The following is a 72,089-nucleotide window of genomic DNA, read 5'->3' as shown; positions in this document are numbered from 1 at the left end:
GAAAAGGGAAAGAATAAAGTGTAGGAAAAGAATGATGATCGCATCATTGTCCCTAGCAAGTCTAGTGTCAAGAGTGAAGAGATAATGTCATAAAAACTCCTTTTGATGATGACTATATACTTGTAGCTTTTTCTATTGATGTTTCATAGTTGACTGATGCCTCATCTATCTATGCTCAATGTTGGCTACTTGATTCAGGGACTTCATTCCGTGTTACCACTTATCGATAGTGGTTCCACTCATATCGCAACATGATAGGATCTATCAGGTTGGATAATGACTTGAGCATTAGATATTGTTGGTATTGGAGATATCTAGGTGTAATTTCCTTCAAGCAGTTACTTTGCATGATGTACGCCATATTTTGGCTTTGATTAAAAGCATGCTTTTAATTGGACAATTAGATGATATAGGTTATGCTATCTATTTTGGTGATTCCTCGTGGAAGCTTACCCATGGGAATCTTGTCTTGGCACGTGCTGACAAATCGAATACTCTTTACCCCTTGTGTCTGGATCTATTGACCATGTGTTGGTAGTGGCTACAATACCACATGTATCATTATGACATGGCCACCTTAGGCACACGTCACTAAAGGGAATGAAAATGCTTACCCATTTTTACAATATCTTTCACCCCTTGACTATAAGTGTTTTGATTATTGTGATCATTGTCTTTATGGCAAGCAAACTCATAACTCGCATAAGAAGTTTAGCATTATGCGTATGGGGAAGCCTCTAGCTCTTGTTCATTCTGATATTTGTGGACCTACGCCTTACAAGTCTTTAGGTGGTGTAAAGTGTTTCGTTACTTTTATTGATGATTACTCACATAAAGTCTAGGCATATCCCACAAAGCAAAAATTTGAAGTCTCGCTTACATTTTAACATTGCCTTACTTTTGTTGAAAACTAGTTTGAGTATAGGCTAAAATGCCTATGATTTGACAATGGGGGTGAGTATGTATCTAAAGCCTTTTTGTGATGAGAAAGATATTAAGCTTCAATTGACCACCCTATACACCCCACCCTAGAATGGTATAACTAAGTGCATGAATAGAATGATTCAGGAGCAAGTTCATAGTATGCTTAGCTAAGTAAGCTTACCGCAACTCTTTTGGATGACTAAGGCTATTACTACTGCTATACATTTGATTAATCGATCCCCATGCACTCCTCTTGACTACCAGATTCTAGATGAGGTATGCATGAGAAAACCTCCATCATGTGCTCATTTGCATGTCTTTGGTTGTGAGACTTTATGTCATATTCCCAAGGACAAGCACAATAAGATGGATTCTAAGACTGTGAAATGCATATTTCTTGGTTATGGTGATGTAGGTGAGGTGGGCTATCATCTATGAGATCCACAACCTCTAAAGGTTATCTACAAAACAATGATGTTGTTTTCCATGAGGAGAAAATGCATAAGCAACCTGAGCATGTAGTTGAGGTATGTAGAGAGATATTTTAGTAGTCTCCTATTACTGTACAACTAGCTAGACAACCTATAGTAGCTGATGCTCTAGTGGCCTAGGACCCTAATGTTAAATAGGAGGTATAAGTCCCACAAGCTATTTTGCAACAGTCTACTAGAGATTGATGTCTGCTTGATTAGTTTGTGCCCTCTATGGATTATGTTATAGTGATAAATGTTGGTGAGCCTCTTACCTATGATAAGACCATACACAAAGGTGATGGTCACTCTTGGGAGAGGGCCATCTAGTCATAGTATGACTCTACTAAAAAATCATACGTAGGATTTAGTTCCTTTGCCTAGTGGAAAACATGTTTTACTTCCCTTTTTTCATCAAGATGACTGCCCTATACTTGGTTTTAGCTTTTGGTTACGTAACTTAATCTAGACCTCTATTAGATGGATGTCAAGACAACTTTCTTACATGGGGACTTGCATTATGAGATTTATATGTTGTAGCCTAAGGGGTTTGAGGAAAAATATAAGGAATACCTAGTGTGCAAGTTGAGAAATAGCATTTATAGCCTTAAGCAAGCACCTAGGGAATGGTACCACAAGTTGGATGCTTTTATGAATTCCTATGGATATACCTAAGCGATATGGATTTGTGTTTATACACAAAGAAGGCTCGTGATGGCAACCTTATGATTTTTGTACTCTATATTGATAATATATTGATGCTCATGATGAGCTAGATGCCTTGAAAAATTAGCTCAAGAAGAGCTTTGAGATGAAGGACATGGGATAGGCCTCACATATTCTTGGGATACACATCATGCATGATCGCTCTAAGGGTCTCCTTTACTTATCAACATGAGTAGATCTAAAAGGTTCTTGAGGGGTTTCATATGCAAGATGTTAATCCTATTGGTTGCCCTTTACCTTCTCATGTAAAGTTTAGCTAGGTCGATTTTCCATATTCTATTGAGCAGAAGGTCGAGATAGCCAAGAACCCTTATGTATCTACAGTGGACAATTTGATGTATGCCATGATAGCCACTGGTCTTGACATAGCGTTTGCAGTGGAAGTTGTGTCACACTAGGCTACACCCGGTACGTGGTATTAGGATACCATGAAGAGTATCATGAGGTACCTTAAGGGCATTGCAGGTATCTGCATATGTTATGGTGACCACGATATATGAGTCGTGGGGTACACTAATTTTGATTATGCAAGACATACACATAGTAGGAAGTCCACCTTTGGCTATGTCTTCATCTTTGCTAGAGGCACTATTTCTTAGATGTCTAGGTTACAAAAATGCATGGCCCTATCTACTACAGAGGCAATGTATGTTGTAACCACTCGGAGGCCTGTGAGGCAGCTCTCTGATTAGGCTATTTGATCTCACAAACCTTGGTATTACTAATATGGTCTCTACACTACATTTGGATTTTATAAGTGCCATTTACTTGGCCAAGAATCCAATCTTCCATATGAAGATAAAGCACGTTAAGGTGCACTATCACTTCATCAGGGAGGTGATAGAAGACAAGTCTATTGAGCTTGTCAAGATCTTGACTAACAAGAATATTGTTGATCTATTCAATTAAAGTCTCCCAATATAATGTTTTGCCTTTCTTAGAAAGATGATAGGTGTAGGATGAGATAACTTCTATTCCTCATCCTGTTATACTTTATGTACATTTGTGCTTTGTCACTTGTTTCTTGTTCTCTTCTCACTAGGGGCACATTTGCCTTAAAATGGGAGGTTATTGGGGGTAAAGGTGCCTATGCCTAACCACCTGTGTATTTATTAAACTAACAATAATTACACACCTGTACACTATAGGTGCCAAGGGCCCATCATTGTCACTTGAGTCTTTATTCTTTTAGTGACATTTGAATAAGGGAGGGCAAGTCACACATTGTGACTGCTGGAGTTTCCACATGTGATGTCTCCATCTTGCTCTCTTGTTCCATCCTCCATAGTTCTTACTTTTGCTTGTGTGCTTCCACTCGAGCTTCGCCTTTCAAGATTAGGATACTAAATTGACATAGATCAAGCTTAAATAGAAGACTATTTGGAACTGTTTCATGATTTGATTGTTGTGGGTATTGAATGTGTTCATCATAGGGAAGGTGGAATTCCCATGGTTCCTCGTCAATAGGTCTTGCATGCTTTAGTATCTCCTCAAAAGGAATTGAAGAAGGATTCGTTTAAAAGTTCATTATGGTATTGTGGTCTTGAGTGTACCAACTCTTTTCTACGTGTGGCAAAAAGGACAGTTTGCACTCAACACATGTTGCATGAAAAGAACTTTCATGACGATACAACATGCCATCAAAGTGATGTGGAAGCTGTATCTAAAGTGATATTCTCACTTTTCTTGGCCATATCCTCATCTCTCTATGCATACCCAACCTTCATCCACCATGCTGAAGTCTAGAGCTAAGAAGGCACAAAAACTCCGCATCTTTATGGACCATATGAGGATGATGCTAATAACCCTAAGGAGTGCCGATGACCCCAAACAAAGCAATAGTCCACCTAAGTTCCTGGCTAGCAAGAAAAAAAACATGGTAATTCCCAAGTCTACAGTGTGCAATCAAATGTCATTAGGTGAGGTTATCCCTTTTTTGGATTGTGCATTGCACTTTGATGATCATGATACAAACATAATAGCATGGATCGTGCAAATAAGAATCTTGCATTATGCCAAGCTTCCATGGGATCGATGGGGCAACAATGTACATGATGTGGCTCAAAAATAGAAAGTATTCACAAAATAGAAAAAGTGGGTGAAATTTTGGAACTTACAATAGATCTTATGGTTGAGGTATTTCACATAGACTTCAACAACAATGCGAAACATTGGTGACACATGAAAGAAGCTATGAAACTTGAGTTTAGGTAGCCATATCAAAGGTACTATGAATCAATAAATACTTAGGTTGGATCCTGTACGGAAGCATCACCTTTGATGGTTTGGAAATGATTCTTTTTTTATACAAAACAAGGTCAAGGTTGAGACTACAATGTCTGAGACCGATTGTGCTATGAAGGATATGTATATGTCTACTAGGATGCTATCTACATCAAGTGTTCCTTATGGTTTACATGGTGCATGTGTGCAGGCAAATGGATTGCATACATTCTTGTTGGATTTTACATCGTTCAGTACAATGAAACTTTGCAAAGACAGTTGGAAGAGAAAAGGCACAAGAGTGCTATGCTATAGTCCAAATTAGAAAAACGTTAGACAATTGCATCACAAAGAAGTTGTGGATCTCAAAAGATAGGTGGCATGGTTAGCTAATGCAAGGTCTCTTCTAAAGCATCTAAGTAATGGACATTAGATATACAAGAGAGAAGTGTCATGCGCAAAAGTTCAATAGGTCATGCAAGATAGGCCAATGACTGAAAGGGTTTTGCTTGATGCTCAGTTGTAGCATTTGTTGCAAGTAGAAATGAAATTCATGGACCTTGAATATTTTGTGATTTTATAGGAAATTTTGCAAGTGATAAATGGTCAATGGTAGTTGATTTTCAATAGGATGTCTCAAGTCATGACTAAACCTTTATGGCGTGTTGCATTAGGCTCTTATGCTATCTTGAAAATCCTATTGATGAGAAGAATAGTTTGCAAAAGGAAGGGTGAATAACACATAGCTAAAGCATGATAGGTTGGTTCAGGTGATGTCTACTTTGCAGGAAAGAAAGGGTAATCCTAAGATTGTTGTTCAAAATTTGGCATACACAATTAGACATTACAAGTATTCTATTAAATATTAATTGGCATTTTGAAATTTGAGAATTAATAGTGGAAAATATTCATTAAATGGATGTCACTTCAATGTCTATACATACAGGTGATGCATGTATGACAGAGGACCATGTCCATGTTTATTAGCTACCAAATCAAGCTATGATAGGAATATTTAGTCTAGAAGGTCACGTAGTTATTCATGAGCAATCTAGCTCATGAAGCTCTCTAAATTACAATCATTTTCATCATAATTATCCTCATTTTTTATAGTTGCCTATGGTTTTGTCTAACTAGTTCTTTAGAGGTTGTTATGCAACCACATAAGAGGACAATGAGTATCTTATAGGGGCTCTTTCTACTGTAGTTCAGTCTGGCTCATCTTGAGGCAGAATGCTTTGGGCGGGGTGTGACAAACCTCCCTAGATCAAAGTGTTTTGGGTGGGATTTGTAGATCAATTTGTTTTGGAAATGGTATTTCATATTGTATAGTAAGGGTTCGAGTCTTAATTATGTTTCTCTTACTCTATGTAGTAATTCTTAAAGTTTGATGTAGCCTTTGATAATGATCTTGATATTTCACTATATTTCATTGCACAAATTTGTAGTTTGCTTGCAATAGTTATACAATCTTGTGGTATTTCTTTCTTAGAATTATTGCTATAGCATGCATAGAGGAGAGATGTTATTTTGCTTTAGCTTCAACTTAATAAGTAGTTTATTCATGAATACTCTCCATAAAACATTTCAAGCCTTGGTGAGGGAGTGGTTCTCCACAATAATCCTTGTTTCCCAAGAAACAATCATATCCATAGGGACATATCCATAGGGAAATGCCTCTCCAACAATTTATTGCCTTAAATATCCACTTAAGATTACTCACAAAAAAGTATTTTCTATACTTCAAATTGATTAGACTCTTCTCTTCATGATTGGCCCAAAACAAAAGGATTATCCTTAGAAATAGTGTACAAAGTGGGCCAATCCTCCTTGAGTTTTTCTAAAACAAATTATTTTCGGCTTGTCTCCTTTGTTGTAAGACAAAAATCTCCTACAATTCTATGTAGACTGTTAAAGCAAACACTAGTAGCATCCCATATATATGATCATCACTGTAGCCCCTTCCTTCAACAAGGTACAAATAGTTTTGAAATTGCAACAAAGGGGACAAAGCGATCCTTAAATGCATCCTATCCAACCCAAATAAAGAAAAACATGGAATAAGTGCCTTCTAAAGCTGGCCTTCCTTTCCATGCAGAGCCCATGATGAGAAGCTCCTAATTACAAACCACATTGCGAGGCATAGTTGGCTTAGAAATTTTAACATTCGCTTTAAATAATTTATCTAATGCAAATATAAGTTTTAGTTAATAGCCTAAAATGGTGCCATCCACACCTAATGAAGGGTAAATAACAACCAAGATTTATCTTCAAAAGTGACTTCACTAAAGCAAAATTAAGCATGTAGGGTCTTCTCTTGTGTTTCCTCAAGGCCAGGTCTACCATCGTCTTCGATATAGGTAGCATGCAATAGCATGCCACTACTGTTCAAATCCAAAAGACATTTGAATTGAAGAATCCACTTCTTTCCAACATGAGTGTGAAAACAATATAAAAGTTTGCAACATATAATAGAGGAATATCTCGCTTACTTTGCCACAACAAGGTGCCTCACTAGATTAAAGCATGACCATTTGTACAGATGTGCTCTTATTTTAAGGAGTAGTCAATCGAAGCATTGTTTGAGTGAAATCCCTACTCCAAGGGGACACCCAAGTAGCGAATCACTTTATCTTGATGAATGCGCACTTGAATCCATTCCAAAAGCCATTGAGAAGGATTGCTCTAACTATGAAAATCACATTATCTTGATGAATGAGCACTCGAATCCATATTCCAAAAGCCTTTGAGAAGGATCCCTCCAACTACGAAATACCAACTTTGTTTTGGAACTACCACCACTAGAGATGAACACAAATTTAGAAGACAATGGTAGAAATGCTTCCATTAAGGCTTTTTTGGCTTACATCACTTTGGAATTATCTTAGAAAAAGAATTGAGGTACAAAAGACTGACCATTCATTATATTGCTTTAATAGTAGTAGCCCTCACAAACTTGTCAATGTAATGAGAGAAAATAGAGAGGTGCAATAAGGCAGCCTTGGCTAATTGACCTCTTGATTTGGAGGTCATCAAAGAGAATAATATTAACTAAACTACTCGTAGAGACATCAATAGATAAAGTCGTGATCATCTTGAAAATCCAATGCAAAACTCATATGCATCATCATTGCTAAAATAAAATCCCACTTACTGTATTCATAACTTTGCCCAAATCCAAATCCATATTCAAAAAGGCTTCTTGATCACTCCCAATAATATAAACCATGACAAACTCCAAATTGACCTCGATATCCAAATTCCAACAGAGCATTAAGAACCTTATTTTTGCTAATGGGACAGAAAGCCACAAATATTGCATGGCATGTAGGTTATTTCACTTATTAATCTATTCATCTATCAAATAACAAAGGCTAAAACAGTTTTCATCGTCCAAATCATTTAGCTAAGTAAGCACATTATTCTCAACCAAAGGTTTGCAAGCCTTTTTTAAAGAGAAACTCACTCCACCCATGCTAAACAACAACTTCCTTACCTTTCTATCACCAACACATTTTCCTTGGCCTCTCTTCACTAAACAAAACCCTAAGGAAATTACCTCTAACAATACTCAACACGTTTGGATCAATGTTTAGAGCAACAACATTTGTACTTTTTTTAGGGAAGGTCGAACCATGATGTCCTCTGCGAATGGGGTGTAGCCAGCAAATATATAGCTCTTGAAACCTACAAAAACAAGATTGAGGAGAGTGGTGGGTTGCATCCATATTTAAAATGTTTTTTGGCATCCAATTTAGGGTTTGGCATGTGGGACACAATAACTCTCTGGGATCATGTTTCTTTTATAATAATAGATTTCTTCATTAATTAAGCATGTTTTAGGGTTATTTAAGTTAAGCTATTGCATTTTTAGCTCAACACCCCTCTTAGGCCCAAAACTAAGACATGAGAAATAAGCCCTTTTTGTTTTAATTTTCTTTTACCCCAAGGCATCCCACCCCTATTAACTACTAGTTTTTTTGCAGCTATCAATAAAGGAAATGCTTATTGCTAGGGCAAGCACTTCTTTACTATCTTTTGCACTAGCTTTTTTAGGGAAATCTTGGGCGAAATGACTAGATTCCCTACAATTTGCAAGTATAACAAGCATCTAGAAAAGGCACCAATTTAATATTCACATGTATCTCAATCCCATTACCATCATATAATTCCAAAATATTAAGCATATATGGCAATCTCTCAGTATACATGGCTTCTTATCTACTCGCATTAATCCACACAAGTATCTAGGCATGCGTCAAATGTTCAATAACATTGTCAAGAAGGCAGTTAGACTTACTTTGTCCCGAAGATCTATAGATGACAACTAATTATTTTTGCTAGGCTTAAGGGTTCTTAGGAGCCAATAATCCTTTTGGACGTGAATATTCCTTTTGACATATTTAATTAACACTTGGTAACATTTTTGACAAGTGCAAATGTCTTAACCAAGCATTGCAACCTACTACCAAAGTGGCCACTTGCAAAAGAATATTGCATGGAATAACTTCAATCTAGGATTTGTTCTTTCTTCCAAGGTTTGTGATGGCCAACCCTAGGGAATTCACTATATGTACACCCTCTATATCACATGCATTCAAGGCCTATTTATAAATATCCTTATCTATGATTTTTTCCCTAATAAAACATAACCATCTTCTATTTAATTTGTAAGTAACCCCTTTATATGGGACCCTTTTGTATGTAAAAAATGTGTAAAAATAGTATTTTGAAAACCCTTTGTTGAACCCACGTGATACATACATATATTTTTGACTGACTTCATCTTGCACTTAGGGTTTCCTAGCCATAACTTGTTTTGGTCATATGCATATTATGCTTAATGATATAAGTCACCTTTCCACTTTTCATAAATAGATAAAGAATAACACCAAAATATGAAGAAAATCACCATATTGAATCAATGTGTATGTATGGTGCAAATGTATTATTTAAAGTCATTCGTGGTATAAGAATAGGAGAAATATAGTTTGAACTCTTGCATGACTTTCCAAGAGTAATAAATGGCTAGCCCTAAATTTAATAGGCTCATTGTCATTCAATTAAAAGCAGGTTTGTTATGCCACTAATAAAATATGTAGATCCATGTATTGGAAAAATGAACGGTTTTAGATGTTATTAGTATGATGCCCTAAGAAACATAATCTCTCACAACATATCATGGAGGACATGCCTATGGTTGATGTAACATAGCATGGGTTTCACTTTTTCAAGCTCAAAGAGGCATCTCAAGTTCACGGTTGCAAGGCAAATAATTAGTATTTTGTAAACAATTGTTAGGATGAGGTTACATTGAACTCGACACATCAATGGCACATGAGCTTTAATCAATTAGATAATCCATAAGAAAATTTAAAGGGAATAATGATAATTATGTATGAACATGACAATGACTTGCTTCATTTGCTTTGTGATACCAATAATGTACAAAGATTGATAAGCTTGAATATGACTTTTCTATAATTTGGGAAGGATCATATTTCACCAATGTTTTGTATATTGAATATTGCGATGAAAGTTGGATAAGGAGAGGGTTGAATGCGACTCCATATATCCTCAACAATCATGTAATTTCTATGAGTGGTATTAAGAATACCAACGTTAAACTAATGCTTAGAGGATGTAGCATTAAAGAGCTTAATGCTTTTCCAATATGTTAGACCGCTTTAATCACTACATTGTGCTGACTCTTCATTTGAAAAGTCACATTACTAAATGCAAAGTTGTGGCTTATAATATTCCATAAATTTCAAGTAAAAGTTTTGATAACTTTTTTACAATGGATGCTTTTACTTACCTTGTATTTTAAAGCTTAACCACACCTTTTTGATATGCAAATGATTTCTTACTCCTCTTTATTTTATGAACATATGTACTCTTTGTGTGATTATATAGGACAAGTTGTGTTATAAACGCACAATCTGCAATAATTGAGGTTGGTGTTAAGATAACATACTCAACATCCAATAGAAAGTGAAACATGATGCTAGATGCAATGAGTGTATATAAGTGATGTCTTAGTGGAATTTATAAAGGTAGCAATGTGTTACAATGGTATTATCAATTTGTGGCTAGAAGCATACAAAATGGGTCATGACACTTAACATGTGTAATGTACCAATTAAGGAGAAATTTGTTCCAAGTTAGGCATTGATTTAGCATAGTGTTGAATGACATGGCATGATAGAGCAAGGTCCCCTTCAAGTCCTTAGATTTTACTTCCTGATTGATCCATGCCTTCTTTTGATTCCTCCACAAGTATGGCACGAATAGTTAGATGTGAGTTTCTTGTCACTTTGTAAAGGCAAGTTATTGAATCTTTCCACCCACGCTATGTGAAGGCAAGGGACTTAATTTGAGGAGCTATATGTGTTTGCCCTTTAAGTGCATAGAATGCTATATGGTAGGCCCAAAGAGAAACAATTGACTTTGCTTTTAATTTGAATACAAACTTTCAACTATCTTGTAGAGCACATGATAAGCAACTTATTTATAAACTCGTTGTTTGTGTGAAGTGTTATATTGCTAAAATTGACAAATTTAGTGAGCCATGTGTTGTAAAAAAATTGGCACCATAATTCATTGCTTTTTGGTCATTTACTTTGTTGTTTCAAGGAACTTAAGACACTCTAGACACATTTTAAAACAATGTTTCAAGGAGCCTATTCCTAGTTTTTGTTGTCTCACGGAACTTAGCACACTCTTAGCACATGATAAGAATGTTTTGCTCGTGTATGGCTATGCTTAGGACTAATTGAAGTCCTTAGCAATCCAAATATGTTTGAAGAAGGCATAGATATCCTAGTAAACCCATTTTTTGCCTTTATACCAATCTCTCTTTCTAAGCATCAAAGAAACATGCATGCTTGCATGTTTAAGAATGTTTGGAAAATTTTAGAACAATTAATGAAAGGGTGTCTAAGATTAATGGAAGATAAGAGTTGCAATTTGGCGCGTCCATAACAGTTGTAAGCATTTTGAATTGACATTTTATTCAACCCATTTCTCACCTAGCATGAGTAACCATTTTAGAGGGTTTACACCAAACAATGCCAAAAAGTTTAAAGGCATGCAAAATAATGATCTCATGCATACCTTTGCATTACATAATGACAACATGTGGAGAGCTTTCAACTTCAAGTTTGCTTTAGCACCCTATAAAATGAAATGCCAAGGCATGCTCATCAACATTAAAGGCCAATCGTGTTAAATACTAGTCCATGGTAGTCATGCTCAAAATACAAAGCAATGAGAAGTGCTAGTGCAACTTAGAGTGCTTTAAATAAAGATACGATGCAAAATTATAACCTGTCACTTTCTTACGACCAGGAACTATTGAACTATGGCCATGTAAAAAAGAGCATAAGGCTCAATTCCAAGCTAATTCCTCATAAATATGATGGTGTATGCTCTAGAGCTTAACAAGAGTTTAGACAAGTGGAAAAAAGGAAAAATACCCATAATATGGCTTGTGATGTGATTTAAAAGATTGACTACATGCTTGAAATAATTTTCACCTTAGCACTGGTAGGTAGTGGGTTTGGACAATAAGAAATCTCCTCATATAATATGCCACCCACACACAATACTAAGGTCACAAATTTTGTACGATATGAATTTACAAGTGAGTTGACTACAGATCTAGCAAGGTTACAATTAGATGCAAGGCTATGATTTTTCAAACCTTGTTATCAAAATGTTCCACTTTTGAGAAATTTTGCTAGTCACATAATCTCGTCTCATGGCTATTAAGAATATTGTTGTCTCGAAATGTAAGGGAACAATTGAAAGTAATCTATCTTTAAACACAATCCAATGGTAATAAACATGTCAATTAACAACATAAAAACCAAAGTGATGTTTTTTTGCTAAAAGGAACATTGATACTTAAGGTGAAATAGAAACAAAGAAGCTATTTTTGACATCAAACAAAAAAAAGAGATATTGAACATTAAACAACTTATTTGTGAAACCCTCGTGGTTCATTGCAAATAATTGATAATATGGTATACTTGGTGGGGATCTATGATTATTCTAAAAGCAAAAAAACGTTTGATGTTTGCAAAGTTATCATGCCAATTTTATCTTGCATAGCTTGAGCTTGGGACCACTCTATAAACCTAAATAGACACCTCTTTCTTCCTTCTTACAACATTAATCAATTAAATCAATGTGCTTGAATCACACGCACACACACACACACACACACACACACACACACACCTCTTTCTTCCTTCTTACAACATTAATCAATTAATCAATGTGCTTGAATCTCACACACACACACACACACACACACACACACACACACACACACACACGTGTGGGTGCACTCAAGTGTGTGGTGTGTGTGTACTTATATGTTTATATACATTTCCTTGTGTGTCCATATAGAAATACATGCATACATATCTACATTTAAACATGTATGCACACATACACTCATAGATACAAATGTTTAATATAACCCTTGGAGATTTACTATAAACTACCCCTCTCATTAGGTAGGTCATTCTTCTCTACTCGTCATAATTTTTGGATGTGCTCATCAACAAGCATGCATGTTGTGTATGTTAAACTTCTCTCTCTCTCTCTCTCTCTCTCTCTCTCTCTCTCTCTCTCTCTCTCTCTCTCTCTCTCTCTCTCTCTCTCTCTCTCTCTCTCTCTCTCTCTCTCTCTCTCTCTGTGGATGTCTCTGTATTTATGTCTCTCCATCTCTCGAGGTTTACTTTTGTCTATTGCACACACCATCTTGTGAAAGTAGTTTCTTGCAATGTTTTGCTTGATATGAGAGATAATTTTGATGCTTTTAGACTTCAAATACATTAATGATATGCCAAACTAATCTTCCATTCTTATCTTGGTACGGCATTGTGACACATCACCTTGTTTAGATAATCCGTGAGCACGAAGAGAAACAATTCACTTATGATCTCAAGAACTTAAGGTTAGTATAACTTGACTGTCATAAATTTGTCTAGCCCAATGACGTTTCAATGGAAATATTATATCGCTTCTACAACAATACAAATTTTGTAGTTTCAAATAATTAGAAACAACAAAAGGATCACTAAGTTGCACGTTTAACTCTATGGGTCACTCAATATGCAAAAAACACGTCAGGTCCATCTACTTTTTTGAAATAGAAAGTATTGATGTCATTTAACTTATGCAGAGGAGGTTTCATTCAACCAATGTAATTAATGTACAAACTAATAGGCTTATATTGAGTGCATTTGATTCTAATATTTGAGTGCAATGCTTCGAGTCCTCGACTACTATATTAATTGACTTGTTATGTACTTTAAAAGCAACTTAGCAATACAAACTCAAAACTTTAGATCAGGGTTAAAAAACAACACTATGTTAGTTAAATTTAGTTAGTGAAAACTAATATTACTTGGACCAACTACCTCTTGTGCCTAGTAAGTCTATCGGAATATTTCATGAATATATGTGCCAAGATGAAGTACAACAAGTGATGACATGTTCCACAAAAAAAACTTGAGTGCAAAAAATTGCATCTAGGTAGCATTGTTAATGAAATTGTAGGCCTCCCTTTAGGTCAACTTCAATCTCATTTGCTACTCGGTGGTCACTCCATTTCTTTTTTATGAGAACCATTCTTTCCTCCTACCCTCACTTTGACTCTCTCCTTTCATTGCTACCCTTCCCTTCCCCTCTCTTAAATATGATGACCATTTCCTCTTGCCATGTGATTTGTTAGTTGGCCCATAGATTCATGCAGTTGCTTTTGGCTAACTTGTAAATTGCAAGAAAAAGCCATGAATCACATTCTAAAGCCTCTTTAACACTAGACTTGATTGGCAAGCTCTCAAAGAATCCAAGTTCTTTTTTCCCCCCTTTCCCATGGACAACATTTTCAAAGCTCTCTTGCCCATTTCTCATTGTTTCAATATCTTGCAATTTTGTAAGTTCAGTAGTGTGGCTTACCTATTCGTAGTTAGATTAGTTATTGCTGCCCAACCTAATAGTGATTATCTTATTGCACAAAGCAAATAAGCTATCCATTATTTCGAGTGATATGATTGAATGCACAACAAAACCATGCTCATATCATAAAAGTAATCAACATCATAAGATTAAGTTGTCTATCAAGTGGTTAAAACCATCTACACTATATAAGGTTAGTCCACATTTTGTTTCTAAGTTTTGAGCTTTGGCACATTGCATTTAACTTCCTTATGGAGTGTTGTTGGTTGATCAAGTTCTCGCAAGTCATTATCAAGGATACTCAATACATAACGTTTTGAATCTGGAGTGTTATTCATAAAGTGTGCTTTCACTTTCTGATACAAAATTTAATTTATATAGATATATTGTGTCTAATATTTGTTTGCAAGGTTCAATGAGGACTTATGGAAGATCAAAGTCTATATTCATCTCTAAGCTTGTTGGATAGTTCATTGTGTGTTCCAGGTGTATTAGCCATATTGAAAGGTTCTTAAATACTAGTTTGAATGATAAATTTTGAGTGCACACAACTTTTGTCTTTCTTCAAAGTTGTGACATGGTTGTCAGTCACATTTTTTCTTGCCAACCAAATGGTAACACTAGTCCCTTCACATTTAAATGGTGCTTGCTCCTACATTTCAACCAATTAGCAATGAGCCTATAAAGATGAGTGGTGCTTACACGGGGATGGTGCCTTCCATATGAATCATCATTGCAACCATTCACTTCAAAGGCTGAGCAAAAAATGCATTATTGCATTATCAAGTCATGAGTTTCAAATACAACGAGCTTCATGAGGTTATGAAGGATGTTTATATGGTAGGCATGCTCCTTGCATGGCTTTCACCAAGGGTGAATTTAACATGTGAACTTTTATATCAATTTGTTGATATTAAAAATCATATTCAAGAATAACATTGCATGAGTGTTCAGGTGTACCCAAAACACATTCGCTATCATTATGCAAAGAACACAACTTATTGTATGTGCCCTCAATTACATTGGGCTTAAAGGTAATGCCACTAGATAGAGAACCGATTTTGAACCGAGCTTGTCCTTTGGGTTAAGAGGACTTTCCAATATCACTATTAGAGAAGCTATAGTTGTGCCAATGAAATGGATATTTCACATAGAATTAAAAGTAGAAGTACAAGTAGAAGCATATTGACCAACACCTCAAAGTGCCAATAGAGGTCGATGAGCATTGAATCCACTAATAAACATGTGGATGCCAATTGCAAATGTATGCATAATTAAAATTCGCATCATGAAAATGTGAAAAGAATATAGTTCGATTATTTGAGTCAAATATCACTCAAATGTGAGCAGCCAATTATGAATCTTGTTTTGCATTATTATAGACAAAGGTATGGATATCATGTCCTTAAAAGTATGCTTGAGAGAAGTCCTTTGCAACTTAAGTGGATTCCAGTGATAGTGAAAGCTTGCACACTTTATCTAGTCATCTACAAAAACCTTGTGTCATTAAATAAGATTCAATTTGAAATTGGTGGGGAGTGCATTCATTGACAAGGATGTACAAAGGCAAATGCAAGCATGCCAAATTATGAAAGACCACACATAATAAGATAACTAAAGAGTGTCACATTTTGAACTTTTTATGGGGGGAGATGAACTTTCATCTACTAATAAAAGGAAAGTTTAATTCTTGTGGTGGTGGCAAAGCTTCAAGTTCCAGCTCGCACATGTATGGGTTACAAGGTTTCTTGCACATGCGCATAAGAAGGAGAGCTTGGATGTTCTCTTTGTGACTTATATAAACAACCACATTGCAAAATGTGCTTAATGGTAATAAAAAGCACTTGGCAATTCAAACTCGCACATGTATGGGCTACAAGGTTTCTTGCACATGTGCATAAGAAGGAGAGCTTAGATGTTCTCTTTCTGACTTATATAAACAACCACATTGCAAAATGTGCTTAATGGTAATAAAAAGCACTTGGCAATTCAAACATAAGGTTATCAATAAAAAGGGGTTTGCGATATAGATGTCTACATGGATGTCCCTTCGATTCCATTAATTTACGAAGGACTTCACTTTAGGGCTTCCATTACAACAGTGCAATCATTTGCTCGTGGGATTTGACTTAGCCCCTTTTAGCAAAAGTTAGAGGCTTGGAATGTACTAAGGAGTTGATAAGAAACATAAACCAAACAAGGATTCAAAACTTGGAGAATCAACCCTTTGGATTGCCTATTTTGGTGTAAATTGAAGAAAGTGTCCCTCAACATGTAAGTCCATCTTGTCTTGCATGTACATGATGATGGACTTGCCCACACACATGTTAAGTCTACAATGGATAGGAGCCCCTTCTCACCCTCCATAATATAATCACAGGGTTGACAATGCACTACGATGGGACGAGCATACTTCTATCTCCATTGATAGAGAAATAATGGCAATGTCATAAAACTACATGAAAAAAGGTTGAAAAAGGGAGAAAAACATGAATGTGGCATTTTATTATTTGTTGCGACTCATCTATAGTGCAAAAAGCTTCAAAGCACCCATGCTCTAGAGGGTAGTAGTTTGTCTCTAAAAACTCTCAAGGGAAAACAAGAGCCTCACAAGCATTGTTGTGAGACAAGTTTATTACAACTCTTGGAGTGCATGGTTGCCCTAATAAATGCTAGATGGGAAGGGCCTCTCACCCACTTCTTGGTGGTAGTGGGGGGAGTGGAACCTTGCTCCCAACACTACCAATCAATGACAGCAGAGCAATGATGGCTATGCTTACATGAGGAGTGGGATGCACAAACTCTTGGAGTGCATCGTTGCCCCTGTACCCAATTCTCGATGGTAGTGGGGGGAGTGGAACCCTACTCTCAACATGACAAATCAATGACACCAATGCTTGTAAAGTTAAGGAGTCCCATTTGTTAATCGCAAAGCTCCAACACTCCTCAGCCGGTAGTGCATGGCCATTTGGCAACATAAATGTTCCTTTTCTCTTCCTTTTTGTGAAGCATTTCTTTGTACCAACCCATATGGCAAAGGAAAGAGTGATGGAGTGAGAATGTGATAAGCAATTACCACCAACACCCTTAGCCATGTTACCTCACTCTGGACTTCCTAGTTAAGTTATGGGATGCTGTTTGCGCATGGAGTGGTTTCGATATGAGTTACACAAGTGAAATTCACTTGCGTGGGAATGGCCCTGAGTGCTTGGATGTGTGTGCATACTTCGAAAAGGTAGGTAGTTCTTCTTGTAGTTTGGGGAGGAGGAGCAAAATCATGAGAATCGGATGGTATTTTGTTATGGTTTTGAAAGGGGGACACAAAGGGTAGTAGGAGTAGGTCTTTTGTCTGCTGCACTTCTTTCTCCTCCTCCTCCTCCTCCTCCTCCTCCTCCGCCTTTTCTCTCTCTCTCTCTCTCATATTATTTTCTTTCTTCTTCCTCTCTCTCTCTCTCTCGCTCTGTGCCATTTCCTTCGCAACACCGACTTCGTCCATTTGTTCATTTCCTCCTTTCTTCTTCTCTCTTCATTTCTTCATCCTCTTTCTCACTTCTTCCTCCATTTCGCGCCCTGATCCGCTTGCCCTGTTCCCCCACCCCCACCCTACCCAAGCATTTGGTCCCGAATCGAGCTCCATTTTACTCACGGCGAGGACTCAACCACGGACGCGAACGCGCGGGAAGCCATTCCATTGATGACGCCGCAGTAGCTACATTCTTCCTTCCTCGCAGGTCAGTCCTTTCCATCCGTCGAGTCCTGCCCTCTTTCGGAAGGCAGGAACTGGCAGGGGAAGAACAAGCATAAAAGGCATGGTTGTCACTGTGGAAGAGTGGCCTTTTAGCTGAGCGCGCACACCAGAAATTTATTCATTTGGCAGGGTAAGCCTCGCTTTGTCCACCGTATGCGTGCACCGGAGACAATATCGTTCGCATTTTCCTGATGATGCAGAGAGAGAGGAGACCTGCCAGGTTCCCCTTCTGGTATGCAGGGGTGAACCCTACCTTTCGCAGGGAAAAGCCTTAGCTGCGTCCATCGCTGGAGCGCAGCACCTACGGCTTCAGCTGTTTGTACATATTAATCGGAGGGAAACCCTCAGCTTGCGCGTTGTAGATTAAGGAGCAGTAATTCCTGCCTTTAGCTTCTGTCTGGCACCTGACCAGGTTTTATCAGCGGAATGCTATGGGAATCTGTTATGGTAAGAGTATAGAATCCCAGAAACCCCAGGAAGTTGAGCAAAATGGTTATCAGGAGAAGCCTGCAGAAGCCATTGTTGCAAATGGGGACTCCACGGCTCCCTCTTATCCAAAATCTCCGTACAGAGCTTCTCCATTCAGAGCTTCTCCCTTCAGAGCTTCCCCTTTCCGTTCACCTTTTCGATCTTCCAATGTCTCTCCTGCAAATGGCACCCCACGACGGTTCTTAAAGAGACCCTTTCCACCTCCTTCTCCTGCAAAACACATTCAGGCAGCACTTGCCAAACGCCACGGTGCAAAGCCTAAAGAGGGAACCATTCCTGAAGGACAGGAGGTTGAGAAGCCTTTGGACAAGTCTTTTGGTTACGGTAAGAATTTCAGCACCAAGTATGAGCTCGGACAGGAAGTTGGCCGGGGCCACTTTGGCCATACGTGCTTTGCTACTATAAAGAAAGGGGATTCAAAAGGGCAGTCTGTTGCAGTCAAGGTCATTCCAAAAGCTAAGGTAGAGTCTTTTAATGCAGCTTTCTGGTATATATCTATATTTATGCAGCATCAGCATAAAGGGAGTGCTGAGATTTGGAGATGTCAAGAAGTATTGTTTAAGTGTCGGCTTTCATACTTGGTCTATTTCAGATGACAACAGCTATAGCAATCGAGGATGTCAGGAGAGAAGTTAAGATCCTCAAAGCTTTGACCGGGCATCACAACCTAGTCAGGTTTTATGATGCATGTGAGGATGACGTGAACGTGTACATAGTGATGGAGTAAGTCGACCTTAGCAAGCTTTCAAGCCAAGTGGAAATGTTGTTCTACTGTAGTGGCAGATAATCTAGCCAAAATCTCTTCACCTTTACCTTGTGTCAGGAGATTATTTTGGTAACATATTGACACAGAGACTGTATTCCTTGTAGGTTGTGTGAGGGAGGTGAGTTGCTGGATCGAATACTTTCAAGGTCTGTTCTCGCACAAGTTTTGTGAATTTTGAGATGATCTTGTTTCTTCAAAGATGCAAGAAAAGTCTGTACAGGAATGTTATTGATGCACTATCTGGCACAAGTGCTACAGTATATCTCTGGAAATTGTTGCAAGCTTGAATTTTCTTTTTAATTTGTCCATTGATAGGGGTGGAAAGTACTCTGAGGAGGATGCAAAGGCAGTGGTGGTTCAGATTCTGAGTATAGTGGCCTTTTGTCATCTGCAGGGAGTTGTTCATCGAGATCTGAAACCAGAGGTAAACTGTGTCTTGTTAGTGGGTTGTCTGTGTTAAAGGCATATGGTTTTGATATTGTTGACTAGTAATACCCCTCAATTCTTGTAACGGTATTTAAAATAATGTTATTATAAGGGTAATTGCAATTATCACTGCAGTGCACTTGAATGCAAACAGGGCAACATTGTTTGCACATTTTGATATAGGTTCTGACTAGTTGCTTTTGTTTGTTATCTCCAGAATTTCTTGTTTACAGCAAAGGATGAGAATGCACAGCTGAAGGCCATCGACTTTGGGCTATCTGATTTTGTCAGACCAGGTAAATGGGGATTTAAATAAATGAGATGAAGTGAAAATTCTGGTGTGCTAGAAAAGTTTTAATACTGTTGACGCACTGCAGACGAGAGGCTGAATGATATCGTGGGCAGTGCCTACTATGTTGCTCCAGAAGTTCTTCACAGATCTTACAGCATAGAGGCTGACGTTTGGAGTATTGGGGTTATAACATACATCTTGCTTTGTGGAAGTCGACCATTTTGGGCCCGAACAGAATCAGGAATTTTTCGATCCGTTCTAAAGTCAGAACCTAGTTTTGATGAGGCCCCATGGCCTTCAGTCTCAGATGAGGCCAAGGACTTCGTGAAGAGGCTATTGACCAAAGATCGCCACAGAAGGATGACTGCTGCACAGGCTTTGAGTAAGTTTATAAGTCCCCAAGAAAGCCAGTGTTTAAAACCATGAGCTTGCGACTGAGTAGAACTAAGCTCTCCCTATTTGTGAAAATGTCAGCTCATCCTTGGCTTCGTGGACACCAGAAGATTCCCCTTGACATTCTGATCTTTAGGTTGGTTAAGTCATACCTCAGGTCTTCAGTTGTGAGACGAGCTGCACTGAAGGTAATCTTCTACAGAAAAGAGAATCCTGCAACAAAGCTTCAAAAAGCAACTTGTTGTAGTGTCTAGAAAGAAAAGTAATTGATCTATTTATGGTGGACTGATTTTTTGTATGTGGTAATACTATGGAACCATACCGCTTGAGATTTTTTTATGAAACTGCGTCGAAGCTTGCTGTAGCCTGCTTCTGTCAAAGGTCCTTTTATGAAATCAGAAATAACACACTTTGGTGTAGCTTAATGTTAATGTAGTTAGTTAGAGTAGTGGTGATAGCCATGGCTTCCAAGAGTATGTTTTGAGTTCCTGGGTTATTTGCTGAGTATTCAGTGTGAGCTTTTGGGGCATCAACTCTAGAGTGGAGACACTTATACCCTGTTGTTTTTTAATAATGTTTTGAAAGTGATGTTTATATTGTAAAGGTGCAAGTTGGAAACATCTAGGTTTTGAAGAATGCCGAAGGGTTCCTTGTCCAAGTTTTGAGGAATACCAAGAGTTCCTCCAATTTGTTCACCTAATAGGTCAAGTGTTGGAGAGTATATTGTAAAGGTGCATCTATGGAAACATCTTCTAGGTTTTGAAGAATACCAAAGGGTTCCTTGTCCAAGGTTTGAGGAATACCAAGAGTTCCTCCAATTTGTTCACCTAATAGGTCAAGTGTTGGAGAGTAGATCAACACCAATGTATATTAGATTAGGCCTAGAACAAATTAGATTTGTTTGCATCTCTATGTTCCTTACCCTTTCCTTCTTCCATGCATATTTGTTAATTGACCAATACATTTGATAAGATTGAGGGTGTGTTTTCAGAAAGAAGGCTGCACTTTTTTGTGTCCCTATCCCTTAGGGTCAAGGTGGCATGGGTGTAAGCTCCCCTAAATCAGACCATACATGCTTTGTTCGACTCAAGCTTACAACAACAAACACGGACTCTAGTGAATTGCTTTTTCAAGAGGTTTGCCAGCTTAGGCAACATACTTGATATTGTTAGGATGTAATCAAGCCTATATACAAGGGAATGGACTTGCTCAAAGGTTTATTGCTAACATTTGGATTTTGCACTGGATAGTAGTGGGGTTCAAAGATTCCCTACTTTCCAAGCTTAGTTGGGGAGTATTTGGAAGCTTGCGTAGACATTAATTATATCGCACGTGTCTCACTTAGCTTGTGGCTTGTGAAGCTTGTCTAGAGGTGATTGTTTGGGACTTTGGATATTGATGACAAGCTCACATTGCTTAATCTCAATATATTTGTCGTCTTTATTTGGAGAGAGTTTGGTTGTTTGTAGTGTCTGCATAGTTACGAGTGATGCAAAATGGGACGAGGATAGGGGATTGTGAGGAATTGCTATTACTTTTTGAAATCAGCATTTCTTGCAAGAAAAGGGTGGTAATGATCTGACTCAGTATAGATTACACTGAGCAACAAAATTTACATAAATTGAAATGCAAAATTTCCACTTAATCTTAGACATTGAACAACTTGATGGTCCCAAAATTGGTGCCCCTTGCAGTATTTCTCTATCTTCTATTGAGATTGCTCTTATCTTTGTTGATTTCCAATGCTTCTTGGTATCATAAATGACTAGTAAGTTGTGAAGATATGCTAGGGTTTGCATTGAAGAAACACAGCATGTATGACCAAGATTGAAACACAAACTTAAACATAGACAAGAAAAACCCAAACCCTAAACGCAAAACGCAAAACACAAAATTTAAACATAGAGAAAAGAAACTTTGAAGTGAATGAATGTTGTAAATGAATGTAAGAGTGTACAGAATGTTTAAGGGCGGAGTAATGTAGTGTCGGAGAGTGATGTCTATAGGAGATGGATGTCAAGTGTTGTGACCACTACAACGTTAGAGAGAGGATGATTGTCAAATGTAGATCCCAATAGATGGTGGAGATACTAGCAATAGCTATGGAAGATGAAAGAGAAAGATGGCGACACCAGATGAGGAGTGTCGCCAGTTGTCGCTTGGAATGGTGAAGGCCAAATGCAAGTTGAAGAAGGTCATTGAAAGGTGTGGGAGACCATTGCTAACTATTGCCTAGTGAAGGAGTGTTTAAATGCAAGTTGAAGAAGATAAGACTGTGTGCTGGTGATGGAGCAGAAGAGTCCAAACATAGTAAGGGGGAGAGTGCTAGACAACGGGCGATAGCCAAGAAAGCACTAGGTACTATAAGTGTAATATTTCCACACAATAAAAGTTAGTTGGTTAGTTCGAAAGTTAGTTAGTAAATTAATAAGTTACCTAAAGACTAACTAAAGTATAAAACTAACTAACGTTAATAATTAAAGATTTTTATTTAATAAAAAAATATTTAAAAAAATCGAGTCGTAAATCTGATTATTTTCTCGGATTGATAAGGATGGTAGCCACCCTTTAGGTAAATTACAACATGAACGAGACTTATGAGCTATATTAATCACTAGTATTAATATGTATAGTTTGGATGGTCCAAAAATATTAGATTTTGGGCAAAACTAGTATATTTCAAATATTATCTTAAAAATAGATACAGAGATTTCTAGAACTAGATGTCATTTAAAAAAAAAGATAAGTGATGTTTTAGTTAGTTTCGGAGATTTTATAAAAAGGAAAAATAAAAAGAGGAATTTGCGAAATCGTGTACGCCGCGATCGCAGTCTACAGGCAGTAGATAGCACTTCGAACAGAGAAAAGGAGTGAACTAAGAGCTTTCTAATTAAGTGTCTTGGGGTTTTACTCCCCTTTCGGAGCCAATGGAACTATTAGATTTATAATATGAGCATCAGATCACTGATCTTTTCAAGATCCCCCTTCATAGAGAGCTCCACTTCTCAGCCACAAGCCCTCTTCTCTAATTTACTATAAATTTCAGGCATGGGGAGGCACAAGGGAGCATAAGAAGACTGTGAGAGGTTGCGAGAGAGAGGTAGGAGAAGGATATCCCTCCAAGATATTGTGAGAGAAAGCTTGAGAGAGAGAGAGAGAGAGAGAGAGAGAGAGAGAGAGAGAGAGAGAGAGAGAGAGAGAGAGAGAGAGAGAGAGAGGAGTCATCCTCGAGAGGCTGCAAGGAAGGAAGGTTGAGCGGCGCAGCCCTCTCGTTTCCTATTCTCTTTGAACCAAGTGCGATGTGGATCTGCTTTGGATTGGATATCTTTGCGTAAAGTAGGATGTCCAAAATTCGAGGTTAGAATGCTATTAGGAGACCTTGACAACTAGGAACCCAAATTTCAGGTCAATCCTAGTGGGTTCGGCAATGAACGTTTCGTTGCGAGGCGGATTCAAGAAACCCTAGGCGACAAAACTCGAAACATTCCATAGGAGTGCCGAGCATCAATGCTTAGATTCGTTTCTTAATAGATCGCTAAAAGCGTGCCTGGACAGCCAATGAGGCGGGCACCTCACAGTTGGTATCGGAGCCAAACTTCGTAATGATACTTTATTGATTAATGTATGGTTTGTAGACATATCCTAAACAAAATAATATAAGTAGTATGACTTGATTATTAGGCACCTTCTGCACCCACGAATGTTGACACGCAAGAGAAGAAATTATTTCTCAAGCAAATAAAGGCACCCGAGTTTGATGGAGAAGGCATAGACGTCGCAGCAAAGACAGAGATATGGATTGAGTGGATAGATGACTATTTTTTTGCTTCGAGAATTGCCTCTACTAATCAAGCAATGATAGGTAAAGTTAAGTTAGTTGGCCAGGCTCGATTATGGTGGAAGCAATGGTACAAAGATCAAGGTGTTTTTGAAGCTGTTGTTACTTAGGTTCAGCTGAAAGATGCTTTATGCGGACGATACCTTCCGCCAACCTATCAAACTTTGAAAATGAATGAATTCTTCAAGCTAAAGCAGCTAGAATTAACCTTGGAAGCTTACTACTCAAAGTTTGTAACCCTACTAAAATACGCACCGCCCATGGATATTATGCAGCAAGTATCCAAGTTTTGCCATGGCCTGAACACTCCTCTGAACCACTGTCTTGAAGCAATGTGTCCAACGGATTTGCAAGATGCATTACTTCGAGCGAATTCAATCATCCAAGAACTTAAATCAGGCAATTGTAACAAAGATAATTTTCGAGATCAGGACAAGAGATGTCACTTGTGCGGTGAGATAGGTCACATCCGTAGAAGATGTCCCTATTATCAATGTTTCCATTGCAATGAGCTAGGATATGTCCAAGCAGACTGCCCTGACTTAAGTCCAGAAGATACAGAGTCTCCTAGGAAACAAAGCTACACAAGTGCAGCCTTCGGATATATAGAGAAATCATATGAAGATGAAGACTTAGAACCTACTACACCAATTTAGGATTATTGGAAATTCTAGAAATTTTGTCGATATGAAATACAACTTGTATTGGAATAAACTTTACTCTTGTAACTACAGTTAACCTGAGTAATATAAGTTGCATCTATTTTGAGCCTAGAACTTGTAAATGATTAGAGATACATTGGCAAGGAATGATAGTTATAAATTGCAATGAATTTTTATTCAGTTGCTTCTTCTCAACTAATATAGATTGGGTCTTACTAGAATATTGAAATTTGGAAGTATTCTTTAGTATTACAAGCAAAGCCAATTGTCCATGGAGCTCAGTCCCAAACTATGAAGAGGACAATCTGGGAACATAGTTTCCGAGATAAAGGACCAGTCCAATATGCTAAAAGGATCCTAGGATAATTTGGTCTAAAGAAAAAAATCCTACCAAGGACAATCAAGAATCTTGTGACCACAAGTAATAAAGTTCCGCGATGTTTCTATTGCAGGCAGTTAGGTCATTTTAAAAGGGAATGTCCAAAGCACCCTAAACATTGATGCTCCGAGTGCCACAACATTGGACATAACTACATCAAATGTCCCAATAGAACTTGAGCTTACAAGAAATGAAGTTGTACAAGCTTCAATGATCCAGAATATACAAGGTGCTTAAGAAAAACCTAGAAGATATCCATGAGATGTAACTACAATAAATTTTCTCTTGTAATCAAGACTCGGATATATCAAATACAATAGATTATTGTTTCAAAAGATCGCATGTCTATGAGTAATCAAAGTAGCGCAGTGAAAGCATGGTGGGCCCATAATCCACAGGTTTCAAAATGATACCCCCAGTTTATCTTGAGATGAGGACATCTTGATTTCTCTAAGGGGAGAAGGATGTAATATTTTCACACAATAAAAGTTAGTTGGTTAGCTCGAAAGGTAGTTAGTAAATTAATAAGTTAGTAAGATTACTAACTAAAGACTAACTAAAGTAAAAAATTAACTAACGTTAATAATTAAGAATTTTTATTTAATTAAAAATATGTGTAAGGAAATCAAGAGTCGTAAATTCGATATTTTTCTCGGATTGACAAGGATTGTAGCCACCCTTTACGTAAGTTACAACGTGAACGAGTTTTATGAGCTATATTAATCACTAGTATTAATGTGTATAGTTTGGATGGTCCAAAAATATTAGATTTTGGGCAAAACTAGTATATTTGAGATATTATCTTAAAAAAAGATATGGAGATTTCTAGAACTGGATGTCATTTAAAAGAAAAGACAAGTGATGTTTTAGTTAGTTTCGGAGATTTTATAAAAAGAAAAAATAAAGAGAGGGATTTGTGAAATCGTGCGCGCCGCGTTCGCAGTCTATAGGCAATAGACAGCACTTCGAATAGAGAAAAGGAGTGAACTAAGAGCTTTCTAATCAAGGGTCTTGGGGTTTTACCTCCCTTTCGGAGCCAATGGAACCATCAGATTTATGATTTGAGCATCACATCATTGATTATTCCAAGATTTCCCTCCACAAAGAGCTCCACTTCTCAGCCACAAGTCATTTTCTTTAATTCACTATAAATATGAGGCATGGGAAAGCACAAGGGAGCATAAGGAGACTCCGAGAGACTGTGAGAGAGAGTAGGGAGAAGGATACCCCTCCAAAGAGATTGTGAGAGAAAGCGAGAGAGAGAGAGAGAGAGAGAGAGAGAGAGAGAGAGAGAGAGAGAGAGAAGAGTCACCCCGAGAGGCTGCAAGGAAGGGAGTTAGCTCAATTATCTCTATTTTGATCCTCAACTCACCCATCTTCTCTTATACTCTCCCATCTCGAATCTATTTCGTCTTCTTATCTCTTGAATTTACTTGCGGACGATGGTTCTCAAGTGAAGAATGGTAATCCCACAACCAGCAACAAAGCTTCAGGCAAAGGCATCATTGTCAATCCAACTGCGGTTCCGGTCGTAAGTAATGTATTTTCAAATTGATAGATGCTTGTTTTGATTCTTGTATGAGATATGTTATGCCCCATACTATGATGCTCTAGTATAGGTCATTGGAAGGGATAAATTTTCTCACATATTCAAAAGATCGAGCTTGCAAATTGCATGTATTAAGGAAAGTTAATTGCACCTAGTTGTATATGGCTTATTCGTTGATAGAGCAATTACAAGAAGGAATCGGTTAAGGGTTATGAATGGCATAATCATGACATTAAAAATTATACATACAAGTGTTAAGTAAATTTTACATAGAATCGCTCTTTGATCCCAAGGGGATGAACATATATGCGATGGTAATGTTATCGTGACTATTCTTGCATTGCTTGGCAAGAATACAATTGGTTTTTTGTTGGTTGATCAAACAACATTCTAAATGCTTTTACATTCAACTGGTTGTTAGTTGTTGTTTGGATGATTATTCCAAGTGCATGTGATTTATGGTTAATGCATGGCAAGGGTTTGTGATGACAAGTCGCTATGGGAATAAATAAATGTTTTTTTAGAAAATGATATTAGGGCTGAATGCCTTGTTTGTGCTTGATTCTTAAAGGATTTAATTAAGGAAGGATATTTTGCATAGGTGGATCACCTCCATGATCGCACTGCGGATTAACCCAAAGAGGGCACTGCTCGATTTATGGGCCGAAGGTTGAGTGGTGAAAAGGCCAACCACGGAAATGATGTTTCGCTCCTAGACAGCTTGTGCGTTAGTTGGATCTCTGGATACCCCTTGCTAGGTCTAGAATGGAGTTGAAGACCTCCGTGGCCCCCAACATTTGGGCATGTTGGGAGATCCTATTCTAGATAAAGGATTGAATTTGTGGTGCCATGAGATTTGGACCAATTACTTCTGCAGGGCAGAAGGGATACTTCTGTTGGACAGAAGGGATTCATAATTTCTCCTATATGGGCGGAAGACAAAGATTAACTTGAAGATAAGTTAAGAAACTTGTTTAAACTTGTTTGTCAACAGATTGCTTTGCTTTGTTTTCGTGTCTGTGCTATAAGTTATGTGAACGAATCCTATTCCCTAAAAGGCTTAATTAATGAAGGTGACTTTAAGTGTCACACATAAATGTGGTAGGGATCTAACTAGAAAACGAAAGCTATTAAGGGAAGCGGGTGGGCGTAACCCCTTATGGGTCTGTCCTACGACAGAGTAGTCCCAGAGAATTGGGAGGCTTCTCACAAGATTTTACAGTTGTTCGTGTTAGCAGAGAATTTGTCAGCTCATGTGTGAGTCTGAGCTTGATCTAGGTTGGGCATTTTTATTAGGTATTTTAGGTATTTTTCTGGTGTGGCATTTTATGCCAGTGGAGCATTTTATGCACCAGTCGGCTGGCTTTAATGCTGTTCGACCAGCATCATTGCTCCCCACTTTTTCAGCCTATTTATACTCAGTGGCTCCTCCTCAGTCAGACACTTCATTTCACCATCTGCAGACTCTGTGGAGAGAGGAGCCAGTGCCAGTGCCCACGCAGCTAGTGACTCACTGTTGTATGCGACTGTCTCGTGTTCAGATATATGGATTCCATTTCCCGTGCGTACATCTGAGTTCTCATCTGTATCGTGTTCTTTTCTTTTCTCTTTTTGTCTTGTGTTTCAGCAGTTTATTTCAGCACATGTTTATGCTTCCACCGCTGCTCCACTTCTGACATGGTATCAGTTTTCAGGATTTGTGTTTTTGCTGTGTTTTCTTGCTGATTTCAGGACTGTTTTGTACCCCTGCTGATCAGACGACTGCTGTCGCAGTCAGGCGACCTGTTTTGGGGCTGTTTTCAGCTTGCGTTTTTTGCAGTTTTGCCATCGCCTGCTACCTACGTACCCTTTGCTGCCTGCGTTTTTCATCTACAGCTGTTGGCGATAGTTTTCTACATGTTTTTCTCCAGTTTATAGCTTGCGTTTTGCTGATTCAGCATCTCTCGTGGCTGGGTGATTGTTACTTCAGGCCGTTTTCTCTGTTTTTGGCAGTTTTTGACTGATTTTTTGACTTTCTGCAGCAGATTTTGTCTTCTATTGATCAGATTTTGGGTTATATTGCATGTGAACTCTCATTTTCTGTAGTTTGTGCTTGTGTTTTGGCTGTGTTTCCTCTCTCAATTCCATCTCTTCTCTATTTCTCTTCTTATCCTCTCCATATGGCTCCTCCGTGCACTTCCACTGATGATAAGTTACATGGACCTGATTATCTCACATGGAGTGCTGTCATGAAAGCTTGGTTTGTGCAGAAGCGGCTATGGTACATCGTCTGTGGAGCTATTGCTCGACCTCTCCGTTCTTTTCCTCTTCCTGAAGACTTTGATGAGGACAACCATGAGGAAGCGGTGCTCACATGGGACTCGGACGATGCCCGTGCTTACTCGGCGTTGCTTCGGTGTATTTCTAAAGCGGTCTTACCGGTGGTTACCTCCTGTAGGACATCTCCTGAAGTATGGCAGAGGTTGCAGCAGATGTACGAGGCACCTTCCACCATGCGGGCGTCACACTTTATAACCAGCTCCAGCAGATGAAGTTTGAGCCGAAAGATACTATTTAGTCTTTTCTTCTTCGTGTTACGCAGGTACAGGACCAGCTTCGGCACATGCAATCTGCTCTTCCCGAGGTGCATCTTGTCGGGACGGTCCTCTACAAGCTCCCCCCAGAGTTTGATGGAGTGGCCAATGCTTTGCGGGCGCAGACATTATCGACTCCTGTCAGTTTTACACATATGACCTCGATACTTCTTGAGCATGAGGTATCCTTGAGATTACAGGAGCGGCTTCCAGCACATTATGGAGGTGAGGCTTATGTAGCTTCAGAGAGGGGTAACGGGAAGAAGAAGTCGAAGGCCCAATGTTACCACTGTGGCAAGAAGGGACATTTGCGGAAGGACTGCAAGAAGTTAGCGGCTTCCAGGAAGAAGGAGCAAAAGACGAAGAAGGATGCTGACTCTATCGATGAGTCCTCTCCTTCATCAGACTCCGACTCCGATCCTCCGACCAAGGTGAAATCCAAGGCGCGGAAGGGATCCTCTTCTTTGGATCGCGGGAAGGGCTTGGTGGCCCCTTCCTCGGTTGCTTTCTAGTGGTGGTGATGAGGTCATCCCTCACGACTCTCTTGTGCCAAAGAGGGAGTGTGAGCGGGCGTTCAGATGGGGCAGTCGCGCCTCATCTATACTTTTATACAGGTGCATAGGTTCCAGAGAGGGACGTCTCTGACGCATCGACTTCAGTCTGGCGGAATCCAATCTTGGAGTTGGGATTGACATCCAAGTTCATGCTGAGCTGGTTATTTGACAGAGAGCGGGAGGCTTTCGTTTGGAGCTCACATGAGGGGACACTTTGGCGGTCTGGCCAAAGGCGGGGACTCCATGGTCACCTATGTTCAGAGGCATTTTTGCCAGGTTGGTCTTGTATGCTACTGCGAGACATTGGTGATGGACACAGAGACATGCTATGATCTTCTCTATTTTCAGGTGTTTGGTACGATCGACATCAGGTCCTCTCCGAGGCACCTTGGTGGTGGCTTGATGACCCATTGCTTGGGTATCCATGGTTCTACTTGGTGGTTCTATGTTGTATGGTTTCTGATCCCTTTTCATTGTACTATTGTATTGTATCAGATCACTCATGATTTGAGAGAGGGTGTTAGCAGAGTATTTGTCAGCTCATGTGTGAGTCTGAGCTTGATCTGGGTTGGGCATTTTTATTAGGTATTTTAGGTATTTTTCTGGTGTGGCATTTTATGCCAATGGAGCATTTTATGCACCAGTCGGCCAGCTTTAATGCTGTCCGACCAGCATTATTGCTCCCCACTTTTTCAGCCTATTTATACTCAGTGGCTCCTCCTCAGTCAGACACTTCATTTCACCATCTGCAGACTCTGTGGAGAGAGGAGCCAGTGCCAGTGCCCACGCAGCCAGTGACTCACTGTTGTATGCGACTGTCTCGTATTCAGATATATGGATTCCATTTCCTGTGCATACATCTGAGTTCTCATCTGTATCGTGTTCTTTTCTTTTCTCTTTTTGTCTTGTGTTTCAGCAGTTTATTTCAGCACATGTTTATGCTTCCACCGCTGCTCCACTTTTGACAGTTCGACCTTTAGGTATTGTTAGGTTACAACCCGACTCATGCTGTGAACCAAGTGCGGTATGGATCTCCTTCAGATTGGGTATCTCTTCGTAAAGTAGGATGCCCAAACCCGATGCTAGAATGCTGTCAGGAGACCTTGACAACTAGGAACTGAAATTTCAGGTCAATCCTAGTGGGTTCGGCTGTGAACGTTCCGTTGCGAGGTAGATTCGGGAAACCCCAAGCAATAAAACTCGGAACATTCCATGGGAGTGCCGAGCAGCGACGCTTAGATTCGTTTCTCGATAGACCACTAAAAGCGTGTTTGGACAGCCGATGGGGCGGGCACCTCACAATGTGGGTTGATGGAAGAGCAGTGGCAATTGTTAAGAGTACACCGCTATGTGGGTGAAGGTTGATGGTTGAAACTTGCATTGAAAGAATGACGGCGAATGTTGGGTAACTTGTCTATTTATAGATGTTGAAGGATGCCCTAAAATTTAGGATTTTTAGGGGACCATTGAAACTTGCTTGAACGGTGCGTAAAATTTGTCTTTCTATTTAACTAAGTGTGTTTGGGGGTTGTTTGAAGATGTTAATCTGTTGTAAAGCGTATTTTAGCTCAATGTCTACTCTCAAGTCGAAAATGGTGTCTAATAGGAAAGGCCAACACTATTTACCCCAAGGGGTTCCACTCCAAAGCAGTCAAAGTATCAAACAAAGGGTGTAGGTTAATTCCTTAGCAGTCTATCAAGACTTCAGAGGCGATGGTTATCTTACCAAGGAAGTCCAAGTAGTCATCCTAGAGGGGACAGGGCATCGAACAAAGGGTAAATGTTAGTTGGCTAGTGGTCTATCAAGCCCTACAAAGGTGGATGGAGCCACATTGAACTTATTTTTCATGATTTTTTTTTGGGTTGGTATGGTTAGAAAGTTAATTTGCGATCGAATAAGTAACAGTGACCTAGAAGATACGAGTAGGGTTGGTATGTCCAACACATCACAATACAACATAAGCTTGCTCAATGACTTGAGGATGTCGATACGAGAGAAAGGTTATGAAGTATCATATGAAAAAGGATGGCGATGTAATCCGTTGGTGGAAACAACTTAGGATTTGTTCATTATGCTGGGATGCTTAGTATGCTACATGTATGAAGAATACTCATGCAACAGATACCACTTGGACAGTGTCTCTCGTGGAAAAATTGTTGACTTGTCCAAGCATCCTAGTATAAAGATGATGAAATTATGCAATGTATAGGAGAATATACAATAGGAAGGAAGGTCGATGTCGAAGATAAGTGCCGAAACTTGTAGAACACCAAGAAGGATAAAAATCCCACTCAACGTGAATGTTGATATCAAAGAAGAAAGAGAAGTCGGATGATGTTGGCCCTCATGTAGTGCCAAGAACCTTGTGGATGAGGATGATGAAGCATCCCTACTGGAAGAGCAAGGATAGAAGACACCACTATGATAGCATTAAGAGAGATGTTGCATGATCTACCGCGGGAGGGAAAGCTATCTCTTCATTTGTACTGTGACCAAAATGAAAAGAAAAAGATTGTAAGGATGAAGGTGTGTCTATATTCTTCTCGAGACCATAATGCGTTCTTAGAGCCTCCAATGATGGAGAAGCCTAGTAGGGCATCATAGGATCCTTAGAAGAAGACGCTTGAGTCATTATGAGTCAGAATTGAGTCTCATGTGAGTATTGAACAAATACTAGTCTCTAGAATCACTGTAGGATACTCTTTAGAAGTGCATCGTTTTTGACACCATGTGAAGATATGCTAGGCTTGTAATGAGCAAACATAGCATATGCGATCAAGACTGAAGCACAAAGACTCAAATAGAGACAAGCAAAACTCAAACCTAAAGTGCTAAACCCAAAACACAACTCAAATACATAGACAAACTTAGAGAAAAAAAACTTTGAAGTGAATGAATGCTGTAAATAAATGTAAGAGCGTACAGAACGCCCAAGTGCAAAGCAATTCAGTGTGAAAGAGTGACATTCATTAGAGACGGTTTCCAAGTGCTGTGACCACTAGTTGGAGTGTTGGTGTCATGAAGACATGTATTTTTGAAACCTTACTTAACATGTGGATTAATTTTTAATTACATGGTTAAGTAAACGTTGCACATGTGAGTTGTAATTAGGGTTAGAGTAAATTTATGAGAGTGGGATTCAAGGAAATCATGAGATGCAGAGGCAAAAGTTGCTACAAGTTATGCTGCATAGGTACTTGGTGATATTTTGTGCTAGTTGTTTGTCTAGGTCATTCATTTGGCCATAAGTATCAGTTTGGTGACACTAGAGAAGTGGCGTTTAATGGTACCTAATACCAATTCAATGGTTAAAGATAGTGCAAAGACACTTGGAAATGGAAGTTGCCTAGTTAATTTAATTATTGGCTAGTCATTGTTTTTCAAGGTATCGAAATAATTATTAGATTAATTTTTAGTATTCAAAGATTGAAAATTAATATTTGATTATGAATAATGTTGGAAAAACCATTTGGGAAGGTTGCCTCTTGTTAAAAATGCCCATGCAAGATTGAAAAATGTCTTTAGAGGCTAGAGAGAGTTATTTTAGGGCATTTAGCTTGCAAGAGAGAGAGAGGAGATGCTACTGGTCTGATTTGCTTCTATTGGAGGACCTTTTGAGGCAGCCAAGGAAGAGAAGACCAATCAACAATAGGTGATAGCATCTATAGGTTGTTGAGAGAGGGCAAGAGCAGTAAATAACTGATTTTTTTTAGTTCTTTGTATTACAAGTTGTCGAGATAGAGCAACAATAGTAGGTGATTGTTTTTTTTTTCAATTCTTCATGAAGAAAGTTTAAATTTTCTCTCTTCTTAGCATTCTCTCTCATTTCCCAACCTTTGTATAGCCTTGCTTCGAAGATTACAGCATTGAGATCACTAGAGGCCAAGAAATTTCAGATTTCTCTGTTGTATATCTTGACTTGTAGTAGAAAATAGGATTTTGCAGTAGCCTCGAGAAGTGTGCTAAAAATTGGAAGCTACAAGACTTGGATTCAACAGGATTGAAGCTATTTTCAATCAAATTCAAGTGGAGAGACCAGCAAGTCAATGAATTTGGGGCATTTTTAATCTCCATCAAAGCGAGTGAAGGCCAATTAATTGCTCGAATCAAGGGGCAAATCAAATTGAAGACTTTTGATGGTTATTTTTGACAGCAAGGGAAGTTGGAATACTGAAAGGGATTGAGAGAATTTCATTGTACATCAACTTCTTCTTAAATTAAGTTGAATAAATATCAACAGGAGGGAGTGTCAATTTTGGGGCCAATAGGGTGTCCATTATACAAGATTGTAAGTTAATTTGCATTTCTTTGTTTTGTAATAAGTAATAAAAGCCGTTGGAAAGTGTTGGAGATCATTGCCAATTGTTGCTTGATGGACATGAAACACAAGCTGAGGAGGCAAGTTGTGTGCTAGGGATAGTAGAAGAGTAGAAATGTAGTAGGAAGAATGGCACCAGCCAATGGGCAATAGCCAAGGAGGAAGGTGCTAGGCATTGCAAGGGTTGATGGAGGAGTGGCGGCGGTCGTAAAGAGTACACTATCGCGCGTGAAGATCGATGGTTGAAATTTGCATTGTTAGAATGAGGCTGAATGGTGGACAACTTGTCTATTTATGGATGTTGAAGGTTATTCCAAAAATAGGAAGGGACCATCGAAACTCTCTTGAACCGCTCACCAAAATTGCATTTTTCTTTAATTAAGCATGTTTTGGGACTAAAAAGATGCTAATCAGCTATAAAGTGTGCTTTAGCTCAATATCCCCTCTCAAGCCCAAAACAAAGCTTAAAAGAAAAGGCCATCAATGTTTATCCCAAGATATCCCACCCTAAAGTAGCTACGGTATTGGACAAAGAGTGCATGTCGGTTGCCCCATGGTCTACTGAGATTGCAGAGGCAATGAGCAATGTAATGTTGGAGAGTGACGCCCATCAGAAATGGATCCCAAGTGCTGTGATTGCTAGTTGGAGTGTCGGAGAGAGAGATTGTCAAACGTAGATCCCAATAGGTGTTAGAGATGTTGGTGACAGTTGTGGAAAACATAAGAGAAAGGTGGCGACACCAAAAGGTTGAAAACGCACCTGAGTAGGAGTATTGCCAATTGTTGCATAGAATGGTGAAGGCCAAACACAAGTTGCAAAAGGTCGTTGGAAAGTGTGGGAGATCATTGCTAGTTGTCACATGGTGGACGAGTGTGAAACGCCAGCTGGAGGAGGCATATTGTGTGCTGAAACGCAAGTTGAAGGAGGCATACTGTGTGTTGGTGATGGTAGAAGAGTCCAAACAGAGCAAGGAGGAGGGTGCTAGTTAATGGGTGATAAGGAGAAAGGTGCCAGGCATGTTAGAGTAAAGCAATGCGTTAGCGAATGACCAAGGCAGAGAGAGAGAGAGAGAGAGAGAGAGAGAGAGAGAGAGAGAGAGAGAGAGAGAGAGAGAGAGAGAGAGAATCCATAGTGAAGAATGTTGTGTAAGGATGTGGAAATATACATGGGTGCAGAGATAATGTTTGCATATTTGTCCACCTTGAAGATCTCAATCTTTGTCAACTCAAAGGACAGTCCCCAGGGTCTACAGCCTTCAACTGGGAGCCCAATTGATTAAAGCTGTGAAGATTGAGGCCAATAAATCGTCTAGCAAAAAAATGCCAAAATAACAGGTCAATTGCATTACAAATTTGTTGGACTAGTTGTTCGAGTACAATCTTCTTGTACTTACCAACTTGTTATTTTGCATTTTCTTGTTGTACTTGCTGCTTTTGCATGTCGTACTTGTTGTATACCTATTGCTCTTGTTGCTCTTGCCTGTTTGGGGAATTCCAAGCTCTAACACCCCCTCTAAGATATTGCACATGACAGAAGGCCAAGGGATTTGGAGTTTTATTGAAGTAAAGCCTAAGGAAGGGCCTTGGTAAACAAGTCTGGAAGATTGTCCTTTATCTTGCAATAGATAAGGGAAATAGCCTCATACAAAATCTTTCCCAAAATGAAATGGTACTAGATCTCAATATGCTTCGTCCGAGCATGAAAAATAGGGTTTCTGGCTAAGGTAATGCAACTCTCATTGTCGCACTGTAGAATAGTAGGATTGCTCTGCGGGCAGCCAAGCTCCTCCAAGAGCTTGTGAAGCCACAATGGCTCACATATAGTAGAAGATGTCACTTGATACTCCGTCTCAATTGAAGATAGGGCATTTGTGGGTTGCTTCTTGTTGCTCCATGAAATAGCATGAGCACCCAAGGTAAAGCAATAACTTGTTGTAGACCTTCGATGATCCACATCGCCAGCCTAATTTGAATCACTCCATTCTATAAGGACCAAGCTTGTAGCATTGGTACCGGCAGGATAATACATCCCAAGATTAAGAGTCCCCCGTAGGGACCACAAAATCCTCTGACCTACTTGCCAATGCACCACCTTCGGTTCACTCATGAACCCGGCTGGCACATCAACAATTTAACACAAGTCAACATGAGTATTAAGAAGCCAGATGAAGGAGCCAACCAATTGTCTATAACGGGTAGCATCTGCCAAAGGAGAATTGGAATGAGACGTAGCCTTCCAATTTGGATCCACAGGAGTTGAATGAGACGTAGCCTTCATCTCACACAGTGAAGAGCTCTTGTACATATTGTTGCTAGGAAATAAAGATCCTTCTTGGAGTTTGATAGATCTCATGACCTAGAAAGAAGTGAAGAAGTTCCATATTCGTTAGCTCAAACTTCTCTTGAAGTGTTGCCTTCGTCTGCTCGACCATTTGAGGATGGTCAACTGTTACAGTCAAGTCGTCCACATAAAGGACAAACAACACATGACCTCCACCTAAGGTGTAAACATAAAGTTGGGGCTTGGCTTTGGAAGGCGGATATCCCCAATTTCTCCTGGAGGAATGAGTCAATCTTCTCATTCCAAGCAGGGGCGGCTTGCTCAAGGTTATAGAGAGCCTTTTGCAACCTGCACACCTTGCCATCATAAGAACCGAAGCTTGGAGGTTGCTCAACATAAATCTCCTCCTTCAACTCCCCATTTAAGAAGGTAGACTTCACATCTAGTTGATAGACTGATCATCTCCTATGGCTAGCCAAGGCAAGAATTGCACGAATAGTAGCCATCTAAGCTGTAGGGGCAAAAGTATTATGGAAATCAATGCCGGGGCGTTGTGTAATTAAACCTTTAGTAACATGGCGGGCCTTGTGCTTGTCCAATGTGCCATCACTATGGTACTTGGACTTGAAGACCCATTTGACTCCAATGATATTCTTATGAGGAGGCTTCAACACAAGAGACCATGTGCCATACATCTCAATCAGCTCCAGCTCTTGCTCCATTACTTTTCGCTAATGATCATGATGTAAAGCCTCCTTCACGAAGGTGGGCTCCGGATCTTGCATGACACGAGTCATCACATAGTAATTAGTGTAAACAAGCTCAGTGCTGTGTCCTTGGTTTCTTTGAGAACCCTATGGGCCATCCTGTGGCTGCCACTCCTCATGGACCCCCCAATCCTTGCGTCATGAAGAGTGTCACAAGCCCAACGCGGAGGTTGGATCCACCTCATCGTTTTCCATTTGTGGAGGTTTTTGAAAGGTCCATTAAGAACAGGGGCAAGTAATGAATTTGGTGGCTGAGAACTAAGCTCCTCATCTGAAGAGTCCTCAAGGGGCACAGGCTCCATAAGAACAGTTGTTGGCGCTCATCGAGATCTCCAAGAACAAGGTGTTCCTCACCTCCCTCTAAGGTTGAAACTTCCACGAACATAACATCACGGCTCGTGTAGACATCTTGCTTAAAGGGATCATATAATCGGTAGCCTTGATATTGCAAGCTATAGCCCATAAACACTTGTCTTCTGGAGGCCGCTTCAAATTTGTCACGTTGTGTCTTTGGGATGTGAACATAGGCATCGCATCCAAAAATCGAGAAATAAGAAACATTTGGCTTAGCTCCAAAGTACGCCTCATATGGAGTAATACTAACAATAGTGAAAGTAGGGGAACGATTAAGGATGTGAATTGCAGTAGCCATAGCCTCAATCCATAGACACTGAGGTGTCTGATGATGCTCCATTATGCTATGGGCCATCTTGATTACACTGCGATTCTTTTGCTCCAATATGCCATTCTCTCGAGGGGTGTTTGTATTGGCAAACTCCTGGTGAATACCATGACTTGCACAAAAATGAGCAAGCTCGTTAGAAACAAATCCTTCGTCGTTATCCGATTGTAAGTTCTTCAGCTTTTGGCCCGATTGGTTCTCCTCAAAGAGCAACCAATCCTTGAAGTTGGAGAAAGCCTCCAATTTCAGCTTCAGGAAATAAGCCCATGTCATCCTGTTGTAATCATCCACAATAAGCATCAAATACAAGCTCTCTCTAAGGGACTTTGTCCCCATTGGCACACAAAGATTGGTAGAAACAAGCTCTAAGGGTATTGAAGTTTGCCTCGAAGCTTGTGGGAATAGCATCACGAGTCTACTTCCTATGGATATAGGACACATAAGGTTGTTGGCTCACTGCAACATTTGGCAAACCTCGAACAAGCTATTCCTTTGACGCCTTCTAAAGGTAATCATAGTTGAGGTGGCCAAACCAAGAATGCCAAAGCTCAGACTTGGTTTGTGAGGTAAGAAGAAGAGAAGTCAAGGTAGAAGAAGATCGCAACCTACAAACTCTATTCTCCTTATATCTTGAAGAAAGAAGCTGTCTTGATCCACGATCAAGAATCTAAAAAAAATCCACATCAAATTTGACCAAAAGGCCAAGGGCACAAATCTTGTGTAGCGAAAGTAGATGGTAGCCCAAGGCCGGCGCATAAAGCACCTTGGATGTATAGGCACCGCCTCGCCCATCTAGAATAAGATGCATATCTCCTCGTTCCTTTATAAGAATAGACGAACTATCACCAATGTTGTAGAAGGAGTCATGTGTCGTGAGGCACCACTGTGAACAATCCACTCTCGAGTGTATGGGGATGTCTACACAGCATCAGAAGTTGTCAAGGTCGAATCCTCAATCACCTTAAAGAGGAGGAAAGCAATTAATGAGAGAGCAACCATCGCTCCGGGATTCTTAAAAGATTTCTCCTTCTTCTCCTTGTCGAGGCAATTCTTTTTTCGGTGACCCGTCTTGCTGAGAAGTGATAAGTGGACTCATTTTCTTTGTCCTTCTTGGATTTGTCATTCTTTTTCTTTTGTTGGTCCTTCCTCATCTTTTGAGAGGATTGACCAACCAAAGCGTTAGATTTAGAAGCATTGGTCCCTTTCAATTGCTCCTCTTGGTCCAAGACCATAGGAACCACCTCTTCCCACCGAAGAGTCTCAGACCACCTTGAAGCAATCAAGGGAGAATAAAAGCCATTGAAGCGGGGCAATAGCTGTGAAATAAGAGTTATCGCCATGTCTTCAGGAGTGATCACCTTCCTTGTGTTTTGCACCTGCATCTAAAGCTGCCTCAGCTTGTTAATATGCCCCTGCATAGAAGATGACTTGTTGACACTCATGGTTCTCATTTGCACTTCCAAAAAAACTCGTTTCATGATGGTCATACGATTGTACATGTGATCAAGCTGTATGTTATACGATTGTACATGTGATCAAGCTTCAACCATATCTCTCGCGCCACCGTCAAGTGTTCAAAATGAGAGATAACAGTTGTAGTACATGAGAGAAATAAAAACAAGCAGATGCGAGCATTGAGTTTATCCCGATGTGCTTGAGCCTTTGCCAACTCCACCTTATCTTTGGAAGAGAGTCTAGATTCGCTTCATGAAGAACAACGATAAATAGCCTTTGTAACAAGCTCTGCCAAATCACAAACTCCAAAATGGCAAGCATCATGACCCACAGATGCGGTAATGCTCACCATCGAGCTTTTGATCTGATGGAAGAGTCGGTAAGACAAGTACCTTTCGATCCATCATTGCTTGAAACTTTGTTTGGGCCTTGGAAGACATCTTCACCTATGCCTGCACAAAACACAAAAAACGGCTCCTTGCGGTTGTGAGAATAGAATCTGCTAGGGCTTTTTATTGCTCGTTCCACTCCTCCTCCATCCGTCGGAGGCGATGAAAAGGTAAATTCTGCACTTGAAGGCCCAAAATGCTGCCCTCTTCCTTCTCTAACAGCAAAAACCAGCAGCAGCTTCAGCAAATCTTCTCCTTTCTCGCATGTCCATGCTCACCTCAACCTTGTTCTGATGCACAGCCCTTGTGCTCGCCCTAGAACACTGGAAATGTAGCCTTGTGTCGTGTTGAAATCTCTTCTTGAGATAGGTCCACCCTGGGTTAGTCCTTCAATGCTTTGATACCATGTCAGAGTAAAGTAGTGCGGAAGTGAATGATAGAGAGAGAGAGAGAGAGAGAGAGAGAGAGAGAGAGAGAGAGAGAGAGAGAGAGAAGCGTAGAAAATCTGCAGTGAAGAATGCCGTATAAGGATGCAGAAATATACGTGGTGGAGAGAGAATGTCTGCATATGTCTCCACACCTCGAAGATCTCAATCTTCGTCAGCCTCAAGGACAATCTCCACGGTTTACAGCTTGAAATTTGGAAGCACAATTGATCCAAGTTGTGAAGACCAAGGCCAATAAGTAGGCCAGTAAGAAAATGCCTAAAATAACAGGTTGTTTGCATTAAATGCAATCGATTGGACCACAAATCTGTTTGACCAGTTGTTCAATTGCAGTCTATGCCCTCGTTTGACTCATTAGTTGCCACATGGCACTCATGCCGTACTTGTTGCTCTTGCCTGTCGTACTTGTTGTATGTGCTGCTCTTGCTGCTCTTGCATGTCTAGGGAATGTCTAGCTCTAACAGGGCACGGGCTGATGGAATGGCGATAATCACGAAGAGTATACTGTCGCGTGGGTGAAGATTGATGGCTTAAATGTGTACTTAAAGAATGAGGATGAATGATGGGCAACCTGTCTATTTATAGATGTTGAAGGTTACCCAAAAATTAGATTTTGGGGAACCATTGAAACTGTCTTGAACCATGCTTCAAATTTGCTTTTTTCTTTAATTAAGCGTGTTTTGGGGCTGTTTAAAGTTGTTAATCAACTGTAAAATGTGTTTTAGCTCAATATCCCCTCTCAAGCCCAAATCAAAGCCTAATTTAAGGGAAGGTTAGCACTGTTTATCCCAAGGCATCCTACCCCAAAGTAGCCAAGGTATCAGACAAAGGATGCATGTTGGTTGCCCAGTGGTCTACCAAGACTATAGAGGTGATAGTTATCTTACCAAAGGAGTCCAAGTAGTCACCCTAGCAAGAATAGAACATTGGACAAAGAGTGAATGTTGGTTGCCTAGTGGCTCACCAAGCTCTATAGAGACGGATGGAACCACATTGAACTTGGTTTTTTTTTCCCTTGGTTTGATTTATTTTTTGGGTTGGTTTGGTTGAAAAGTTAATTCTAGGGGTGGTAGTTGAGTAAGTAACAATGACCCAAAAGACGAGAGTAGGGTTGGTATATCCAACATATTACAAAATAGCACAAGCTTGCCCAACCTCTCGAGGATGTTGATGACAAGGGAAAGATAATGAATTATCATGTGAATAAGGATGGTGGTATAATCTATCGGTAGAAACAACTTAGGATTTGTTTAGTGGTGCTTTGCACAATGGGATACATAGTATACTACATGCATGAAGAATGCTCATGCAGCAAGTACCACTTGGACAATGTCTCTGTGTGGGGGAAAATTGTTTACTTATCTGCATTAGAGAAAGTACAATCAGGGGGAAGGCCGATGTCAAGGACAAGTGCCGAAACTTGTAGAAGACTAAGAAGGGTATCAACCCTCTCTCAATGTGAATGTCAATGCTAAAGAAGAAAGAGGAGAGGGATAATGTTGGTCTTCGTGTGGTGTTGAGAACCATGTGGATGAAAATGATGAAGCATCCCTATTGGAAGAGCAAGGATAGAAGACACCGCTATGATAGCATCAAGAGAGACGCTGCATGATTTGTCGTGGGAGGGAAAGCTGCCATGTTGGTAGAAGAGCAAAACTCCAAGGAGATGCAACCATGAAAGGAATGGTGTGCAACTCTTGTCTCCAGTTTAGAAAGGACTAGTGCAAACGTGCAGTTGAGTCCTATACTTAAATGCAAAACTCTGTAAAAGCGATAAAAATTTGAAAACACAGAGGTGATAGTGAGATGTTCAAAAACATAAAGCAAAATTGAAATGAAGAAAGCTAATTGAAAGTGTAATGCAATGAGTATGTATGGATGCAGCAGAAATCTAAAAAAGGAACAGTTCTGAAAAGTTTGCATCTTTAGATCGATCATTTGTTTGTAGGTGGAAGGATGAATGAAATTTCAGCACGGTACCATGTTTTGAAACAGCCCCTTCCAAAACAAATTGGTGTTGACTTTGACATGCCATGATAGTTAAAACACATGCTTAAAAAATAGTCACACCCTACGATCAACCTTTATTTTTTTCCTCATTGAAATGAAATGGGATTATTTACTATATCTTCAAATGATGGTTCATATCCCATCATTTCTTGTAGGTGTCCTAGAAAGATCAAAGATAAAATCGAGAGAATTGCTTTGTTGAGGTCTATTTAGTATAATCAAGGGCTATAATGAACTTTGTAGCTTTTGCCTATTGTACTTGACCTTTCGACATGTATTGCATGTATGGATAAACTGCTCTAAATTGTGTCTCAAAGTTGCCCAATAGAAAAATTGCTCCATTGTCTTAATCGTAGCATCAATGTCTCTATTGTAGAAGGAGAAGCATGACTCTGAGACATCACTTTTGGCCTTAATTGCTTTGAAACACATTGTTATCCATGCATAATCAGAAAGCCATCTCTAAGTACAGAGTACTTATGTCTTTGGCCAGTGGAAAGCTGATCATAAACATTAGTATAATTTGAATCAACAGTGTAACGATCTTTTATGACATCCAACTCAATGTGATGAATCAGTAGTGATGAACATGGGCCTAAAAAATTGCGAAATTCATGCACATTTCGCGAGTGTAGCCATGTTCATATTGCCTTGACATTCGTTGGATTGTGGCCTCCGTCTCAAGATGGTTTTTCCACTTGACCAAATATTTGGGATAAATTATATGATGAGATTGTTTAGTCCTTTGGTTGGGAACCAAATCGGAATCGAGTGGAATATAACGAGCTATGTTGTCAAGCCATGTGACTCTCTCAATGGGAATGCTTAATTCACCTTGTTCGAGCCGTTCTTTCAAACAACTCTCGTGGAATACTAGGTGAATGCGGATCTTCAGATATAAATTAAGCTTGTTGAACATACTACTTATGTTCTTGGTAATTTGGAAAGGCCCACAATATCTCAAAGATAACTTATAGCGTCTGTTGGTAGTTATCAAATTGGAGCCATTTGAGACGCAAATCTAAATCCACCCAGCCTCACGGAGCTCTATAGAAGTACGATGTTGATCAGCATAAAATAGGCATGGTCTTGGGCCCTTTTAATGCTCTCACTTGCAATTTTTAACATCTTTTGCATATTATGGAGAAAGTAGACCATGGATTGTATTTTCGTCTTCTTGATGGCAATTGGTGGTTTTGGCTTATAAATGCACATAATCATCAGAGAGCTATAGCTAGCATTCAAGTGCTTAGCATTGTTATAAGCAAACTCAATCTAAGGAAGGTAATTCTCTCAATTAGATTATTTGTAGGAGACATATGCATGTAATATATCCTCCATAACTTGATTTGTTTTGTCGATCTATCCATCAGTCTCAAAATGCAATGAGAATAACATGGACAATTGATTTTTTAATATCAATGTAAAAAAGAGAGAGTAAATTTGATATCTCAATCACTGACTTTGATCAAGCAATTGTAAACTTTATAAAGATACTCAACAAATAGACAAGGCAACTCATGGCTTGCATGGCAGTCTTTGTTGAAATAAATTGAGTAATTTTGCTAAATCGGTCTACCATGATAGAAATTGCATCATGACCCTCAATTGTATGGGGTACTCTTGTTATGAAATCCATAGAGATACTACTCGAAATCTTATTGGAAATTTGTAAAAGATGTAACATCCTTGCTTGTTCGTGCCATTTAACTTTATTTAGTTGACACAATAGGCATTGATGCACGTAAGACTCAATCGAAGTCTTCATGTGCGACAAATAAAAGTAACGAGCCGTCAATGCCAAAGTTTAGTGTATACTAGGGTATCTAGTGCTCTGTGCATCATGGAACTCATATGAAATTTTCTTACAGTTATCTTGATTGTTATGCACCCGCAGTTTGTCTTGTTTAAGAGGTAAAAAGCTTCCTCGATCAACGGCTACTAGATCCATCTTGGACTAATTGCCAGATCCTATCAAGTAAGGATTGCTTTGGCAATGGATTTTTAGAGAAAAATAGAAATCAATGGAATTTTTGGAGAAGAAAAAGGCATTAATTTGGGGATCTGACTAAGGGTATTGTCAGCTATAATAGTTATGCTCTTTCGGTAATAGATCTGAAAGTCAAGCCCTTGCATAAGCTTTGTATATCTCGTCTATTATGCTTGACAGGTATTAGGTGGTACCCACTACCTGATGTTAGATTTTGACCTAGAACAATTTATTGGCTACTAATGTCGGTGGTGACATTAGAAACTAAGCATTAATAAATTTATTAATGCCGATCTAAGGGCTAGTAATTGCTCAAGCATACTTGGAAGACAAATTGACCTAGCCAATTTAATATTAGTTGGTGAAATTAATTTTTGAGCTTTTGAGAATTATGTTTTGAAAATTAATTTAATAAGCTGAATAATGCTGGAAAATGGGATAAGAAGGTTGCCACTAGGCAAAACTTGCCCATACAAGTGGGAACAACATTTTTAGGTGTTGGTGGAGGTTAGTTCTTGCCATTGTGAGAGAGAAGGCAGTTAGAGACCAAGAAGAGATTGTTGATGTGATTTGCAACCATAAGGGATTAGTCCTACAACATGTGACAATAGTTTGGATCTCTCTAGGAGCAGGTGACAAAAGTTCTTTTGGTGCAAACGACATCATAAGGAGAGGATAGTAGTCTTTTTCGTGGTCCTAAGCTGTAGGTGATAGCTTCCATGGATGTTTGAACAAGGCATCAAAAGTTTCTTAATATTTCTCAGAATGAAACTTTGAATTTCTCTCTCTACAGCATTCTCTCTCATTTTCTAGCCATTTCTCAAGTTCTTTGAGCATTTTCGAGGAGTTTGAGCCATTAGAGGAAGAGATTTCAATCAATCTATGTTGTAAACCCTTATTTACAGTAGAAACTAGGGTTTGACAGTCAACTTCGGATGTGTGCTCAAAATTGAGGGCATAGGATTTGAATTTCAGTAGCTGAAATTAAGGAATTTCAAGGAGATTGAAGAGGCCAATCAACCAATATTAGATTTAGGTTGAATTTGTCTTTCAAGGAGTAAGGTGAAGGCCAATCCATAGGCAAACGAAGGGGCCAATTGGTTTTGAGGCTTGCTGGTCAATTTTGACGGCAAGAGGCACTTGGATTAGCAGAGCAGATTAGAGGATCTCAATAGTATTTCTTCCATTTGCAATATAAGATAAATAAATACTACAAGGGACATTGATTTTAGGGTCTACTAGGTGTCCAATGTCGAAGTTTAAAGTGATAAAGTGTACATTTTCTATTTACGTGAATTTTTTGCTTGCTATGATTAGTGCTTAATTAGGTTATTTACCATCCTATCTGAGGAGAAAGGTTGGTTTCAAAGGTACTTTAATGAATGATGGTCAATCCAAACAATGAATCCGTGTTGTATAAATAATGATGTGAAATTATAATCGCATGGAAGATTGCAAATAACTCCTCTTGAGTGGTGTAATGTGTTTGGGCATTTGTGAGCTGACGACTCTTAAATGCAGCACATTGGGGATCATGATAAAGGACAATAGACATAGCATAATCACTTGTATTTGCATGAATCTCAAATGGTTTATTTGAATTGATAATCTACAATAGTGGTGTAGTAGTAACCATTTGTTTCGATGTTTGAAAATATTGATCGAGTTAACTAGTCCAAATCACTAGCGGACTACCATGCTTTTTCGTGTTTTGGATATCCTTAAGCAAACATGTGGGTTTAGCAAAATGAGCATAGTTCTTAATGAAATTCCAAAAGAATCCAATAGAACCCCAAAAAAATTTAGTTACCTTATGGCCCATGAAATAAGTCAATTGAGCACTAGAACGTTTTTGGGATCAACGTGGATGCTATCTCTGGAGACTATATATTCGAGATATAAAAGCTTCTCATGAGAAAATTTGCATTTGGATAGTTTGACAAACAATTACTCTCATCTCAAGAGATGTAAGATAACATGTAAGTGATTTGCATTTTTCTTCAATGACTTACTATAAATATGTGTTGAGGAAAACAACTATCAACTTTCTAAGAATAGAATGAATAAATCGTTCAGTATTTGTTGGAAAGTTGTGAGAGCATTGGTCAATCCAAAATGTAGTATAAAAAATTGAGTATGTTTGTATTGTGTTTGAAGTGCAATCTTCGGAATATTCTTAGGAGCTATCTATGCGTGATGGAACAAGGACCAAAGGTCAACCTTGGTGAAATATTGTGCATGATGGAGCCAATCTGTAAGATTATCCATTCGAGATGATAGATATTTGTGGTCACCTTATTGAGACCCTTATAATCTACATATGCCATATGATTACTAACATGCTAGATGACTTTATATGCTCGTTTTGGTGAGGACAAGTGCACACGGAGACTTATTAGGTTCAATAAAGCCCTTTGCTAGGTAATCATGAAGTTGCTTGGCTATATTGTTCTCTTTCGGGCTAAACCAATACTATTATTGATAGATGGGATGGGGACTAGACAATGTTTTGATTCTATGATCGAATGTACTGTGAGATGATAGAAGTCCAACAAGTAATTTGGATAGAAAGACATTAGTGTATTCATGTAGAATCGAACGAGAAATGTACTCTCATTTGAGTTAGTATTAACATTATTATAAAAGAACTAATATTAATATGTACTCACGTTTGAATTAGTGTTAATGTTATTATTAAATGAACTAGAATTGCATTGCACCATAGACAATTGAACATTTTTAATAAACCAAACTTAGGTAACAATGTTTGGATCATGAAAATGTATACTAAATTTTAAAGTTAATATCATATGTATATTAGTTGGGCGATCTGAGAGGGTGAACAACCCTAGATCACATAATAGTGACCACTAAGGTCAAAAGAAAATACATGAGTTTTATAAGCAATGTATAAAGAGAAAAATCTATCAAAGAACCATTGTGTGCCAAGGATGACAATGACATGATTGAAGCTCATTAATCAAAAGTCCAAGGACTTGTGATACTATTGGATTAAAAAATCTAATCTTGGCGTCATTTGATCCCAATTATCCACAGGTCACGTGAATGTACGTCAAGGATCTTCTTTCCCGTGTTAAGCTTAAACAACTTGTGAAAATTTTCATACCGATCATCACTTACGAACTATTATAAAAAAAAGGGATCGAAAATTTACTCATGTCTTTGGCTTGGGTTATAGCCCCATGACAAAAGAATTTTCAGGACCGTGTTTGTGCGTGTATTCATGTTCAAGAGAAGTTGGTCGAGCATCCTCCATGTGTTGAGGTTTGCTTGTAGCTGGTGCATTGAAAGGAGGCACATCATGAGAGGTGATGGTGATATTGGGAGAATAAAGGTTTGAGAGGGGACTAATAGATACTTATATGGTTAAGTGTGTGAGTAGAGAGTTTGAGAGAGAAGACATAAGTTTATGAGCCATTGAAATGGCTGCGGATTGCAAGAACAATTTGCATTTCATGTAGATTTGGGAATCCCTTTTTTTCAAATAAATAAAATAAAAATAAGTTGGGTGTTATGTAGTGACTTGCAAGATTAATAGGTTGCTTGATTCAGGAGGCTTAAATATGTAATTATATTATTATTTTCAAACGTTCTTCCCTTAAGTCTTTTTTCAACTTAAAACATATTGTGACGTGCCGACATAAAACATATTGTGGCCTTCATGTTGGAAAAAGAAACCTCAACAAATGCCATAATGCCCAACCCAACAGCCACAGAGAGCACCATGTGGACAACCAGCCCCAATTTGCACTGCCTTGCTTTCACAACACATGTTACACCATTCCAGGTTATGGTAGCTTCTTCCAAGCTATGGCAGCTCCTCTCTTGTTCTTTTACCATGTCTCTCGAGAGCGGAAGTGGCTTTCTATAAACCATTGCATCCAGATAGTAGGTTGATGATCAAATACCAATGAAATGTCCACCTTGGATCCAACTTGCATACAAGAGATAACACAAGCTATCCACAAATATAAAGGGATTGAACATTAGACTTGCCTCCTAGCCATAGAGCCAAACAGGCTCACTCCCAAGCCTAGGAGCTAGGAGGACTTCATGTCACAAGCACGTCCTTATGATTGGTGTCCCATACTAGTAGTCAACATCTCTATATATGGATGCTTCAACTTACAAGCCAAGACCCTGAAGCCTAGGAGCTAGGAGGACTTCCTGTCACAAGCATGTCCTTAGGATTGGTGTTGCATACTAGCAGTTTTCATCTCTGTATATGGATGCATCAACTTACAGGCCAAGAATCCAAAAGTGGTGATCACATAATAATGTGCACAATGGGACCTTGAGTCGTATAAATAGGACTTGGTTTACCCTAATCTTGATGTGTCCTTAGTGTATTTAAACTTAGTCACTTCATGACCATTGTGGCCAATGCTACTAACATGTATCTAGATATCCAAGGATGTAATAGCAAGGAGTTTTCATCCTTGGATGGGTGCTTATATTTAAAAGCTTTTCCCATCCAAAGCACTTTGTTTTATGGAAACACAATGCTGGTGCATGGGTAATGCAAAGAGTGTTATGGACAAATAAAATGCTATGCACAATGCAGTGGTATTGCTTGAGAGTTATAAGGGAATTATTCCCTAGCCCAAGCGTCCTTTTACATGCATGATTATCAAGATACAAACAGATAATGATATGAATGCATGTGTTTAATGCAATGATTACGATCTTGTAAGCACTAAGAGAAAGATATCTTCTGAAACCAGCCTTTCTCCTGGGATAGGGAGGTAATCTTGGAGATTGGACACCTTATTGGCCCCAAAATTGGCACCCCTTGTGGTATTTCTTTATCTTATATTACAAATGGAAGTAGTACAACTGAGATCCTCTAATCTCCTCCGCTAATCCAAGTGACTCTTGCTATCAAAATTGACCAGTAAGCCTCCAAACCAATTTGCCCTTTGGTTTGCTTGGAAATTGGTCTTTATCTTGCTCTTTGAGAGACAAATTTAGCCCCAAATTTGACATTGGCTTGTTGGCCTTTTGAATCTCTTTGAAATTTCTCAATTTTAGTTGTTGGAATTCAAGTCTTAGGCCCTCAAATTTGAGCTACATTCCGAGGTGCTTGTCAAACCCTAATTTTTTACCATAAATTAGGATTTACAGCAAAGATTGACTGAAATCTCTTCCTTTGATTACTCGAATTGTTGAAAAATGTTGAAAAAATTTGAGAGATGGTTAAGGGATGAGAGAGAATACTATAGAGAGAGAAATTTGAAAGTTTCATTGTGAGAAATGCTGAAAATTGTTGTTGCTCTGCTCAAACAACCATGGAAGCTGTCATCTACAGCTTAGGACCACAAAAAAGACTGCTACCTTCTCCTATATGTTGCCATTTGCACCAGTAGGACCTTGAGTTGCTGTCACCTACTCTAGAGTGCTCCAAATTGCTCTCACATGTTGTAGGATTGATTCTTGGTGGCTACAAATCACATCAACAGTCTATCCTTGCTTTGCAACAGCTTTCCTCTCTCTCACAATGGTTGGAATAGACTTTCACTAGTCCCTAAAAATATTTTTCGAACTTGCATGGGCAAGTTTCCTACTCCCATTTTCTAGTATTATTCAACTTTTAAATTAATTCTTAAAATATTAATTTAATAATTATTTTAGCTCCTAAAAAATTAATTTCACTAGCCAATAATTAAGTTGGCTAGCCCTATTTGTCTTCTAAGTATGCCTAAGCAGTTATTGACTTTTATAGTGGCATTAATTAATTAATTAATGCCTAGTCTCTAATGTCACCATCGATATTAGTGGTCGATAAATTGGTCTAGGCTCAAATCTAACATCGGGTACCACCTAGTATTTGTTAGGTATAGCTTATTATAACTTTTGCCTTTGATACCCTTGCATCCTCAGGGTCCTTGGCCTATTACCATGAAATAACTGCCATGTGTATCACATGTGCTATACATCCTTGCACATTTGATTAATAACTTAATCAAATGTTATCGGCAAGATTAAAGCATCTTAAAGTTTCATGTCCCCGTGATAGGCCTCAATTGCATTGCATTGTGCCAAAGGAAAAGCATACTGCATTGGAAGTTCCATAAGGTATCATAGTGACAACATTGGCCATTGTTGTCCAACCATGCTATGTGCCCCAAGCTTGTTGAAAATTTTCATTTTCAGCCAGCATATACATAACATAAATCTTAAAATCAGTCCAGAATTGTTGCTAGGAACCTATTGGATGCATGAAACTGTCAATGGCATTTACTAACATGCTATTGTCCATGGAACCAGTTGTAAACCATTAAAAATTGAGCATAATCTGATCATAAACTGATCACTTGCTGATCTGAGAACAGATCATAAACTTCCTCTCAAGCCGGAAGGATTGCTACATAGATTTGTAGAGGGGACTCTTGTTTTGAGATGGTTCTTCTTAACGAATTGATCTTCAGATGGTTCTTCTTAACGAATTGATCTTCAATCAAGTTCTGAATGCTCCACCAGCCACCAAGCAATGTGTAGTACAACCCACAATCATGCTTGCACCATCACACAATCATGTTGCGCCTAGTAAGTTGAATCCACTCTGATTGAGGGCAATAACTCAAGAATAGAAGCCATGACAAAAGAGGTTGAGATTGGCTCCATAGACTTGACATCTGCTTATCCCTTGTTTGGGTGCATGTGAAATACTTGTTCTCATTTGCTCCAAGGAATTTGGACATTATGCCTCCACATTATTTGAAAGGGTGGTATGCAAGTTGTTTGCAAGCTTAGAGACCACATCTTGTGAGGGATATATTAGAAATTGTTGAAGTGAGTGGGGTACATATCCACATTCTTCCCTTGTTTTTACCCAAAAGAAGTCCCGTTCTCTCTTTTGCTACAACTTGTAGTCCGTTAGAGTAAAATGTTCTAGAATAGTCGAGTGTATCTCGGTCCAAGCACTTGCCAAATTAGTTATACCCTATGATGTTAGAGTGCAGCAAATGTGGAAGTGTATGACGAGAGAGAGAGAGAGAGAGAGAGAGAGAGAGAGAGAGAGTGAGAACATTGAAGATTGTAGAGTATAAATGCTGAATACTGAAGGCAGATATGTAAAACAAGCTGTGGGAGTATCACCGGCTGGAGCTCTTTCTCAACTTGCAGATAACTGAAGTGATTGTGATCAGAGGGCATGATTGCCTAAATAGGCATAAAATAATGTAATAAAATGATCAGGTTGGCAGTCAAAACTGGTGTATTGAATGCTGAATATGGGCAAGTGCACAAAACAATAGAATAATAAAGAAAATGCAGTGATCAGCTGCCTGCCATGTGGCATAAACTGTCTGCCTTGTCAGGCTTGCTCGACTCCTGCCCAAACTGTTGGCGAATCGTGGGATAGTGCTCACCTTGGAGTTGTTAGCAATGTTCATATCCTGGAAGCCCAAGTGTTGCATCTCATTTTTGAGTCTGGTGCATTAAATGCGGTCAATTGGTCGTATTCGTGGTATTTATTTCTGCCTATTTATATGCAATCCCTTGTCCATTGTCATTCATTCAGTTTATGCTTATCCATCAGCATGCTTGTTTTTTGTTGGAGAGAGGGGGATTGCACCCCTTTGCTGGCTGCCCACTGCCCATTCCATTTAGCATTGTTATATAGATCCCATTTCCCAAGTCTGTTCTTTCTCAAGTTCGTGTGTTCTTGCCATTGGTTTATAGCAGTTTCTATCAAGCTTCAGCTGTGTCTCTTTGCTTCCATTGCTCCACACTTTTTTGACAGTAGTTGCTATTGCTTGTCCTAAAACAACATTGCCAGGCTGAAAAACAACCTTGTCAGGCTGAAAAAAAAATCACCACCATCGAAATAGTTTTGCTTCTACTTGGATCAGCTTTGCCATCACTTTAGAGGGCATGAACAACACTTGGGCAGACATGGCCAGCAATAGGAAGTGATCGAATGAGCTGATAGTAGCCACTATTTGTAAAGGTACAGCCTTCGTGTGTGGAAAACCGCACCTTTGGGGTGGTTATCTTGCTTTTGTCATGTTTTGTCAGCATTCCAATTAAATGATTAAATTTAGGATTAAGATCTCGTTTTCGAGCTATTAATTAATTAAATTTAAGTGTTTCAGTCCAAGACTTTGGTCCACACCCACATCCAATAAATTAAATAAAGCTTACACATTAAGGTTCATTTGGCTTGAATAAATTAATGGGTGCACAAACTTATACATCAATTTATTCATTGTTAATTCAGAGGACCTTAACAGTTGATAGAACTGTCCATGGCAAGTAGAACTTATGCAATGTTTTGGACCTGCCAAAAGAGAGATAAATCATGTTCTTGTGAGTACACTTCTCTTGCAAAGCGGCAAGGTCCTTGATTTCATCCAAGTGTGATTGAAACATGGCAGCCATACATTAGCAATGTATGTTGCTTAGTGTTCCACTCTACATTTGCAATTGTTATGGCCTATAAGTTGCACAATTGTTTTCCAAAAATAACAACATTTTACGACAAACGGTTTCCAATGTAGTATTGTAGCTGTAGTAAGCACTCACATGAACTGGTACAATTGGAGTATTATGACTGCACTTGAATAAAAGTCCTAGAGCAGATATAATGCCAACCAACATGGCCTCTAGTGAGCACATAGCATCACCAAGCAACTTCTAGATATTGGAGTCAATCTGTTTGTGAGGGACCAAAAGTGCTATCCCCCTCTTGAGCACCAAACAATACTTCAGATCTATGCTCTATTGTACCTCTTATGCCCTTAGGTAAAGCTGCAGTAACTGATGAATTTACCAGGTCACCCTCTTCCATCTACTTTACATCCATCAGTGAAGAATTATGAAACTTTCACTAAGCCATGATGTTAAATTTTAATATTTGTTCAAGAGTGAATATCTTACGAGGTATATTCTATGTCACATCTCCATGGAAAGCTTAAAGAAAACTTACATGGAATGCATTCTGAATCTTCTAGTGATTCAGACCATTCAATAGCTTCAACTTGTAAGTTGCCCATAGTACAGCATGCTTCATTTAGGGAACACGTGCTCTTTTCTCTTCAACCCAATCACCCTTGGCAGACAAGATCTCTGGGGTGGTTGTATATTACTCTCTTATGCTTTTCTTGCAATTTTTGAAAAGTGTGAGCTGCTTTTTTATACCTTTCATCTATGCTTTCAACGTACTTATTTGCCTCAGACTTTATCCTTTGTATGGGAAATAGGTGGATCTTCTTACCGCTCTCAATTATCTTAAACAGAGTCTTGCTTGTGGAACTATGAATGGTGTTTTTATAAGGAAACTCCACTAATGGAAGAAACTCTTCCCACATGGAATAGAATTTGCCTCTTTTAACTATTCATTTGTTTGTGGATGAAATGAAGATGAGAACTTCAAAGAAGTATCTGTACTCTCAAAAAGCTCTCTTCAAAACAGGCTTGTGATTCTTGGATCTCTATATCTGATGATGGATTGTGGCACAGCATGATACTTGAAGTGTTATAACAACTTTGCCATATGGTTTGCTTTTATCTTTTTCCTCAAAATAAAATAGGCCTGCTTATTTTCATACGATAGTCCAAATTCCAGCATCCCTTGTAGGTGCCGTAGGAAGATCAAATATGAAATTCATAACTATAGTCTATTCTCTCCAATGGTCTATCTGGAAGAACAGATGTTACAATCTTGGTTGCCTTCTGTCGGATATACTTAACCTTCTGACATAAAAGTTGACACTTTCATTACTATTTTTGATCTTTGAAATATCATTCCTATGGAAGCTATGCTTTGAAGTTATCTTTTGAATGCAGTGTCTGATGTTATGTCATGACATTTTTGAAATGGTAATCATAATTTTTGCATTCTCACAAATTTGCCATTGTTGGAAACCTGTCATGGCTTGTGTAGCTAATGGATGAATGCACATTCAATGTATTCAATTCTAGGTCTAGTAACTTTTGTACTCTTACATGTGGAAAACATTTTTTCATTGTAGAAGTTGTTAATTGCAGTAGCTACTATGGTTTTCTACCAGATTTTTGGAAGGTGAAGCTCATTTTGAAGTTGTTTGCATAGTCAAGTTTTCTACTAGGACTTTACATTTAAAGATAAGGTATGAAGATTCCTGGTTTCCCAGGACTTGCGTTCACTGGATTGGTATGAGTGTAGATGTTGTAGTTGCTGCTAGATATCTATTTTGACAAGAAGTGTTTCTTTGCATTCCTAGTTGTGCTCCACTTGGCTAGTCACCTTGAGGTTAGCGTACAGGGGGGTTACAGCTGAGCAGATGAGGGTGGCTAGCCACCATCTAGAGTAGGAGAATCTACAATGTTTTTGATTTATTTGTGGTGATGTGTGGGTAGGCTTGACATCACTTTGTACCTCTTCCCTACATTTCAATCTGGTTAGTTTGTGTGCAGTTCCTAGATCAGTAGCAGGCCATTCACTGCCTCAATTTTTGCGTATAAGTAGATTGCAGGTCTGATTAGATTAGCAATATTTCAAGCAGTCAGTATTGTAGGTGAGGACAAACCATAATCACACTAGGATAGAGTGGCATACCTAGCCAGCAGAGGTTCAAGCTTTCACCAGTTGAGTGTTTTGGATCCTTGAGCTTCACTCTTCAGTGGGGACATGCTCACATGCTCATGTTTGCAACAATGTCTGCTCCTCAATTGTGGAGTTTAGAGATGCCCTATTGTAGCACTAGTTGGGGAGTGCACTTCTGCTTGTGAGTCTCTTTTGACTATACCTCAGCAGATGCAACTTCTTTTCCTATGGTTACAGATGGAGCAGTCAAAGATTTATGAATTTTCCACCAATCCTCCAGATCAAGGTGAATTCAAAGTTGGTCAGATCTCCACATCTCTCCGTCCCAGTACAATAGAGCCAAGGAGAGTTGTGTCAGTAATTACTCGAGTTTCGGCTTAGCAGTTCCTCAGTTTTTTGGGTAGCAGACTCCAACTTATCAATATATCTGGGATTTACCAGATTTCAGTACCAGTTTCCCCAACCTTGTAAGTTCAGTAAGTTTTTGCTAGATAAGCTCAACAGTGAGGCTGTACCCATTTCAGCAGATTGCTTCTGCTCACCAGCAGTGGTCATCCAGATTTCAGATTCAAGACCTCTCCCTTTTTTCTCCTTTTCTCTTTTCTCCTCTCTTCCTTTTCCATGAAGAAATTCATTTGATTGAGTTAAAATTATTCTTGCCAGTATTTCAATCTCAGTCTTCTAGTACAGTTCCAGGTTTAGTTGCATGGAGTTCCATTCTCTACAACGGTTCAAAGGTAGATTGGAGATCATTATCAGCATCAAACAGCTGCAGTAACAGACTGCTCTGGAAATATTGTTGTGGCAAATGATCTGCAATCTGAGTGGAGAAATTGGCATGCCTGCCATGTAGCATTGTTCTCATGCTTTTGTAGCATGTCAGTGTTGTGCAGCTTGGACTCAGCCCTCTTCCATTTTGCTTTCAGTCTGTTTAAACTGCAATATTGTGACCACTGCCATCTGGGCAGCGTGTTATAATGGTCTACTTGGCTGGGTTCGTCTTAAAAGAACAAGATATGAACATTGATGAGTCTTACAACTAGGAAAGTTAAGGACAGAGTCACTGCCTTAGTTGCCATTTTATATCAAGCTTTTATACGAGTTTTGATGTGTGTTGCAGAACTGTCTAATGAACAATTTTTGTTTTGCAGGCACTTTCAAAGACTTTGTCTGAAGATCACTTGTTCTACTTACGTTCACAGTTTATGCTGCTAGAGCCTAATAAAAATGGGCGTATCTCTTTGGAAAATTTCAAATCAGTAAGTTCCTGACATTTATCAAATGTGGTGTTGCATACACTCCTTTTCGTTTGTTTTTGTTACCATCTTTTTTGTTTAACTGGACCAGGCTTGAACAAATAGGTGCAAGCACATAGGTGTCTTTTAATTTTGTTCATGATAGCATTCCGTTTGTTTTGAACTGGAGCAGGCTTTGACGAAAAATGCAACTGAGGCAATGAAGGAGTCTCGGATGTTCGATATGATTGCAGCTGTATGTCTACAGTTCTTCATTTGCACACCCACCCAGCCACACACTCTCTTAGAGTGCTTGTTCCATTTTCTTGGAGTGCTTGTTTCATTGAAAAATACCGCTTAATAAACACTAGTTTAAAGTTTTAGCTGATTTGAGGAAGATTTCCCAAGACCAAAGGTTGTGAAGATGCACACACATGCAAGTTTTAACACATGCGCAGGAGACAGATGGACCAACACCCACTCTCTGGAGATGGCACACAAGCATGGGAACAGGATTTACACACACTCATACACACATAGGCAGACAAACATGGAAACAAGCATAGGCATGGGCACAGCAAGACATTCCATTACAGACTCAAGCACATGGGTGCATAAAATAGAGGCATAATTCCACTGAATGCATGTATGTCCCTCTCATATACACGTAGGCACGTGTACTGGCATGTGCACCCACACGTGCACTCAGGTATGGATGCACAAACATGTGCACATGAACATGTCAAGCAGAATGCGTATGAACACGTCACATACCAATGCATCATGCATGCACACATTCAACAGGTCCAGCTCCCCATATGTGCACACATTTCTCATCTAACCACAGGACCTGCCATGTGCATGTGTAATACTTTTATGTGTCTTCAATGTGAAACTATATTTAATTGCACACATTCAACAGGTCCAGCTCCCCATATGTGCACACATTTCTCATCTACCCACAGGACCTGCCATGTGCATGTGTAATACGTTTATGTGTCTTCAATGTGAAACTATATTTAATTGTATGTGATTGGTGCTCTTGTGTGTATGAACAGATCGATGCACTTCAGTTCAAAAAGATGGACTTTCAAGAGTTCTGTGCTGCAGCTACAAGTGTACCTCAACTGGAAGGACTTGAAAGGTGGGAGCAACAAGCCCAGAATGCCTATCAACTCTTTGAAAAGGAAGGCAATCGGGTTGTGGTGATTGAAGATCTTGCACGGGTAGGGGATTCCACTCGAGTTGATTTGAGTTTACCATTTGATTAAAAAATCAACAGTATGCCTAATTATAACAATCGGGTTGTGGTGATTGAAGATCTTGCACGGGTAGGGGATTCCACTCGAGTCGATTTGAGTTTACCATTTGATTAAAAATCAACAGTATGCCTAATTATAACTTCCATGTGCAGGAGCTGGGTATCCCCCCTACTGTTCCTGCCCATGTTGTTCTGCATGATTGGGTCAGACACAGTGATGGAAAATTGAGTTTTTTTGGCTTTACCAATTTACTTCGTGGTATGCCACCACGCACCAAAGCACAATAATGATGTGGGTTACCATGAGCCATGAAAGGATCCATGATAAGGATACTTTTGCATATTTGTTCACATCAGTGGAGCTTAAAAGAATTTGTTGCGTTTAGCTGGTGAGGAACAAGCCTTAACAAAATTGCATAAATTTTGCCTCATTTGAACCAAGTAATCAATATGGTTCACTCCTGGACAGCTAGATCTGCAAGAAACGCATGGATGTCTATAGTCAGAGATCATGGGTATTTATTTTGGAATAACTTGTGACCAAGAAAAAAAGTATTGATTCTTTATTTTTCCAGGCACTAGAACTTGTCTGGGATCTGCTAGCCTTAGATCAATTGTACTGATTTCACACAAGCCAACTGTGATGAGTTAATCTCAGTCTTGCTTAAAATATGAACCATGGCTTCTCTCAGATGCCATCTGGCTGATCTCTGCACAAAGTCTTCTTAATAAGTGCAGTTGCTAAGTGTTGTAATCATTTAATGGGAGCTTCGCCTGAGGCCTTGCAAATCACAATGAGTTGTTTGATATTTAGCATTCCATAACAATTCTCTACAGCTATTACTTACCTTGACATGTATGAAAGTGCTGTACTTTACCTCAGTCATTACGCCTTGAGTTGTGAGGCTTCCATAATTAGCATTTTGAATTTGTTTCAGTGGTGCACAGCAGGCAATAAAGCTTGAAAATCATATGGTTCACAATGGATGATGTTACTTGGGATTCTTAATCTCACCATTTATTGCCCGTATATGGCAGCTTGAAACAGCAAGGTGAGAACCCTAGAAGGCATGTGTGCCCTTTTGTCACATGAGAAAACAGTGCGAGATATGCCAAACTTATTGAACCACATCGTGTTCGTCATTCTTTTGCAATAATCAATTACACCACTTGCCCACTAGTCTTCTATTCTTTCTGCTCAAGTCTAGATCCCATGCTCTAGACTGTCCTAGAGTGGAAGAGCACAATGGATGCAAAATCAAGGGCAAATGTTCTATTTGAGCGGGGTAAATAGATATGCCGAACTTATTCAATTACATTGTGTTGGGTCATTCTTTTGTGACAACCCATTACACCACTTGCCCACTAGTCTCCTCATTCTTTCAGTTCAAGTCTAGATCCCATGCTCTAGACTGCTTTAGAGTGGAAGAGCATGATAGCACACTGATAGTTATGATGATAACTATGAAAGTTAAATGGAAATCCATCTTAGTAGGAAGAGTTTTGATCTCTCCCTGTTTGTTTGCATCCACTATTGGAACATTGATTGTGTATCGCTTGAAGATCATACTTTTTTGTTGCTGAAGTTTTTACTTTCTTGCTCATCAGATTTAAACAGTGAATATATTAGCCTATCTAGGCACATGTTTTATGGCAGGGTTATATACATTATAAACATTAGATATTAAAGGTTTTCAACCACGAGTAGGTGGAAGTTGGAGCTTGCCTAGGCCTACTGTCTGCATAACTTTAATGGGAACTCATGGCTGAATGTAGTTTATATGACGGGCCATGGGTTCCCATGGAGCTTGGAGCTTGAGGATGACTTCACATGTTTTATCCTCTAATGGTGTGATTGTTAGCATGTCTTGTTTTTATGTTTCAAAATTTGGAATAATAAGATAAACTATGTTGACATGTATTGTGGTGTGCTTCTATGATTGAATGTAGTTTTACATCTTAATTTGAATGCTTGAAAAGCCTCAAAATGTCTTCAACCATATCTAAGAAAAACGAAACACTCTTTTAGACTTGTATCTTGTAGAAACAATACTCTCGAGTTTTTGGAGTTAATAAGATTTGGTTTGAAACTTGTATATCTTGACATTTTGTCATATAATTAACACATGTTGATGAAGGGCGCATTGCAAAAGATCAAATAGGAAAATAGAGTTTTTATTTTTCACTTAACAAAAACTGTTTTGTTTAAGACTAACTTACAACTTACTGATTAATAAGTAAAGTAGTAATAAAAAAGAACATATAAAAATGTTATACATGTAGCATGTTGAAGAGTTGGCATAATCTCTTTGCTGTCTAATAATTATGGGGGAATATGCTATTCTCTAATCTCTTGAGAACATAATACTTTCTTTTTGTTCTTTTCAACTTCTTTTATTGTTGATGACAAGAAGTAGGTACGATGGCCATTGCCATTAGCATGCAAGGAAGTTGGCAAAGCAGATAGAAGATTGAAATATGAAGAACATTGGCCACATAAGGGCAGGTGGGGCCAACATTTTGAGAAGTTACTATCCTTATTAATTGATACATAAAATTTGCATTAATGGAAGCTCCAACAATATCTAGGGGGACTAGCCCTCATCATGGATGCAGTGTTTTGAGGTTGTCTAGACTTTGGGATTCATGGACAATCATAAGATCATATTCTCTATTGCAATATTTTTGAAGGACGACATTAGTTTTGGGATATTGATGGTTTTGAGGGAAATGGCTAGAGTTAGGGGGTAATGATGGCGGCAAGTGTAAAAATAGTGCTAGGTAGCAAAGGCATCAAGCACAATGATAGCCATGGAAGGCTATGTGACAACAATACAAGAGGAGGAAGGTGAATGAGTACGAAGGTAGTAAAGGCATCAAGCACAATGATAGCCATGGAAGGCTATGCGACAACAATACAAGAGGATGAAGGTGAATGAGTACGAAGGGGGATTAAGAAAGAAAGGAGAGGGGAGAATAAAGAGAGGTAAGGAATCGTGTAAAAGCAAGGAAAAAGGAGGGGGTAATAATGGGAGAGATTTATAGGACGATTTCATGGACGAATTTAATAATTACTACTAATGATCTAGCTTAGTAACATATAACTAGTATTAATTGATAACAAACTAACTTAATAATTAGTACTAATGATTGTTTTAGTGACATATTTTTAGAAGCCACAATTTTCCTTTTCCTAAAAGACAATGAGGTTCTACGATTAGGCATTTGCATGGAGTCCATTACTATTGTATATCCTATTAGTATAAGTATATTTATATATATATATTCACCATGATAGTACCATTCAATGATTGAATGTACTCTTACATATTTTGTATGCTTGAAAAAACCATAAAATGTCTTCAACTATGTCCAAGCAAAATGAAACATCCTCTTTTAAACTATACATTGCATGAACAATACTTACGAGTTTTTGGAGCTAATCCAATTTGGTTAAAAACTTGTTGTATAGCATGACACATTTTGTTGATGAAGAGCACCTTGTAAAACATAAAATGGAATACTAGATAGTTGCTTGATCAAAGTCTATTGGTTTTTATGTTTGACTTTTTTCTAAAACACGTTTTCTTTGAGAGACAACTTATAACTTTGTAAAAATTAAAGTAGTAACAAAAAATAACACAAAGATACTATACAAGCAACGTGTTGAAGATCTCGTACGTGTCTCTTCGTTATTTTGTAACTATGGGTGAAGATAACATTTCCTTATGTTTTGAGGATGTGTGGACTTTTCTTTGTTTTTCTTTACTTTTCTTTACTTTTCTTTACTATTGATGGTAACAAAAGGGAGAAAAGTTGGAATCTAACCTTGACAAAGATTGTGTATATGGTGATTGTAGTTGCCTTTGCTACATTGAAGCCTACAATAATTAGATAAAAGCAAATGAGCAAACTACATTAACTCTAAGTAAATGTAAATAGTTATTAGTCTCATGCTAGAAAAGACTAATTATTTGATAATTATTAGTAATTACTAATGAACTAACTCTAATTAAGTTACTAGTTACTAACTAATTAATTAGTACTAACTACTAATAAGCTATTATTAGTACTCACTAATGAGCTAACTTAAGTGTAGTTAATCTACATATACTAACTCCAGTTAATAATTTATTGATGACCTAACTAATTTACTAACTATACTAATAAACTAACTCAACTATAATTTATTTAGTTTATTGATAACAAAATGACATACTTATTTTAATTACTGAATGACATACTAATTGGCTATGGTTAATTGGTAAGAAAGTGAAATAGGGACCATGAGTAGCTGTATGGTAGGAAATTTCCACGTTCGGTTTTGCATCAGAGGGATGAGACTATTTAGTGGCCGTCGACAATAACCCCAAGAGAACTAAATTTCATAAACAACATCGAGGAAGATTGAAAGGAACTTCTAGCTGTGGCAATATTGTCTCCTTTGGAAAATTTGCTCTTCAAGCTCTTGAACTCGCATGGATTACAGCTCGACAGATAGAAGCAAGTAGAAGAGCAATCACTTGTTATGCTCAATGCGGTGGAAAATTGTGGATACAAATATATCTTGATAAACTAGACACCATGAGACTCGTTGAAACTCATACGTGATCCTATTAATTATTAATTTACTAATTTTGCTAGCAAACTAACTCAACTAAATGATATATACTAACTCTAATTACTAAACGACTAAATGACATAACAACTGTAAATTAGTAATTTTTTTAATAACTTACTAATTATACTAATAAACTAACTCAATTTTTATTAATTTAACTTATTTATAGCTAACTCTAATTAATTATTAATTTACTAAATCACTAAATGATATACTAACTCTAATTAATAAATGACATATTGACTCTAACTAATTATTAATTTACGAAATAAAACTCTAATTAATAAATAATAATATTATATTATGAATTTAATAATTAATGCTAATTAATACTTTTATTAAATGGCATAATTAATTTTAAATAAATTTACAGAATGATGTAATGTAATGACTTACAACTCTAAATGAAAATGACAACAAAGTTAAATTCATTATTAAGTTACTAAAAGATATAATAACTCATCGCAATCAACACAAATAGACATGCATCAAACACACAAATTCACTCAATCTAATTATTGAGAAAGGCTAAAGACTAAGACTCGTACTACACAACAATTCTCGTGTAGGAATAAGCTTGAATAAAATCCTGCAACATAGAAATCTTGCATGTAGACATATTTTTGGAATATTCCAATGTTTCAAATGGGCGTATGTATGACTCATTGCAGTCGAACCAAGTTCTTTGCACAACAAACTTTCAAGATATAAGTAGGAACATTGCTTATTGATCTTTTATTTGGGAGGCTCAGGATGGAGAAGGGAAGATTTTGATAGGAAGAAGGCTTATAGATCTATTGATTGGGAGCCTTACGATGGTGTATAATGTAATGTGAAGAACGAACCTTGTGATTGTCAATATATTCCCACCACTGGTTTAAAGCTTTAAAAGTGAGTTTTGGAAGCTTTTTCAAAATGCGACACTGCGCGCTCAACCACTTCAACAAAAATGGTGGACATTGAATTCATGCAATCGGCACTAACACATTCAATACAGAGACGAGACTGATGACATGGCACTCAACTCATTGGACTCCCTTGATGATGTCGACACATGACCTTCTCAACCTTTTGTCTAGAACGCAACTTCATTGAACTTCAACTTTAGTCGCTTAGTCATGCTTTGCAAGGAGAAAAAAAAGATAGAAAAGAAACAACCATTAGCTGCACATGTAATGTGTGCATGTGAATGCGTCTTAAATTATGTTTGGAAGTCAGTGCTAAACAATAAGCGAAGAGAGGGAATCAAATTATGGATCATAGATGAACTTACACCAACACATCTCAAAGCACGACTAGGTGAAATTGCCAAGATGAAGGTATTGTAAAGGAGAGGAATGGGTAGCTCATTGAGGTGGTAATGTCATCCTAGAGGGATTCAAAAAGCCTAAGCACTCAATTACTTTTCGATCATGATGTTATCTAGGAAGTTTGATAGATTTAAAAGTGGGTTTTTGTTTTGTGCTAATGTGAGCTGGGCATGGGTTTCCTTTTGTGCCACCCTGAAGTGGATTGTAATAAAGACCTTTGGCATTTTCCTTTTTTCCTTATATGCCTTTGAGGCAGCTAAAAGGACCTAATACCTCTCTCTCTCTGAGTCAACCCTTTTGTTTCATCAAAGAGGTTAGAGATTAGCTCAGGAGTCTTGTCTCTTCAACTTGTAGGTCTAAGTCATCTCATATGTTTCATTTCTCTTCCTCACCACCTCCTGTAAGGGTGTAAGGATACTATTAAGGGATAATGGTTATTCCTAAGATCTTGTCTTAATAGCGAAATGAACCAAGCTCATGGGAGGAGTATTTACATTAATAAGTTTGCAACTTGAAAGCTGAGAATGTGGGTTTGAAGGATTCACTTGCCAAAGTGTTTACACCCATGGTAGAATTAGAGAAAGGTAGCAACAAAAGTGGCTACAACCAATAAAAATATTAAAGATGAAGTCAAGGAAATAATGATCAAAGTACAAGAGGAAAAACATAAGGAAATTGAAACAAGAAAGGAGGCAAATCAACAAGTACAAAAGCAAATCAAAGGAAGAAAGGAGGTACATCAATAATGTTTGACAAACACCATCTTTTCAATAGTTAATGAAGCTCTATTGCAAAAAAAAAAAAAAAAAAAAAAAAGATTCCATGCACATTTAGGGGGCCTCCCTAAGGGACAAAATGGAGAAACATAAGAGGAACTATTTGATAAAGAGCACTACAAATGCTCAAAGGCATACAAGCTAGAGACCAAACTAAAGCCAATACTTAGCAAGTCATCAAGTAAGGAAATATTTGAGAAACTTTGGGGTTTAAGATAAAGTTAAAATAGTAAATAAATCAAAATGCTTCAAGAGATCAGTAGTACAACTTAAGGTGTGACCAAGTGAAATTGCTAAGATGAAGGTATCTAGAAAGGAGGGTAAATGGGCTGTTTACCAATGTGGTAGAGTCATCATATAGGAGTTCAAAAAGCCTAAGCACTAAGTTACTTTTGGGACAAATGGGCAATTGTTTGAGGTGGCAAAGTCATCATTGAAGCACTAAGTTACATTTGATTCATGACATATTGAGTAACTTTGATAGCTTTAGTAATTGGTTTCCTTTTCGGCACTAATGGCACCTAATCATGGTGGGTTTCTTCTGTATTGATGGCTCTTGGAAGTGGATTGAGACTAAAAACATTGATTTGTATCTTTGTGTGTGTGTGTGTGTTCTCACAACTCTTTTCCTCCCTCATGCTTGTGTGTGTGTGTTCTCACAACTCTTTTCCTCCCTCATGCTTAACTTTGTGTGTGTGTGTGTGTGTGTGTGTGTGTTCTCACAACTCTTTTCCTCCCTCATGCTTAACTTCTTCCATGGTTTCTCTAAGTTGAAAAGAGAAAGAGCCACTAGATATTTCTAGTGGTGAGGAGTTTGTGTATGTTGGTTTGTGAGAGGGTAGATAAGGGTTTTCTTTGCTATAATTTTTTGTTTCTTGGGTGGTGGACCATGGCCACCACACTTACACTACTTGCTCTTTAGGTCCTTGTTCTAACGAGTTGCTTTGGGAGTTAATGTCAATAAGGACATTCAAGGTCTTGGGTCAATGCGAAAACTTGCAAAATGTAATTTCAAATTGAAAACTAACCAAGCTAAAGGTTGAAACACAAGAGAAATATCTAGTTTAAGAGGGAACACTTTTTTGAGCCCTTAACACATTTCAAAGGTTGATATTATCATTAGGATAATAATAATTTTACCAAATTCAAAAAAGGATATCTCAACATATTTTACACATTGATAAGTCAAATTAATATTTTTTGATTTTTAAATAATTTTATTCTTATTTTGAGAATTATCCAACATTACAAAGGCCTTCTTTTGATTCTCCTAATTGAAAATCAAGCCAAGATAGTTAGTTTTATAACAAGTCTTAGATAATCAATATTGCTGGGCACATGATACATTCATTTATTCTATCCATTTTGAGGGCTTGTTCACATATCCATTCTTTGATATTGCAATAATAAATGAAGAATTTCCCTATGTTTTCTAAAGCTTCTCTAGTATAAATTACCTAGAGGGGGCTTGATAAAGAGTCTCACAAACTCAATTGCTAGCTACATGGCATAGCTCTCATACTTCATAGATATGTGTATAAGCCTTCTTCTTCAATCTTCATCTATGCTTTTCGTGATACGAAAGCTTATTGTTAAGATATAGTTGGTACTTAATTATTTTTTCTCTTCCTCTTCCTCTTTCTCATGGAGAATAATTAAAGCTTTATTACTTTTGATAAGTCTTAGAAATTACATTACCTTGCTAATTAGAAAGTGAGATAACAACAAATACTCATGCCCATGAAAGGTGAAGAATAATGGATCAAGGATTTCCAAGTCAAGAATTATGCAAATGACATGTAAGATAACATTGGAAGTTTAAACATCAAAGTTATGCATATGGAGAAGATCACTGTAGATGTATTTTGTAAGTAAAATGTGCACGTGTCCTCTCGCCCCCTTCATAGGGTGCTTGCTTTGTAGCCCTATAGGGTACCAACTGTAAAATAACTAATTCTCACAGCAAGCAAAATAACTAAAAATACATCATATGTGCCAAGAAACCATAGCCAAGGTGGCTAGGCATGAAATTATATTGCCATGGAAGGCTGGGAATCATAGATCAATGTTGTAACATGAATACTCACCTCATGCCAAGGTGGGAGATGGTATGCACCCCATGATCTTGGTGGCTAAGAGTATGCACCTTGTTAGATGGTGGGAGGAAGGAAACCTCAAATCATGTATTATTCAAAATGGCAAAGATCCTTTGCATGTTACATCTCTACCTTTTATATTTAACCCTAGGCTAAGGTATTTATGCTTTATTACAAGCCATCCTGGCCTAAAAGAGTTTTGACCTCAAAGCTAGAATTGGGACAATTTACGAGGAAATATTACAAGGATAGCTTTGTAAGTAATGGATCCATGCTGAAATGAAACTCCAAGTTGAAGAAGATCTCATATGTCAATGAAGTACAAGTATAAAATGTGAGTATACTGCTGAAAACTGTCCAAAATAGGTTGTTGCACAAGAATTGCCGTAACTTGAAGAAGAAATGTCCAATCACTATATATGAGCTATAGAAATGTAGAGGGCAATCCCAAGTATCCAACCATGCCATAAAATCCAATTTTGATGAAAGTAAAGCAATTATTTTTATGACAGAATTTTTATACAACAAGTTGTCCTCTTCAAATTTTACTATGTTTCATGCAAAAGCCATGGAAAAGAATCAATGTATGATGATGGTTTCCAAGTAGACTCCTCCATGGTCAAACCTTGCCATTTAATAAGGCATTCCAACAGTGAATAGTTCCTTAAAATATTTTCTATTTTGCCAATAATCTTTTCGGGCTCATAAATGATGAGACTATCTTCATCTATGGGAGGTAACTCCTCTAAAACCTTTATGGCTAGACCCACATATTTCTTAAGTTGGGAAACATGGAAGGTAGAATGAATCCTTGTTGAAGAAGGCAAATCAAGCTTGTATGCAAGATCACCAACTCGTTTGAGGATTTGATAAGGCCCATAGTAATGATGTGTAATATACTAGTTCTCACAGCAAGTCAAATAACTGAAAATTTATGAATTAAACCATACTTGCAAAGAAGTACAAGAAATACACCATACTTACAAAGAAGTATAAGAAATACACCATGTTTAAAAGGAAGCCATAGCCAAGGTAGCTAGGCATGAAATAGTATTGCCATGGAAGGCTGAGAATCATAGATGTAAGTTGCAACAAGAATACTCACCTCATGTCAAGGTGGAAGATGGTATGCACCCCATATCTTGGTGGCTAAGAGCATGCACCCTCTTAGTTGGTGGGAGGAAGGAATCTCAAAGCATGTATTGCTTGAAATGGTAAAAAGATCCCTCACAAGTTACATCTCCACCCTTTTACTTAACCCTAGCCTACTCTAGACTAAGGTAACTTATGCTTTATTACAAGCCATCCCGACCTAAAAGAGCTTTGTCCTCAAAGCTGAATTGAGAACAAATTATAAGAATGATTACAAAGATACCTTGAAGCATTTGGAATCATGCTAAAATAAAGCTCCATGTTGATGAAGATCAAAGAAGTTGATGAAGATGGACCACATAAATGGAACATGCTGCTGTAAACTGTCCAAAACAAGCTGTAGTATAAAATTGGCCATATCTTGAGCTAGAAGTGGCTGATTTCCATGTACGAGATATGAAAATGTAGAGAACAACATGTAGTATCCAACCATGCCTTCAAAATCAAATTTTGATGCCAATAAGACAAATTACTTTCTCATAGAAATTTAATACCACAAGCTGTTTACTACCTTGTTTATGAATTGTCCTCTTGTTGAAGCCAATGGAAATTGTTCCAAATATAATGCTTGTTGCCATGAAGACTCTTCAATAGGCAAACCCTTCCATTTGATAAGGTATTCCACAAGAATAAGGTTCCTTAGAACCTCCTCTTGCTTGCCAATAATCTTCTTGGGTTCATAGATGATCAAACCATCATCATCCAAGGGAGGTAGTTCTTCAAGAACTTGAATTTGAGGACCCACATACTTTTTAAGCTAAGACACATGAATACATTATGGATTCTTGTGTTTGAAGGTAAGTCCAATTGATAAGCAAGATCCCCAACTTGCTTGATAATACGGTAATGACCATAAAACCTATGAGCAAGTTTGTTGTGTCCTCCTTTAAGAGAAGCATAACGTGACTTGGGAACCTTCAAAAATACCCATTCATCTTCCTCAAACTCCACATGTCTTCTTTTCTCATCCGCATAGACCTTCATTGTCTGTTGAGCTTTATGAATGTTGTCCTTGCATTGCTTCATAAGGGCCTCCATCTTTTCCAACTCCTCACGTGCTTGTGGATTTACATCTTCATGAAACAATGCAGATGATACTTGTACTTTGTAGCCATTTAAAGCTTCAAAAGGAGACATTCCAAAGCTCATATGGTAAGTATTATTGTAACAAAACTCCACAAGATGGAGCCATTGGTCCCATGCATTTTGTATCTCATGGCAAAAGTGCCTCAAATAAACTTCTAGCCATTTGTTAACTCTTTCAGTTCGCCCATCTGTTTGTGGGTGATATGCGATAGTAGGAGTCAAAAGAGTCCCCATTGAAGAGAACAAACTCCTCCAAAAGCTGCCCATAAACTTACTGTCGTGATCAGACACAATTTTCATTGGCAAACCATGAAGCTTGAAAATATATTCCATAAATTGTTGAGCCACTTGCTTTGTTGTAAATTGGGTCTTAGTAGGGATGAAATGAGCTGATTTAGTCAATCGATCAACTACCACATAAATGCTATTCCACCCATGCTTAGTTGTAGGCAATCCCACAATAAAATCCATAGAGATATCAGTTCACTTGCCTTGAGGAATAGGGAGTGGCTGAAGTAAGCTGTCGGGTAGAAGAGATGAGTCTATTTTTTTGAGACGGAAGACATTGCATCATGTAATCCTTGATGTCCAGCCAAATGCCCTTCCAATAGAAGTTCTTATGGGTGTTGTCAAATGTTTTGAACATCCCATGATGACCCGCTAAAGGTGGAGAATGCATCTCATGCAAAATACGATCTTTGAAAGAGGATTGTGGTGTCAAGTAGACTCTACCATGACACCATAAAAGACCGTTGTGCCAATTGAAATTGGGATACTTTTCTCATTTTTCTTACTGAAATTCTTTAATTATTTTTGATGCTTGCTCTTCAAGCAAATATTCTTCTTGAATGTCATGAATCTAATCCTTATGTACAATTGAAATTGAAGATAAAGAACATGCCCATATACATGATAAAGCATCTGCCACGACATTATCTTTTCTAGCCATGTAGGATAATTCAAAATCATAGCTTTGAAGAGTAGCTAGCCACCTCCTTTTTTAGGGAACAAATTTGGTTGGAAAAGGAAGTATTTCAGCACACGGTGATCACTCTTCACCTTGAAATGACTGCCATATATATAACGATGCCACTTTTTGATAGCATGCAAAATTGCCAACATCTCTTGTTCATAGACATGTAGTTGACGCTCCTTGTCATCAAGCTTGTGACTTTCATAGGTTATAACTCCATGGTCTTGATACAAAACACCCCTAACTCCTCTTCCACTAGCATCCACACATATAATGAATTCCTTAGAGAAATCCGGGCATACATGAATAGGTGTTGAAACTAATAGAGATTTCAACTCATTGAAGCTCTTGTCGGCTATGGAGTCCCAAAAGAAAGCTTCTTTCTTCAGCCTATTGGTCAAAGGAGCTGCCACATGAGCATAATTTTTGATAATCCTCCTATAGAATGAAGACAATCTAAGGAAACGCCTTGCTCTCCCACAATGTGACCCAAGTATTCCACTTCATCTTCCATGAAAAATAACACTTTGACATTTTGGCAAAGAGTGTGTATCTTCTTAATGTGTCAAAGACCTCTCACACATGCATCAAATCTCAACCTTGGATTTGCTATAAATGAGGATATCATCAAAGAATACAATGATTGTTTTGAACAAGAAAGGCTGCAATTTCTTATTCATGAGTGCTTGAAAAGTAGCGAGCGCCTTTGAAAGTCCAAATGGCATGACCAAGAAGTGGTATAATCCTCTTTCAGTCCTAAAGGCTGTTTTACACTCATCCCCTTCCTTCATTCGAATTTGATGATAGCGCGAACGAAGATCAATCTTGGTGAAGGCCTTTCCATCTTTGACCTCATCTAAGAGGTCATCAATGTGAGGAATTGCGTATCTATTCTTCACCATGGACTTATTAAGCTCCCTATAATCAACGCACATGCGAAAAGATCCATCTTTCTTCTTTATCAAGAGCACATGAGAGGCAAATAGAGATTGAATTGGCTGAATTAAACCCATTTGCAGCAACTATTTAACTTGTCTTTCCACCTCTTCCCTTTCAAACTTTGACAAGCGATAGGGATGTTTGTTGATGGGTTTTGTGTTGGGCAACAAGTCAATAGGGTGGTCTACCTCTCTCTTTGGAGGCAAAGATGATGGTTGTTGAAATAAATCTTTGTATTCTTCCAATAGCTCTTCCATTCTTGGATCCTTTTGTTTTGAAGAAGATGATGGCTTATTTGGTGACTGCTCTTCTTCCACTTTCGTAAGCAAAAGAGTGAATATGCATGACCGTGCATTGATTTCTTTATGCTTCTTTTTCATAGAGACGAGTTCAATTTGCTTTTGACCGATGCCCTTCAATATTATAGGCTGTCCATTCCATTGGAATTCCATTAGCATGTTTTGCAAGTCCAAAGAAAAATTTCCAATGGTTTTCAACCAATCACAACCAATGAAAATATCTATAGGCCCCATTTCCAAAGTGATCGTCCAGTTCCATAATACATGAGGGAGATAGAGTAATAGGAGTGTGTAGGCATACTTCATTACTTGATTCATAAGCTCCATTAGCCACTTGAATCTTCAATGGCACTTGCATTTGTTGAGGAAGCAATCTCAACCCATACAAAGATTTGGTATTAATGAAGCTATGGGTGGTGTCCGTATCAATCAAAAGGTGAACCATTCTACAATTGATCAGTCCCTCAAGTCTAAGGGTGTTTTCTCCTTTACAATCGGTCCATGAATCATGAAAATTGCACATAAAGAACCACCCAGATCAAAAGGAAAATTATCCACAATATCATAGAATTCATAATTATTTCCTTCATCCTTGTCATGCATTTCTTCAACCATAGGGTTTGCTTCCACATGAAATACATTTCCCTATTCACTTTCATCCTCATCCGACTCATCGATGATGACAAAGTTAAGCTTGTTATTTTTGGATTTGCATTTCAACCTATGGTCTTGTGTCCACTTTTCTCCACACTTCAAACATAACCCTTTTGCCCTCATATATCTTATTTGTTCATTTGAAAGGACATTGCTATAAGTGCTATTTTGAGATCCCTTTTGTGCATTTTCAGCCCTTGTAAAGCTTTGTTTTGCTTTAGCCATTGGTCTATAACGATTTCCTCCACTTGGTTTTGATCCATAGATCGTTGGATATGTAGGCAACTTGCTATTCCCTTGCCTTCGTGCCTATAAACATCCCTTTGCTAGAGCTGAAATGTGCTCCAACCCTTGAAGGCTGATTAGGTAATGAATACCCTGCACTTTTTGGCTGAACCCCCATTGATTCTCTTCTATATTTCTACCCATACCTTTCAGCATATAAAATAGCTTCATGAATTGTCTTGGGCTACATTGCACCTACTTTCGAAGAGAGGGCTGAATCGAACCTAAAGATGTATTTTTTAAACTTGGCCAAATCATCAATTCCTTCAATGTACATAGAAAGATTAAGGAACGTATTAGAGTAATCACGAACGGACATGCCCCTTTGTTGAAGACCACATCATCTTCTTTGCAATATTTCTTTCTCCATTGGAGAGACAAACACTTCCAACATTGACTTCTTAAAATCCTCCCAAGAAAAGCAAAATTGTGACAAACTCTATGCATATATCTCCACCATGTATGCACGTAACCTTCAAGATGGAGTGATGCAAAATAGATATTGGATTCATTATGGCGAGGGAAAA

At 38.4% G+C, this 72,089-nt stretch overlaps 1 protein-coding gene across 1 annotated transcript; it reads left to right on the top strand.

The window, feature by feature from the left end:
- The first annotated feature begins 17,612 nt into the window (after positions 1 to 17,612).
- Positions 17,613 to 58,276, top strand: LOC148018426 (CDPK-related kinase 5-like). Its single transcript, XM_087661889.1, has 11 exons — positions 17,613 to 19,016; positions 19,148 to 19,278; positions 19,426 to 19,467; positions 19,637 to 19,745; positions 19,965 to 20,043; positions 20,125 to 20,421; positions 20,514 to 20,620; positions 56,027 to 56,134; positions 56,304 to 56,366; positions 57,169 to 57,336; positions 57,525 to 58,276. Exons 1-11 carry the CDS (start codon positions 18,498 to 18,500, stop codon positions 57,657 to 57,659), a joined length of 1,758 nt encoding a protein of 585 aa, XP_087518015.1. The 5' UTR covers positions 17,613 to 18,497; the 3' UTR covers positions 57,660 to 58,276.
- Positions 58,277 to 72,089: the final 13,813 nt, after the last annotated feature.

Source organism: Lygodium microphyllum, chromosome 21, assembly GCF_053477565.2.
Source record: "Lygodium microphyllum isolate KBCC chromosome 21, Lygodium_microphyllum_v1.1.10, whole genome shotgun sequence".
Lineage (NCBI taxonomy): Eukaryota > Viridiplantae > Streptophyta > Polypodiopsida > Schizaeales > Lygodiaceae > Lygodium > Lygodium microphyllum.
Note: the sequence above shows the minus strand (reverse complement) of the source record. Positions and strands in the feature narration are given on the sequence as shown.

Bases quoted from the DNA above. Each gene is read 5' to 3' on its own strand.
- LOC148018426 (XM_087661889.1), top strand. From the start codon at position 18,498: ATGGGAATCTGTTATGGTAAGAGTATAGAATCCCAGAAACCCCAGGAA. The intron at 20,044-20,124 runs GTAAATGGGGAT...GACGCACTGCAG, and splicing joins ATCTGATTTTGTCAGACCAG to ACGAGAGGCTGAATGATATC. The intron at 20,621-56,026 runs GTAATCTTCTAC...TTTGTTTTGCAG, and splicing joins TGAGACGAGCTGCACTGAAG to GCACTTTCAAAGACTTTGTC.